Source organism: Dipteris shenzhenensis, chromosome 12 (assembly GCF_047967505.1).
Source record: "Dipteris shenzhenensis isolate YYH24624 ecotype China chromosome 12, Dip_SZ_1.0, whole genome shotgun sequence".
Lineage (NCBI taxonomy): Eukaryota > Viridiplantae > Streptophyta > Polypodiopsida > Gleicheniales > Dipteridaceae > Dipteris > Dipteris shenzhenensis.
Genome location: NC_141607.1, coordinates 16,507,801 through 16,579,889, shown reverse-complemented (window position 1 = coordinate 16,579,889; position 72,089 = coordinate 16,507,801). Strand labels below are relative to the sequence as shown.

Below are 72,089 nucleotides of genomic sequence, written 5' to 3'. Positions count from 1 at the left end.
ATACAGTCTACCAAAACCAACTTACCCTCCATTATGACCCCTCCACATAGGATTGTATTAGGAGAACTAATCTTTCACTAATCCATTCCTTACGAGGCCCTTTTGAGACCCCAATTCTCCCCTAATGCTTCCTGGAAATCTCAACTTGTTTGACATACTGATGATGCATAATCAGGGCTTGAGATCTTCAAGTTCGATGTTTGAGTTCTTCATCTAAATAGTAGAGCTTGTTGTCTCCAAGTTCAATTTGGTCAAACCTCCTCAAACCTTCATAATCATGCCTTCATGTTCTCCACAATTTATCCACATAAAATGACCAATTTCATGCAATGTATCTGAACACGTCAAATATTCAAGTGTCCGTTTCTATTGGACCAAGGATGAGTGTATGAGGAAATTGCTTCGGTCACTCCAAAGATAAGTATATTGGAGGTGTGATTTGAGATGTCCACAAAGCCAGGGCTGAAATGTCTCTTGGGTAGTGTAAGAAAGCCGTAGCAACACAATAGGAAGGCCTATAAAGTTCTTGCAAGTCAAGAACCAATAATCCAAAAACACAACGAGCATTCGGGCATCCTAAAGTATCGGATTTGATATGTCCATAAAGCCAAGGCTGAAATGTTGCTTGTGTAGTGTAAGAAAGCCATAGCAACACAATAGAAATGCCCATAATGATCTTGCAAATCAAGAACCAATAATCTAGAAACACAACGAGCATCCGGACATCCAAAAGTACTGGACAATTGAGCATCCCAGAAGTACCAAACAACTGGGCAGTCGAAAGTACCGAACAACTGGAAATACAAACAATTGGGCATCCCAGAAGTACCGAACAACTGGGCAGTCGGCAGTACCGAACAACCAGAAATACAATGAGCATAAGCCCCGCACGTATGACAAGAGGCAAGCTTGTGTGGATTAGACACAGCTTACATAATCATAGCGGGAATGAAATAACAACCTCTTCGCATCCGAAAGTACCGAACAATCGGGAAGACGAGCATCCGAGATTACAAAGAACATCCAGAAGTAACCAAGAAAATGGGCATTCGGGAATGGTCATCACGTCCAAACAAGTACTCAATAGTAATGCATATGTGCCACGTCCAAACAAATACTAAATAAATAATCTATATGTGCCATGTCCAAATGAGTACTCAAGAAGTAATCCATATGTGTTCATCTAAAAGACGTTGAACCTTACCACGTGCAAATGAGTACACAATATGACCATGTCCAAATGAGTACTCAATAAGTAATCCATATGTGTCCATCGTGAAAGCCAGATGAATATGTGTCACATCCAAACGAGGACTTAGTAATAATCCATGTACCACGTCTAGACGAGTAAATATTTGTCACATCCAAACGAGGAGTTAGTAATAATCCATGTACCATGTCCGAACGAGTACTCAAGTAGTTGGCCATAGGCCACGTCCAAATGATTAGTCAAGCAATTATCCATATGTGTTCATAAATATTGTCACCTGAAAGACGTTGAACCTTGCCACGTTTAAATGAGTATGCAATAAGTAACCCATAGATGCCACGGTCGAATGAGTACTCAATAAGTCAGCCATAGGTGTTCATTGTGAATGACATATAAGTATACCTCACCACATAAAGGGCGAAATAAAAGTATGCCTTGCTTGAACCACTAAGTACATACATACCATAAGTCATCAACAAGTTAATCGACAAAGGAGGAACAAATCATTGGTTTAGCAAGACCTTGCATGCACTCATAAATATAGATGAGTATGAAAAACAAAGTAGATATACTCATCCTGTAGGTATCGAATGTGCATTTAGTCCATTGGATTGTATCTAGGCATCTTTGCAAACCTGCATGTACTCGGAGAAACAACTAAGTGTGATGAAAGAGAACATATGAGCTCACCTTGGAAATAAATGAGTGCCTTGAAAACGATAAGAAAACATGTGAGAAGCACCTTTGCATATGTGAAATAACGTATCCAAGAAGTAATGATATCAAAGCTAAATAGAAAAGAAACATTGGAAGAAAACATGTTAGAATGTTAACAACGTAAAACATTCGGAAAGTCCTTTTCTTTCATAGGATGGACCAACTTATGAAAGTGAAGTTAGTGTTGAATACATGACGAGCAAGTCAAGCAAGATGTTAGCTTATAAGAGAGAAAGAAACATTAGATCGACATTTTCTTTTGCATATCAAGAACACCTACATGATATTTAGCCTACTCCAGATCAAATACAATGGATGGCCTATAGGCATGCTTGATTAACAAAGATGAAAGAGAACCTGCTTTCAAAATCATAAGATAATCGAAAGTAGCTCTCACCTTCAAAATAACATAAAACATTTAGGAAATCAAAAGTAAATGATAAGATAATCGAAGAAAATCTAGCCTTCAAAATAATACAAAATATTTTGGAAGCTCCTTTGAATCAATCAACTCATGCTGAAAGTAAAGCTTGATATAGAATATTTGGCAAGTCTCTTTAACCGAGATTTATGGAAACTTGAAGCTGTAGCTAAAGTTGCTAGCAAAACATAATAATACATGTATTATCATTGTGAATAAAACACCAAGCATATGAATGTAGTGGAATACAAATAACATAACCTTTCAAGTAGAATATCAAGAACAAAGCATTATACTAAACTACAATGATATCATGGTTCTTAATCATGTACAACATTAAAGAAAGTTGGTTTATCTCTATACCAATGGGCAAAGAAAAGCTCCAACACATAGATGTATGTCATAGTGATTGCTGAAAAACAATCAAGTTTTGTGAGGCACCCGAGTATAGATATTGACAGAGCTCTTTGGTTGAAGGACGTTCTATGAATGTTGAGTAGCAAAGCACTTACACAAAGACTTAGCAAGCGATGAGCTAAATAAGAAACTGGTCAGTAAAGGATGCACTAAATAAAAACTAGCTTAATATATGTGAAGCATCATTGCCTTTTACTTTTGTAAAAGCAGCATGAAACCACAAGTGCTGAAGTGCTAAACTCTTGTTTGACCTAATAAAAATCAAAGTTCATATGGTAGATGACCTTTTGTGCAAGTGATTTTCTCAATCAACTTTCTGGTCTATTGAACGTATATAATTATCACTGCAAAAGCATGTAGATTGGGCTACCTTACTCTTAATGACAAGATTGAGACTCTACTTGGCATTGATTAGATAACACCTTGATCCCTAAATATTGACTACGCTTACAACAACGATCCTGCGCTCTTGGTTTTTATGGACATGACCGTTGGGTGTTGGGTCTCCTCTTCATCTAAATTTTTATGGAGTCCTATAGCTAAAGAAGTTTGCTATATGTGATTGAGCATCTTACTTCTTCATGTTAGAATGTAAAAGCATGATATGCCAGTGTGTTAAATCTAAGGGAATGCAAATATTGAGTGCAAGATGGTGTGATCAACTGGTGGACACTGAAAGCGGGAGGGCGACACCGCATCAGGAAGCTTCTTATCATTAAGTATATTTTTTCATTGCTTTGGCTTTTGCTTCAAATATTGTTGATTCTATGAAAGTATGAACCTTTTCCATTCTCATATCCTAGATCAATTCTTCTCTATTATGACTGTTCATCATCCTATCCAAACACTCTTCTACAAGTTTATTGACAGTAGGTAGCAAAAAGAAATAACCATAACTTTCTTACCTGAAATCGGAATATAGTGATCCAACCAGTAAAATAACCGATGCATACACTTCAAACAAGCCCACACGGGTCGTTTTTATCAATCATGACCATAACATTGATTTGCGATGCATCTTTGATAAGTTTTGCATATCAATTCAAAACAGTCACGCTAGGGCATAGCCAGGCTCTGATACCATGTTGAGAGGAAGAGAAAGAGGAGAGAGACCGAAACAAGAGTTGCTTCTAAGAAAGTGATTCTAGTCATAGATCATAGGCATATATATAGTTGAGGACTGAGTTAGGGCAAGCTATATATAGCTCTAACATTACTCTCCAAAAACCTAGTTATCGGTGTATTTCTAGCCAACTGAATCCGTTGCTAATACTAGCAAGTGATGACTCAACAATCTATGGAGGTACCTCGCCCTTCTGCATGTGCTTAGTTTGGATTGTATCACGTATTGATAGATACGTAAGTATTCTAGCTTGATTATTGGTGCCAAGTGTAGAGGAGGTAGTCGACAAAGTTGGCTCTACATCAACAGCCGATAGCATGGGATTTCCACAATATGCAATTTCCAACGAAGGAGAGCATGGGCGTTGTGTATAAAAAGTTGCACTATGTTACTATAAATGTCTTACCCAAGTACAACCAATGATATTATCTGTAGAAAAGATGCCTGCAAGTTTGGTGATAAGTGCTCAATCTGAGAGGTACCAATGGCTTGGATGTTGGTCATTGTTTCGGCCATCGTCTCACATAATTCGCAGTTCTTTCGAGCCAACGTTAGCTTGGTCATAGCCATGGGTGTTTAGTGTTAGGGTTAGTGGTAGCTTAGGCCATTGTAATGAGTTTTAGGTTTAGGCTTTTGTCTTTTTGTGAGTCACTTTGTGTGGATTAAGTTTTTAGCCTTACATGAGAGGTAGTGAATTATTTTGTTATTTAGCTTCTATGACACCACCTTTGTTGAAAGCATGTGAAATGAGGGTCTCTTTCCGGAATGGCCACGTCCCCACTGATATTTAATGGCATATTGCCTCATTTATATATTTTCTCTCCTCTCTTTTCACTCATCTACCTTTTCCCAAATTCATTTATCTTTATTGGCATTTTTCTCTTTCCCTTTCCTACACCTTTCGTTTCCCTTTAATAAGTTATTGAAAATTTTAATTGTAACATTTATCCAAGCTACTTTACATTTTCTCTAAATGGGGACTTAGTGATTGTGCCACCTTGTTGAAAGCAAGGCAGTAGTGGGGACTTCAGCATAGATACCTCTTAAAAACCACTATAATCAACAAATCCACAAACCACGATGGGCTACTTTCACTTCAACTTAGAATTCAAAGAACCAACAACTTACTCATTCGCATAATGGAGAGACCATTGCATTGCATACATTTATGCATAATACACACCAACAATGGCACCTACAATAACATTCCAAAGGAAAGGCCTTAGTGAGATTCCCGCCTTGTTCAGATTGTTCGATTTGGACTTAGATTCCATAGGTGTCATAGCCACTAGAGACCCTACTAGGGTGCAAATAGACTCTGTAGCAAAAATGCAATGACTCTAGCTACACCGTGAGAAAGCACCATGCTTTAATGGAATGGCATAGGCTACACCCTACTTGAAAGAGCACCATGCTTTAAGGAAATGGCACAATCTACAACGTGGGGCCCTAAAAGCATTAACTCTAACTACCTTTAAATTACACATGGTAGTCTTTAAATTAAACGTGGCCTAACTAACCATGCCCAAAACATAATTTGACGGTCCAAATGTTCTCATTCTCCCTAAGACCCCTAGCCTAGTCCATTAAGCACTTTGTTAAGTCAAGAATATGACTTATTAAGATAATGCCCAAATGACCCTTTGTTACATCTTTAAAAACTCTAACTGATTACCATACATAATTGTTGATTTAGCATCCATGCCATTTACAGGAATGGATACTAGTCTTAACATTAACACTTCCCCTCCATAAAATTGAGAAGATTACCATGAGCATAAAACTCTTAAAATGAAGAGACTGTGCAAACATTTCGAAGTTATTAGACTCTCTATTGAGCCTACATGACTCTCCTCTTATCCACCTGATGATTTGATAAGGCCCAATACATTCTCAAATCCATTCAACATCAAGACTCCACTCTGATGTACTCATGGTTAAGATAATTAAGGGAGCTAATCACCGGTTTTGGTATATGCATGTCATCATATCTCTTTCTCATTTTTATTGTGGCAATTTCTGGTTTGATGATACATAATGGCACAAGCTAGGCTTTATCTTCTCAAGATGAGTAAGCCATGCAATTTTTTCAAAAAAATCTTTCAATTTCAAAAAATCACCAGCTCTCCTAGTCATGTTAAGGCAATGGGGGAAATTGAAAATGCACTTGAAGTTATCATTATATCTAGTGTCCTTGAAAGTGCATTCACTTCCTAGTTTTGAGTAACTAGGCCGTGTAATATTATGAATGCATATTTTCATAAACCAAGATCTAAATTGATGACCATATAAATTTTTTTAATGAAACAAGTGTTTCGATGTTGCAAGATATGTTTAATGACAACCTGAGAATGATGAAGAGATTCGAGAAACATGAACATTTTTAAATGCCCATACTACTGCAACATTACTTCTAATGAATCCTTATTTGTCATGGGATATATACTTTTAGGACTGAAAAGAGACTTTCTCAAATATTGCACTGGATATCATGCTTCTTATTCTTTATCAAAGTGTATCTTTAGTGCTCCAACTGCCAAATTTGATGCATCAATGTGAACCACAAGACTCTTCTTTGAAATCTAATAATGGTAGCACTAAAGTTCTTGTCAAGGCTATTTTGAGCTTTTTGAAAGCTACTTATTGACAATCAATATCCCATTTATAGGTTGCATCCTTTTTCAAATAATTTTCAAACGGGGGTTGTAGTTTGAGCATTATTGTGCATGAAGTTTTAGTAGAGAAGTCTTAGTCCAACAAATTTATGTACATATAGAAGCTTAACTTTTAATTCATCCCACTTACACTATTTTACTTAAGATTGGGCCTTTGAAAAATTCCCATAATGTATTGTTTTGTTGCAATATTGTTCCACGTATATTTTGAAATGATAAGTATTCATTAAGATATACATGCTTTTCCTACTCGGACCAATGGTGTGAGAAGTAACTTCATTATTATATTAAAAGTTGATGCTACATGACAACATATTAAATTGGTATTGCCAATAGGAGTTATATGTCTTTTGTGTGTTGATGTGCCTTAGACATAGGGATCTACTATTATGCATAATGTATGTCCGAATTTCTTAAAATGTTTGCTTTTTCTCATTTGATTAAATCATATGAAATGCACATATGCACTCAAGTTAGCCTCATTGATTTTTACTAAATGTGTCTGAAAGACACTTGATCACTTATTTTGAATCATTTAGTCCACAAGTGAATGGGGATTTTGTCATTACCTTGTGCAAATTAACTCAAAAATAATTAAAGCAAAGTTTTTAAACTTTATTTCCTCTTTATTGATGTTCAAACCAATGAGGGTTTCAATATGGTAATTGTGAGAACTGTTGCCATTAATGGTGGACAATCCATAGACTTGGAGGAATTCATGGAATTTGGAGATGATTCTAAAAATTTAGAATTGCTTTTTTGATTGACATCTAATTGATGCCTAGAATCAATTCATACGTGTCATGCTAACCTTTTTTGAGATATAAGATTGTCTCCAGCATCTTATTTTGAAATTTGAGTGGCATTGCTACTATCATATGCTTTCACCTTGTACTACTCTTACTTTCATCTTAACAATAAAAATGACAATGTTCGAATAAGAGTAAGCTTACTCGGTTCACAATCCTTATGAAGCATATACCAGCTATGCTTGTTTAATTTTTTCCCTCAATTTATACTACCTCGTTCTAAATTCAAAAGAAAATTACTCTTGCATATTGTGATATGCTTGATAGGCATGCATTTAGGTCTCACGCGGAAATAGAGGGTTATCGAGAGAGGATGCCTAGCTACAAGAGGATGTTTGCACTACTACAGACGAATCCTATTGCGATGTTTACATACCGACGTTTAGCGCCCGCTTAGCATTAATCGTCGGTATGAAAAGTGAGTTCCGTAAAGCGTCGCTATATAGCGACGCTTGCCAAAAGTCGCTATATAGCGACTTTTAAGTGTCGCGATATAGCGACATTGATATACTATTTTATAGCGATGTTTTCCAGAGAGGTTTTTTTTTCCATATAGGCCTTAAAAGTTAGTTTTTTCCAATGACAAATTTTTTTAAATTTTCATACATGTTTGATCTCATAGAGAATAAAAAAATGAGAGCATGTACATCAAGCCTTTGAAGCTCATATATTCATGTCCAAGTTTGAGATGAGAAAAATCAATTAAGAGCATTTACATCAACTGTTTCATCTTGAGCCAAGTCTAAGGTGCCAAACAAGTCTATCTCCAACTCTATACCGAGTTGATCTCCTATATCATCATCGTACTCTAGCATCGTACGTTCACCTAAAAGTATTTGATCATCTTCTTCAATAAAGTGTGGTGATTCTTGATGATCGTTGTCTTCTTCCTCAATATCGTGATCTCCATCTTTCTCTCGTGCGATGTCATTATGCGCATCTTCCTCTTGGCTCATATGGTGATCTACATCTTCTTCGCTAGATTCATCAATTGGATCCGGCATTGGTAGTGGCATCTCCATATCCACATCTCTATCTTCAAAAATTTGCTTACTTCGTGGTGCAACTTGGATCACGTACCACCATCTTGGATCAGAACAATCCAGATGAAAAACCACCTATATTGAAGATGGGTGCCAAATGTCGTCAATTATATATATGAAATTATGCTCAAGTACATGTATCAATGGATCTTTAAAAACGAAAGCTTCGATTAATTAAATCATTAGTATGCACCTGCTCACAGTGCTCGGGAAGAACAAAAGTATCACTTTCATCGGTCCAATGTTTGGTGGAGTCTATTGCAAAGAAACCGCTACTATCTTTTCTCATTGTCGCATGGGGACCGTTGTAAATAGTTCTAAACCATTTTACATCAAGAATGAAAATACTAAATCGTCTGAAATCAACTTCATAAATGTCGCGTATGGTTCCACAATAATCCAACTATGAGGAGAGAAGATTGGTATCCGAAGCACTTGCTCGGCTATCTTGTGTGAAGTTAGCCATGACTCCACAATCATACGTGACCCTCTTTGAATCGATGTGTTCCACGCGAAAATGTCATCCATATGACCATAATGCACTGTACTTTTTGTACTGTAAAAGAGCATCATTAAAACAATGAAGATGCATCTATTTTATAGCATATATTGCCACAAATAATTACTTAATTACGTCAAGAGGTAAGAAACTTACATGCACCATACATCCAGATGATAACTCTCGCTCGCGCTCGTTATTGTCTCTCCATCATGTTCGGCTTTACGTAGAGCCAGTTGTAACCAATCAAGTGACATGTGAGTAGGGAGAAGAGCCAGATCCCGTGGATATGGTTGTGATCGCCTGTACATTACTCTGAATCTCGTCCTTGCATTTATTCTTTCTGCTTTGGCCACTTCATATCTCTCAATCCACTTCTACATCTCAGGGCTATTCAGGATACAAAACTTATTGAATATCTCCATTTGCTCTTCGCTCATCTTTCTTTCAATCCCTTTTCTTGGGGAACCTCGCCAACGATGCGATCATCATCCTTGTTATGCTAAGCTTGCGGCATATCGGGATCCGTGGATGCAAGAAACTCTGTGATATATACTAATGACTCTTGCACAAGCCATCCCCCTGCCATGCTTGCTTCTGGTCTTGCTCTTTGTCTTACAAATCCCTTTAAATTTTTCATAAACCGCTCGAGAAAAAACATCCATCGACTATGAACGGTACCTGCTATAGCCACCTCATCAACTATGTGCACAAGCAAGTGGACTTGAGTTGTCATAATGCTCAAGGGAAAGTGCTTCTCAAGCAAGCATACGGCTTCGATGGATTCCACCCTAGCCTTCTCGATGCTCGATATGGAGATCTCTTTTTGAGATATCCACCTATTTCACATGTCCATGTAAGATATTTTCATAATCAATCTACAGATTAATCAGCTTAAATTGAAGAAAATACATTCAATGCGATTTGATAGTAAGCATACCTCACAATACCATAGATCTTGAATATAGCATTTCTAACATCTTCTTGTAAGCACCCTTTTATTGTAATTGGGAGGATGAACTATCAAAGCAACAATGAAGTCATGTCAACAATATAACATAATAATAATTACGCTAACACATCACGATTATCGGTACACTAATTCTACTTAGAATACCTATAAGACCTTGTGCCAATCATGGGACTTGAGCCCACTAAGGTTATTGTCCTTTGAAAATGCTCCTTTCAAGCAATGCATGTACCCTGTCGGTGTTTGAAAAGAGGCAATGTCTGCCTTGACCGCTGCCTCCTCCCTCGTAGAGAGGATCCACGTTGCTTTCGGGAGGACAACTTTTCCCGAAGCATGCACTTGGGGCCACAAACGAGACATCCTATTCATAGCACGCAAGTCTTCTCGCACTCCTCTCAAGTCTTTGGAACCAACCAAGTGTGCCCAAATAGTAGCCCCCACATTCTTGAAGATATGCATGGGATCCAAGAGATGATTGATTTGTAACTGACCCCAATAAGGAAGCTCGTGAAAGATCAATAGCCTCTTCATACTAGGAGGAGGTTCCTCTCCATTCGCCCTCCAAGCTTGAATCCAGTCACTTGCCTTCAAATATGATGGTGGTGGATCAAGCTGACCTCCATGTGCGAGATGGTCGAGCGGAAGGTATCGAGCATGACCTTCATAAACATTTTTCCTCATATGTTTGGAGTAGCGTGCAAGCGATTTCAGAGCCGGCGGTCCACAAACAGGTTAAGCATGGTACCCACTTGTAACAAGTCCTACATACGTGCATGAATGTGTTAGTACAAGACATGCGTGCGAAAGAGAGTCATAAAAGCATAATCCCTCATTGTACATGTAAAGACACAACCACGTACCTGCGCACTCTCCATATCCTGGGTAGTCATGCATGGTCCACATCAAGATACCCCTGACCAAAATATCATTGGTATGTCTAGGAGCTCTGGAAATATCAAAGACCTGCACTCCTCTCCATAATATCTTTAACTCCTCTATCAAAGGTGCCATGTACATGTCCATATTTTTTGCCTTGTACTTTCCTGGCACAAGTAGTGCAAGCATGAGGTGTCCCTTTTTTATTGTTAGCCATGGTGGGATATTGTAATTCACCACGACTATGGGCCATGTCGACCAAGATGTCGAGCGTAACCTGAAAGGATTCATGCCGACCATGGCTAGCCCAAGATGTAAGTTGCATGGCTCTCTCGCAAAGTCTGGCCATTGATTATCTATGTGCTTCCAAGCTGCACAATCTGCGGGAATCCTCAATGTGTCATCAGTGGACCGATGAGATGCATGCCATGTCATCAACTCCGCTATGGATTTGCATCGGAACATGTGTTGTATTCTTGCAATGATGGGAAAGTGTCTCAAGACCTTTACCCCTGCAAGTCATCTCTATATCATTGTTCCCCACACTTTGGACAACTAGCCAAATCTCCATGCTCATGATGAAAGAGAATACAATCATTACGGCAAGCATGGATGGTATCATAATCCATACCCACCATTGTTAGCATCTTTTTCGCTTCATCTCTTGATGCGGGCATGGTATTTGGTGCAGGCAACATCTTCTGGAGCAACCTATGACAATTCAAAACATACATAGGCTTCAAACAATGATGATTCGGTATACACTATCCAAATGATGATTCTCAAAACAAACAATATCCAAATAATGAGTCAAAGTAATGCAAGAGCTAACCTCACTAAGGCCGAGACACTTGTATCCGACCACCCATACTTTACTTGTAGATTCAAGATTGAGAGACAAGCACGTAGTTTAGACATCCTAGCACCCTCGTACAATTGTGTTGATTGCAACTCTTGCATTTTGACCTCAGACTCTGACATCACGTGTACATGGGATGTAGTGCCCCTAAAAATGGAATCCATCATGTCGACCATACCCTCGTCATCATCCGGGAGACTATAGTCTTGCTGAAAGTGAGAAGGTATATGTGTACCCTCGTCACCCTCCTCATCCTGTTTTAAGATTTTGTGTAAATATAAGATCTTGTATTTCCTGGTATACAATAAGACTGCGAACTTAAATAGCTTTGACTTATTGATGGTCCATCAACACGTGCAACACCAACGGTGGGTACTGGTTCGGGCTCCTCCCCATACATCCGCAAGTGGCGCATGATAATATGACGTTGATGTCGTACTTCTCGCTTGCAATGAGTGCAATGACAGTATAACCTCTCCGTAAGCCACTTCGTGCTCCCGGGCATTGGCGCATCATCGGATGAGCTTCCACTTGTCCCTTCCATCTACACCTATAAAATCACAACATAAGCATGAAGAAGAGATATTAACAGTTATAAAATAGCATCTATGAGCTTCCCTTCATGCTATAACAAAAAGTGACTTAAAGCGTCGCTATATAGTGACTTTTTCCTCTGTTATAAAAACGTCGCTATATAGCGATGGAAAAGCGTCGCTATATAGCAACATTGTGGGCTAAAACCCGAGACTCCTGTCACGCGGCGCTTTCTTTATCCCCTTCTCTAATCTCTCAAGTAAGCAAGGCAATCTCTCCTCCCACCTATTTTCGACGACCTCCCATCTATTTCCGACAACCTCCCACTCTATTCTCCACTCCTCACCCTTCTCCTAGCTCTTGTACTCCCTCTCTACCCTTTTCCCTCTTTGGTTTTTTGAAAGGAAGTTCTTCAAGAGATGAGTTTGTTTCAACTTGAATGTAGGTTATTTATTTGTTAGCTTTAGTTTTGTGAGTGCTTCTCCTTGTATTGCTAAACCTGTAACTAGTTTTCATGCTTGTTTTCAAAGGATTGAAACAAAAAACGAGATTTCAAGAAAGAAAGAAGACTCACCTCTTTTCTGTATTTCTCTTCCTTCTCTTTCTCCTTGTCTCCTCAATCTCCTCCTTTCAAGAAGTTACTTTTGTAATCTCCTCCTTCCTCTAACATCTTATTTGAAAAATGGTATGTTTCCTCTCTTTTGTAGGGCCAGTCCACAACACCGAGCGGGACATACTATTTCAGGTAAGTGCTGTTGAGAGTTCACGCTCAACATCATGTGATCATGCGTGCATAGCACCATCACGTGATCATATGTGCATAGCACTAACCTTATAGAGTGCTATAAAGGAAAGGGTTAGATTCCCTAACCCTAACCCTAAAAGGGTTTGTATATATTCTATTTTTTCAACTAATTCTAGTGTACAGTTAGTCATTTGTGGTGTGCTCTCTAGCTGTGCCCTCTCTCCTCATCTCCACTCTTCTCCTCTCCCCTCTTCATATTTTGTCATGGTATCAGAGCTTCCTTGCCTTTCGTTGAGGCATTGAGATCATTGTGAGAGTGATCGAGAGATTGAGAGATTGAGTGTTCTTTCACTTCCGTTGAGTGATAGAGAAAATTTTGTCCATTGAGTTGAAGATTTCCGTTCACTTGTTTTGTGAGAGATCTAGTTCTTGAGAGATAGATAGTACTCTAAGAGAGAGATAGGGAGAGATCATACACTTCATGAGAGTTCTATTGAGGAAGAGTCTCTATTCTTTCTGTGAGAATTGAGAGAGGACCTTTGTAGAGAGAAAGAGAAAGATTGCAACTGCTTCAACTCACTTGACCTGCAAGCAGCAGCTCGACTTGCCTCCACTTCTATTGAAGCGTTTCCATCTCGGATGTCCCAGTCGACTCCTATCTACAGCGCTTTTGCAGCACGTCAATGAGCAAGCCATTGCTTCCCCTACAAACTACATACAAGGTAGATCTCTAGTAGCAAGCTCCTTCTCACAGGTAGCCTCTTCAACTAGCAGCTCTAACGACCTGAGCTTCTGCCAGCACTAGCCACTTCACCGGCTAGCTCTTTACTCTAGTGCACACAACAGCTTCCTACGCTCAGCTGCCAGCTTTAGCGACCTCTGAGTCCTCCAGTGACTAGCAACTATCCCTTCATAGCTCTCTCCATACGTGGCTACTCCGAACTGCAACGACCTTGCCCACGAATCTCTCCAACCAACCATCATCAACCACCTATGATCTTCATAGCGACTCAATAGCTTGATGGGCATCTACAGTGATGGTTCACGAGCCAACGGGCTCTAAGGCTCTGACGCTCGGCTCCTATGACAGCATGCCTCGCCAAGTTTCCTTGACTCATACAACAGCTTCCAAGCGTAATGCCACGCTCCAAAAGCCTTCAACGAGCTCCAAAGTTGATCTCCGATGATCGACTACACAGTCATGACCGGCTCCATCTACCTCTACAACAACGGCATGCCCAAGCGCCCGACTGCTCTAGTAGACATGTGCGGTCTCAGATGGCCCTCCTTCATGCAGCTCCTTCGACGGCTCCTCCAGATCTCTAATCGATTGTGCCTCTAATGGGCCATGAGACCCAACAGGCCACCTCCATCGACGGAGAAGATGACGGAATCCGGAAGATTCCGTCCGAATCTTGGTGGATTCCGGCATTCCAAAAATTGACACGTGGCCCATGCGCCACGTCATCTTATCTGCCACATGGCAGATAAGCATCTCAAAATTTGCCATGTGTCAATCCTATCTGCCACGTCATCAGCTTATCCACACTGCCATGTCAGCATTGACACGTCAGTAATCCACATCATCAAGCCACGTCATCACCAACTGCCACATCACCTGACATGTCATCAGTGACAAGTCATCAGCCACGTCACCTGCCATGTCATCAATGACATGTCATCAGTGACACATCATCAGTGCCATGTCATCAGGCCATGTCACTAGGCCACATCATCAGGCCACATCATCAGGCCATGTCATCACTGCCATGTCACCTCTGCCACATCAGTAGTGCCACCTCAGCACTGACCCCTGTAGGCACAGTCTCTTGCCAGGCACACTGTGCACACACTGCATGTGCACACTCCTGCCACCTCAGCACAGAGCTTCACTGGCACACCTCTTGCTAAACACAGTGCCACATCATCACTACATGCGACTCACAGTGACACATCATCATTGAGCACATTTGCACTCCTTTTGCCCCTCCACCTAGATCAAGTCAAATCTCTTGATCCAGGAAGAATTTGAGGGTGCTCCAAAAAGGAAAGTCGCTCGGTTTTTTGTGCTCTACGTGCTCGTTACATCACGCGCACATTTTGGCGCAAGTTACACTCACATTTGTGCCTCGCCGACAAAACCACTTCCTTCACGCACATTTGCCTCTACATCGACGCATCTGACACAGCACTTAAAAAGAACAAAAGAAAAGGAATTATTTGCTGCTCTTTCATCGATCAACGATTGGTTTAGATCTAGATCAGAGTAGACTAGATCGCCATAGAGGGGACGCTTTGAATTTCCCCAAGTTGCCAATCTAAGCCATGCCCGAAATTCCCGACTAGTACCTACTCGGAGTCAGTCCATACGCTCACATCCGATTTCACATCATTACATTACCTGAAACCTTACGTTCATCAGTTCAGTGAGCAGACTTCAGAGTTCAGAGGCATTGCAGATTGATTCAGTGGGCAGATATCATTTGATTTCACACACACATGCCACCATTGTAAAGCCTATTTGGCTATCTCACCGCATCGTGCACATCATTTTTAGCCTTGTAAAGCCTCTTGGCTATTCCCGGCATCATTGCCACAAGCCTTGTAACATAGATCAGATCTTATATACTGCAGTTCTATCTTCACCGATGGTACAGAGATTTCACTTGGCATCTTCAGTATATTTGCAGTTGATTCATACAGAGTTTTCCAGGACACTTTTTGAGTACATTGTTTGCACCATGTCGACTAGCAACCTCAATCTGGAGGCATCTGCTAAGTTAGACAACTCCAATTACGGTACATGGAAATACCAAATGGAGACCATTCTTGTGCTTCAGGACAAATGGGAGTATGTCGATGGATCTATACCTAGACCATTTGCCGATCCAGCCACCAGTAGCTCTACTCCATCTGTTGTCACAGCACCAGCAACGGGATCTACATCGGGATCTACATCTACACAAACAGTTTTCGCACCAGTAGCAGATCCTGCCATTGCCCGAGCTCAAGCAGAATGGGATAAGAAAGACAAGTATGCCTATCACCTGATCAAGCAGAATGTGCAAGATGTCATGCTAGGACAGCTCAACACAGTCAAGACATCAAAAGAAGCATGGGATATGTTCGCAGCTCTCTACGAGTCCAAGAACACATCCACGATTCTCACCCTGAGAAACCAGATCAACCAGAGTTTCCGCAACAGCAGTGAAACTGGTCATGCTTATGTACTTCGCATCAAAGACTACAACAATCAACTTGCAGCAGCAGGAGAGACTATGAATCCCGCAAAAATGGTTCAAGTAATCTTGAATGGACTAGGAGAAGGATATGAGAATCTAGTCCAGAGTATTGCCATCCAACGGCAAATTCCAACACTGGAAGAACTTCAGTCAGTTCTACTTGGTGAAGAACTCAGGACTCAGGCCATTCAAGCATGTAAAGGTCATTCTAATGATCAGGCATTCACAGCTTCAGACAGAAGCAGAGGCAAAGGCAGAAACAGAGGTAGATCATACTAGAAAAGTGGTCATCATCAACAAAATCAAAATCAGCATCAGCATCATCCTCAGCAACATCAAAATCAGCTCAAAATCAGCAAAGAGGAAATCATTCCAACCGAGGAAGATTCCAAGGACGAGGGAATGCATCCACCAATGTGTCAAACATCCAGTGCAACTACTGTCACAAGTTTGGACACTATGAAAGAGATTGCCGCAAGAAGCAGTATGACCAAGGTGGTCAATCCAGCAGTAATCGAGGGAATTCTAGAGGAAGAGGAAATCATCGTGGTGGACATTCTAGTCACAGTCATTTTGCAAATGAACATGGAAATATGTTTCTTGCAAGTGAGGAATTGCATCAGACTGATACAATGCACCTAGACACTGATTTCAATCCCAAAGAGGATTTCAGCTATCAAGTCGACCAAGTGGAATAGGATCCTTGGTACATCGACAGCGGTACATCATCTCATATGACAAATCATCAGGAATGGTTCACAGAAATGAAGCCATTAGAAGGTCAAAAGAATGTCATCTACACAGCAGACAATACACCGAATCCGGTTCAACAGATGCCACTATCTGCAAAATGGCACAAGAGATATGGTCATGTCAACTTCAAGTACTTGTTAGATCTCAGGAATCAGAATATGGCAATTGGGATTCCAAAGCTACAGTTTCTTGGAAAAGTTTGCGAAGCATGCTGTTTCGGCAAACAAAAGCGAACCAACTTTGTCAGAAGTACCTCTCGTGCACGAGGTATTCTTGATTTGATTCATACAGATGTATGGAATTATGCCCAGACTCGCAGCATCAATGGTTCACTTTATTACTTGACCTTCATCGACGACTACAGCAGATATTGTTGGGTCTACTTTCTGAAAGAGAAATCTGAAGTGTTTGCCAAATTTCAAGAATTCAAAGCCATGGTAGAAAACCAAATAGGCAAAAAGATCAAGGTCATGAAATCAGACAGAGGAGGTGAATACATGTCTTCAGCATTCATGAACTTTTGCAAAAATCACGGCATTCGAAGACAATTCACATGTGCAGATACTCCTCAGCAAAATGCAAGAGCTGAAAGGAAGAATGGGACTTTAGCAGACAGTGCTAGAGCAATGCTTAGTGAAAAGCATCTTCCGAATCAGTATTGGGCAGAAGCAATAGCTATAGCTAACTACTTGCTTAATCGTCTTCCTACCGAACCGATACAAGGTATGACTCCTTATGAAGCATTCACTGGACACAAGCCACGCATTGGGCATCTCCGCATATTTGGTTGCATAGCATATGCCCACATACATGATGATCATTGCAGGAAATTGGATGCAAAGTCACGCAAATGCATCATGGTTGGCTACAGTGAAGAAAGCAAAGCATACAAATTGTATGATCCCATCAACCGCAAAGTCATTATCTCCAAAGATGTAATCTTTGATGAGGAATCAGAATGGAAAACCTCACCTACACAGGAGATAGAAGCATCGACTTCACAGTCATCTACAGAACAGGTTGATGAAGAAGAGAAAGAATTGCCAGCAACACCCCAAGCAGCACCACAGCAGCTCAGACGGTCTACTAGGGCAAGCAGACCACCAGCCAGATTGACATATGCTCAGAAAGGCAAAGCAATTCAGGTGGAAACCACCAACTATGCTCTTATGACTACCATCATGGCTACAGAAGAGCCAGTGTACTTCGAAGATGCAGTAGACAAGCCCGAATGGCAAACTGCTATGAATGAAGAAATGGATGCTTTGTATAAAAATAACACTTGGGAATTATGTGACCTTCCACCAGGAAAGAAGGCCATAGCCAACAAATGGGTATACAAAGTGAAGTACAATCTAGATATGGCAGTATTCAGAGATACAAAGCCAGATTAGTTGCAAAAGGATTTGCACAACAATATGGCCAAGATTATGATGAGACTTATGCTCCAATAGCAAAGATGGATTCCATACGGTTCTTGATATCACTAGCAACACTCAGTAAATGGAATGTGTATCAGCTCGATGTCAAGAATGCATTTCTCAATGGTTATCTAGACGAGGACATCTACATGCAACAACCAGCCGGTTATGTTGAACCAGGAAAGGAGAACAAGGTTTGCCATCTCAAGAAAAGTCTCTATGGCTTAAAGCAAGCACCCAGAAGTTGGTACAGCAGAATTGACAAGTATTTTGCTGATCTGGGATACATGAAGTCCAATGCAGATCATATTCTCTACTACAAAGTTCAAGGGGACGATATTACTATTGCACTTTTGTACGTAGATGATTTGATTGTGACAGGAAGCAAGGATAGCTTCATCAGAAAACTAAAACAAGACTTATCTGCAGAGTTCGACATGAAAGATCTTGGACTTATGCACTATTGTCTTGGAATTGAGTTCTGGAGAGATTCAGATAGCACATTCATGAGTCAGCTCAAGTATGTTGACAGTCTCCTGAAGAAGTTTCATATGGCAGATTGCAAGATTGCAGCCACTCCCATGGAATAGAGTTTGAAACTTACTAAAGATTCAGAAAAGCCTACAGTCAATGACAGATACTACAGGCAACTCATTGGATCTCTTATATATCTGACAATCACACGGCCAGATATTTGTTATGCAGTAAGCTCACTAGCACAGTTTATGGCAAATCCAAAACAGTCTCACTGGAATGCAGCCAAAAGAGTCTTGAGATACATCAGAGGTACAAGACAGTTTGGGATAGAATATAGAGGAAGTCATCCATGGTTGCATGGATACTGTGATAGTGACTATGCTGGAGATCATGAGACCAGGAGATCGACACAGGGATATGCATTTTTCCTTGGTCAAGGTGCTATATCATGGTTGTCAAACAAACAACCAACTGTTTCTTTGTCTTCGACTGAAGCAAAATATAGAGCACTCACTACAGGTGCATGTGAGGCTATATGGCTCAGAAGACTATTGTCAGAAACAGATTACTTTGATGAGTTAAAGCCAACAACAATATATTGTGATAATCAATCGGCTCAAGCATTGGCCAAAAATCCAGTATATCACTCCAGGACAAAGCACATTGATGTCAGAGAGCACTTCATCAGAGAAAGAGTGTTACTTGGTGACATCACACTGCAGCATTGTGATAGCAAAGAAAATGTTGCAGACATCTTTACCAAACCACTCGGTAAAGAGCTATTCGAGAAACACCGACTAGCTCTTGGTTTGATGCAGAGGAAGGACATTCCCATTAAAGGGGTGTGATGGAATGTAATGCTCAGTCCTTCTTCGATTCCCCAGAAAAATCATCTTGAGGGAAAGCCTACTTCATGATGTTGATCTTGAGTGAAGGTGTTGAGAGTTCACGCTCAACATCATGTGATCATGTGTGCATAGCACCATCACGTGATCATATGTGCATAGCACTAACCTTATAGAGTGCTATAAAGGAAAGGGTTAGATTCCCTAACCCTAACCCTAAAAGGGTTTGTATATATTCTATTTTTTCAACTAATTCTAGTGTACAGTTAGTCATTTGTGGTGTGCTCTCTAGCTGTGCCCTCTCTCCTCATCTCCACTCTTCTCCTCTCCCCTCTTCATATTTTGTCAAGTGCTTCCTCTTTCTTCCATTTATTATTTTTGTTATTTGCATTGGCCTGATGGGCGTAGGAACCCTCTCTTCCCCTCAATCTCTTTCCTTCTTCCCTCCTTCAATCTATTTCCTCCTCTTTTTCCCTCTTTCCTTTTCTTTCTCTCTTTCCTTTCCCTCTTTCCTTTCCCTCTTATTCTCTCTTTCCCCCTTCTCTTAAGCATAAGCATGAGCATAAGAAAAGGAGACATATGCTCATGCTTATGCTTATGCATGAACATAAGAGAAGTAGACATATGCTTATGCATTCGCATGAGCATATGTCTCTTTTTTCCCCCTTCTCTTATTCTCTCTTTCCCCCTTCTCTCTTTCTCTCCCTCTTTCCTCTTTTCCAATCTCTCCTTCCTTTCCCTCTTCTTCTCTCTTTCTTTCCCTCTTTTTCCCTCTTTCCTTTCCCTCTTCTTCTCTCTTTCCCCCTTCTCTTATGCTCATGCATAAACATAAGCATGAGCATAAGAATGCTTATGCTTATGCATGAGCATAAGAGAAGTAGACATATGCTCATGCATAAGCATGAGCATATGTCTCTTTTTTCCTCTTTTCTCTTTCCCTCTTCTTCTCTCTTTCCTTTAACTCTTATTCTCTCTTTCCCCCTTCTCTTATGTTTATGCTTAAGCATAAGCATGAGCATAAGAAAAGGAGACATATGCTCATGCTTATGCTTATGCATGAGCATAAGAGAAGTAGACATATGCTCATGCATTCGCATGAGCATATGTCTCTTTTTTCCCCCTTCTCTTATTCTCTCTTTCCCCCTTCTCTCTTTCTCTCCCTCTTTCCTCTTTTCCAATCTCTCCTTCCTTTCCCTCTTCTTCTCTCTTTCTTTCCATCTTTTCCCTCTTTCCTTCCCCTCTTCTTCTCTCTTTCCCCCTTCTCTTATGCTCATGCATAAATATAAGCATGAGCATAAGAATGCTTATGCTTATGCATGAGCATAAGAGAAGTAGACATATGCTCATGCATAAGCATGAGCATATGTCTCTTTTTTCCTCTTTTCGCTTTCCCTCTTCTTCTCTCTTTCCTTTCCCTCTTATTCTCTCTTTCCCCCTTCTCTTATGCTTATGCTTAAGCATAAGCATGAGCATAAGAAAAGGAGACATATGCTCATGCTTATGCTTATGCATGAGCATAAGAGAAGTAGACATATGCTCATGCATTTGCATGAGCATATGTCTCTTTTTCCCCCCTTCTCTTATTCTCTCTTTCCCCCTTCTCTCTTTCTCTCCCTCTTTCCTCTTTTCCAATCTCTCCTTCCTTTCCCTCTTCTTCCCTCTTTCTTTCCCTCTTTTTCCCTCTTTCCTTTCCCTCTTCTTCTCGCTTTCCCCCTTCTCTTATGCTCATGCATAAACATAAGCATGAGCATAAGAATGCTTATGCTTATGCATGAGCATAAGAGAAGTAGACATATGCTCATGCATAAGCATGAGCATATGTCTCTTTTTTCCTCTTTTCTCTTTCCCTCTTCTTCTCTCTTTCCTTTACCTCTTTCCTTTCCCTCTTATTCCCTCTTTCCTTTTCTTCCTTCTCTTTCCTCCTTCTCTTATTCTCTCTTCTTTCTCTCTTCTTCCTCTTCTCTCCCTCTTCTTCCTCTTCTTCTCTCTTCTCCTCTTTTCCCCTCTCCTTTCCCTCTTCTTTCTCTCTTCTTTCTCTCTTCTTCCTCTTCTCTCCCTCTTCTTCCTCTTTCCTTTCCCTCTTTCCTTTCCCTCTTCTTCCTCTTCTCGTCCACTTCCTCTTTTCCCTCTTTTCCCTCTTCTTCCTCTTCTTTCCCTCTTTCCTTTCCCTTCTCTTTCCCCCTTTTCTTATTCTCTCTTTCCCCCTTCTCTTATTCTCTCTTCTTTCTCTCTTCTTCCTCTTCTTCTCTCTTCTCCTCTCTTCCCCTCTCCTTTCCCTCTTCTTTCTCTCTTCTTTCTCTTCTCTCCCTCTTCTTCCTCTTCTTCCTCTTCTTCCTCTTCCTTTCCCTCTTCTCTCCTCTTCTTTCCCTCTTTCCTTTCCCTCTTCTTGCTCTTCTCCTCCCCCTTGTCTTTTCCCTCTTCTCTCCCTCTTCTTTAGATTCCTCTTCCTCTTCTTCCTCTTCCTCTTCCTCTTCCTCTTCTTCCTCTTCTCTCCCTCTTTGCCTATGCCTATGCCTATGCCTATGCTTATGTTTGTTTTTTTGTTTTTTGTTTTCGTGTTTGTGTCTATGTTAGACATGGGATCACGTCGCTCATCCGACGAGTACGTACAGCCTCGCAAGAGGAGAGCTCACGATCTATATGCTTCAGAGGACTTTGATTCCTCTCAGGCAACTACCCCGAGGACTACCCCTGGTCCGACTCCTCTCGGACCTAGCACTACGACTACCCCTGTTCCGACTCCTCTTCCGTGTAGCACTGCGACTACCCCTCGGGGAACTCCTTTGCTAGCCGCGCATGGCTTTGTCGGGAGTCCCGATGAGTTTGTAGCGCAGATGAGCGATGAGGAAGCAGCGAGATTCTTCTCTCTGCTATCTCAGAGGACCTCAGCAATTCCCTCCCCTAAACCGACTACTGGACGTACTGCCCAGCCGTTCCCTCATGCCCCTTCGACCGAGGGGTCATCACCTGCGCATGCCTCTCATAAGGAAGAGTAGGAAGGGTAGCTTATGTTGTGCTGACTCGGGAGATGTAGACAAGTCAGCACACTCACATTCCTACAGGTCTCCACTTGGTCCGAAGACACAGTATCAGTCAGGTCCCTTTCCCTCGCCTACTCCCACTGCTACTCCTTGCTTCGGAAGCGCTCGCACAGCTTCCACTCCTTCTGACTCTGCTACCATCAGTCCTCCTTACTCATCAGAGTATCTCTCCTATCAAATCACAGCTGCCAGAGAGATAATAGAAGATAGAAAGGGCAAAGCAGTGATGGCCACCATGAGGAAGTTGATGAGCCATCACTTCAAGAGCGGCATTGCTACTGATTGGCAGTATCAAGATGGCCAAAAGAAGTAGGCGGTCATCGATGAATTAAAACAAAAATACCCTAACCCACCAAATTGGGATTTTAATGAGGATTATATGCGAGAGCGCATGGGTTTGGTCTTGAAGCATCGTAGATCAACCTTGCGTACTTCCATCACAAAGGGGTTGGCTAAACCCAGCTGGGCAGACAAAGCTGATTGGAAGTTCTTCAAGAAGCAGAATAGGGACCATCCCGAATTGTTCGAGGGTCAGAGGAGGGCTGCAAAGAGACGGCTGGACGTTGTAAGTACTTCGCACTTTGGTGCAAGCAGACGGTTGGCGTTCGAGGCAACCGTGGTAAGTCTACTTCTTCTCATTTAATGTATTGTTCTATTTGTTTTACTACATATTACATGCACTTTAGCTAACTCTAACTCTCGTAAATTGGATCCACAGCAAGCTACGATGGGTCATCTTCCTACAGATGCAGAGACGCGACACGCATTTTGGATAGGAACAAAGTCGTGGTTTATTGAGCAAGAGGAAATGGGAGCGACGGTCGATTGGGCTGAGGTGGCTGCTCGCATGGTATAAGTTTACTCCTACTTGTAATCTCACTTTTTAAATTGTTTTATTCTTTAAGTTCCAATCTAATTTTCGATTTATATGGTTCACTCTTAAGGTCAAAGCTCAAGCGTCCCATCATCGGAGGTGAGCGATCACTAGGGCCAGGGATCAGACGCACGTGACGAGGATCAGGGAGAAGGCGCAGCTCACGAGGACCAAGGAACATGCCAACAAGACGAGGACGATTCGGATTCGGATGAGTAGTAGTAGTAGTAGTGGTAGTAGCATTTTCTTCGCCCTGTATGTCATTTTGTATATCCGCTCCTTTGAGCAATTTTGTATCGCCCTTTCGAAAGGGTAATTTTGTAACAAACAATGTTGTATATGTTCGACATGTATATGCTTTTGTTGCTAGATCATTTCATTTGAGCGATTTTGTATCACCCTTTTCGCAAGGGAAATTTTGTTATAAAAAAACTTTGTTTTGTAATTACCCAAAAAAAAAAGGATTAGTGGGGCTAAACAGGGCCATAGTAAGCCCTGTTTAGCCCCACTAATCCTTTTTTTTTAGTTCTGTTAATCATCGCTATATAGCGACGTTTCTCAGTGTCGCTATATAGCGACGATTAACAGTGTCGCTATATAGTGACATTTATCATCGTCGCTATATAGCGACGCTTTATAGTGACGGTTCTTTTCCGACACTTTTAGCAACTTTTATAGCGACGTTTGCACCCGTGAAAAAAAAAAATTAATGTAAAAAGCGTCAGTATTTTCATCGGAAAATGGCCTATGCCTTGTAGTGTTGGTAAAAGAAATATAGATAGCTAGAGCAACTAACAATATGATAGATGGTTCTAGGCATGATTTCAGAAGGAAGTCCACTCACAATGAATTAAGAGACTAATCAAGAAACTTGTTCAATCTAAGTTGCTAGAATCAAACTTACTCACAAGCCTTATTGCTTTACAAATGTCATGCTATATCTACACATAGAGAACACTCATGGAGAGCTAGCCAAAAGTATGCTTTGGAGAGCATGCATATAGCTGTATGACAATTGAGATCCAGATCATTATTGAATAGTTCTCTAGTCTATTGGAATTGAGAAGAGCAATTCAAAACTTGCCAAAATTTAGAATATTTCTTATCTGCTAGACTACTCACATCCTATCTTTGAACCTCGTCTCCTGGTCCTAAAGTAATAAAAGACAATGCTCGAGTGACCTCAATCCAAGGCTAGGAGTTAGCTAGGCTATCACACAAATAATAGAAGATACTTTGCCAATTTTCCACTATAGGCCATGGGTGGCATGCACAAGAGGAACGATTTGCCAATATTGAAGCGTGTTAACCATGGCAGTGTAAAGCTATAGTAAATCACAATTCTATAGGCCATAGACAAGAGAGGATTTGGCCATAGACTAGAGACGTTTGGACAATCATGATACTCATAGGAGAAAATTTAATGAGTGCACCATGGAAGTTATCAAAGCTAGAGATGGTGGCGGTGAAGCGAGCTATCACTACAATTCGTACTCCCATTGGATGCATGAGGTGTTTGAAGGGGGACTTCACAAAGAGCAAGAAAAGAGGTGTAGAGCAATTATATGGTTTGAAATGTCATGATTGGCACAAGATGCTCCAAGTAAGTATGACTTGGCATAATCTCTTTTTCCTTCCAAATTTGTGAGTATAGAAGCAACTAATCAACCATCACTCATGTGTTTACTTGTGTTTAGTTCATACTACCTACTAGCATTTCTTGTAGTGCATCGAACTATGTGAAGGATTGTATTTACAAGATGGGCGAGCTTGTGAGATACTTTACACTATACAAAATGTGAAGCGTATCAATGCTCCATGCAAGGTTTTCATCTTGCTAATATGGTGCACTTTTTTTTTCTAGGTATGTGAGCTCAAAGGAAATAGATACCACCATGCTTGAGGATGCTCGAGTTATGTCGGTGGAGGTGGTTTGGTTAGTGGAGGAGACCTTTCCACATTCTATTCTCACAAGACAACTACATCTCATAGTGCATTTGGCGGATGAGATTGTGATATGCAGCACTGTACATGCACGATGGTTGTTCTTCCTTGAGCACTTCATGAAGACCTTGAAGGGTTTTGTGAGGCCAAGGCCCCAAGGTAGCATGGCCAAGGGTTGGTTGGTACAAGAGCCACTTGTGTATATTTTTGAGTTTCTTGTTGATATGGATAGCTCTCTCCCATGACTATGGAGAGATGATGAAGACATAAGGATGAACTCTATTGTGTATCAAGGGAAAGGACGGAGCAAAATAATGGACACGGAGTTGCTTAATAATATCAACCTCTATTGCATGCTTAATAGTGATGTGATGAAAAGATGGGTGACAAGATACGAGGATGCAAAGGCACGAAGACAAGGAGAAAGGGCCCTCTTTCATACACACCATGAATCTTTGTGCCATACCCTTAGCATCTAAGAGCACTTCCAAAGGATATTCATGTGGATTGGCTACTTGACGAAATGGAGAGGGCAAAGAGGGATGCATATCACAATGGAAGAATGGGAGTATGCTAGAGGATACATGCAAAAGGTTGGTATATAGAATGTTATGCATAAGTTAGGAGCTTTCAACAATTTAGATTGCTTATTCAATTGATTTTGTCTTGGTGTAGTGTACTATGTTCAATGCTATATGGTGTGAGGGCAAGCATTTTCAGACACAACGGATTGATGATAAGAGAAACACACAGGATTGTGGCGTCATTGCTAGCTTTGAGGGAGCCAATGCAGCCATGGATGATTATTGTGGCATAATCCAAGATATTATTAAGCTTGACTTTCAACGCTTCTTTGTGTATGTTTTGGATGTCAAGTGGTTTAAGGAAGTGGTGGAAAGAGGCCTTAATGCAACAATCAAATGCCATGCAAGTGGCTTTGTAACTATTGCCTCCACAAAGTTTTGGCAAAGTAGTAAGGACACACTAGTACTACCGCAACAATGTGAACAGTTACTGTACCCATATATAAAAATACTCACTTTTTAATATTTGGTACCTTCGATGCAAGGAAAATAACATGATTGTATTTGTATTTAAATTAGGTTGTCTATCAACCAATGGTGGATAATAATAGGTGGTGGCACGTTATACCTATTACGCCACGTTCCAAAGTGATGTATAATACATTTACTAATATGGAGCATATGGAGGATAATTATGGCCATGGAGGTGATGATGATCGTGATACGAGAGAGGAGGATGATCATGAGATAGGGGATAGAGATATTCAGGCCATTACCTATGAGGACAAGCCTTGGTGATGCTGATTTCGATGAGCACAGTAGCACAAGCAGTAGTGGGCTGAATGTATTTGTAGATCTCAACATTGGTTTGGATATTGAAGTAGATAGTTTGGCAAGGGTTGATCTCCTTGAGGATGAGACGAACCGTAGCCCATGATTGATATTGGCAAAACTATTTTATATATTGTCTCATTCTCCTCACCTCACTTAATTTTTGTATATTATGTGGGTTTGCCAAAAAGCATTGATATTTTTATTAAGATTATGTGCTTTGGTAATCATGGGCAATGTTTCAAAAGCAGTGATGCACATTTATCATCCTACAGTAAAATTTAACTCTCTGTATTCTCTGTTGCGCGTTTATAAACACGTCTAAATACGCATCTAAAAGATAGTGCAAACGTGTTAATAACCATGCTATTAGACACGCTAATAGACATGCTCATATTTTCACTAATTCTATTTGTGCCTATAGACGCGCCCGCTATTTTGTGTGTCTATCAGGTGCGTCTATAGTTGCTTTGTCTTGTTGTGAAAGGCTTGTAAAGAATGAGGGAGAGAGATAGGAGACTCAAGTGCAGCTTTCTTCACAACACACAAAAGAGAGAGGACACACGGTTGGAGGGTGAAGCCTTTCTTCACTTTTGCACACAACAACAATACAATAGAAGAGGGAAATACCCTATATGTCAAAACCTAGAATACGTGGTTCATATGTGAACCCAAACCAAAAACATACGTGGTAGTCTAACTACACCACGAGTACAACTAACATAGGCGGTGACATAAATGATAGTCATCCAGGAGATATATCGGGGGTAGAGCTTGATATCTCAACACTCCCCCTCAAGCTCAAATCCATCTCACGTACACCAAGCAAGCTCCTAAATCTGCGAAGCTTCTCAGTACCCAATGCCTTCGTAAAAATATCAGCCACCTGCTCCTCAGTGCTGACATAGACAAGATCAATCTCACCAGCTAGAACCTTCTCTCTCACAAAGTGATAATGCACCTCAATGTGCTTCGTTCTAGAATGATAAACTGGGTTATTAGCAAGCATGATGCTGCTAATGTTGTCACAATGAATGACAACTGCTGCATGAACTGACTGTCCCATATCTGCAAGTAGCTTCCGTAACCAAGCTACCTCACATGCAGCCATTGCTGCACCCCTGTACTCAGCCTCTGTGCTCGACAAGGCAACTGTTGGCTGCTTCTTGCTGCTCCAACTGATGGCAGCACTCCCAAGGGAAAACATAAAACCACTAGTAGATCTCCTGTCTGAGACACTACCAGCCCAGTCAGCAGCCTGCTTGGCTTGACCACTCGGCTAAGAACCATTCCCGTTACTAATCCACTTGTTCTTAAACCCAGATTTCTTCTGGTACCTATACTGGGTTCTGACCTGCGCAAACCCACTTGGCCTGCTGCCCTTGGCATCTTCATAGTTCACGGCTATGGCTATTGCATCATCCAACGTGTTCGCATACTTAGCTCGAACTTCCATTTTAATCCGATATTCAATCCAAATATGAAATCTTTTACTTGGATTTATTGAGGTAAGGGTTCATCAATCTTCATTACGCTCTCTCGAAACTTATCAATGTATTCTGCCATTGACAAATTTCTCTGACGAAGGTTTCTATACTGATCCCAAGCTCGGGATGCTTCATCATCCATGTACCTGTAATGCACACCCAGCTTCATAAAACAGTCCATAATGCAATGTGGACTTCACATACCGCAGTATGCGCCTAGCCGCATCCAAATGTGGCTTCCTCGGTGCCTGCATAAACTGACTTACCAGCCCCACAGAGCATAGCTCAAATCTGGTCTGGTTATAGTCATGTAAATCAAGCTACCTACTATGCGCCTGTACATAGTAATATCTTCAAGAAGCTCACCTGTCTCTGCATTGAGCTTCACATTCTGCTCCAATGGAACAGAGATAGGCTTACAGCCTGTCATCCCATATTTGGACAGCATGTCCAAACCGTATTGCCTTTGCAACAGCCATATCCCACTCGGGGATCTAATAACCTCAATGCCCAAGAAGTAACGTAGCTCTCCCAAATCCTTCATCTCAAATTTCTGCTTCAATAGCAGCTTCACTTCATTAATGTCTGCATCACTATCACCTATAATAATCAAGTCATCAACATAGATGACTATAAGCACAATCCCTCTGTTTGTCCTTTTCACATAAAGTGAAAAATCTGAATTGGAAATCTAAAATCCAATAGTGACAAGATATTGCCCTATCTTGTCTGACCATGCCCTCGGCGCCTGTTTTAAGCCATACAAGGCTTTGCGCAACCTGCATACAAAATCGGGGTGTGAATTATCCTCATAACCTTTTGGCTGCATCATATAAACCTCTTCCTGCAAATCACCATGCAAGAAGGCATTTTTCACATCCATCTGATGCAAAGACCATCCCTTTGCAGCAGCCATAGCAATTACTGCTCTCACGGTTGCCATCCTTGCAACTGGGCTGAAAGTTTCCTCATAGTCAATTCCATATGTCTGCGCAAAACCTTTGGCAACCAATCTTGCCTTGTACCTGCTAACAGACCCATCAGCATTGTGCTTTACTTTGTAAACCCACTTGCAGCCAATAGCCTTCTTATCATGAGGCAAAGGCATCAAATCCCAAGTGTGGTTTGCATCCAAGGCAGCCATCTCTTCATCCATAGCTGCTTCCCAATTTTTATGCCCTGCTGCATCCTCAAAACATGTGGGCTCTGGCTCCTCTAGAACCTTGACCATATAAGCATAGTGATGTGCTGTATACCCATCATATCTCAGCCTGTCAACTTGATACTTAATACGAGTGGACCTCCGTACAACTGGATCAGTTGCAGGAGTCTTTAAATCATGCCTGCTTTTCCTTGCACCAGGTGTAACAACAGAAGGAATCCCAAGTTCCTCATCAAGGCTCATTTCAGAGCCGCTTGACTCTCCATCAACATGAGAGCTACCAGCAGACACATCAAACACTGGAGCATGGTCTACTTTTTCTTTTCCCTTATGTGATACCTGCACAACACTATCAGGGCTGCCATGTGACGATTCAGTAGATCTCAATCTCCCTGTCCATGCATTAGATCCACTAGTAGAGGACTCTCTGGGTCCACTCAAGGCTTGAGATTAGTGCTCTGCATTTATTGCAGCATTCCCATTTCCTGCATCTGCATCTCCTACCATAACAGTTGGTGCATACCAGCTGCTCATCTCATCAAAAACAACATCTCTGCTCACTTGCATTTTGCGGGTGGAAGGGTTATAACAGCGATACCCTTTCTGGTGCAGAGCATATCCAATAAAGATGCATTTTTCTGCCTTTGGATCTAGCTTTGTTCTCTTCTCATCAGGAACATGAACATAAGCTATGCAACCAAATACCTTCAAGTGAGAAATATCTGGTTTTTGGCCTATATACATTTCTTCAGGCGTCATGCCATGGACAGCTGCAGTGGGGGTTCTGTTCATAATAGAAGCAGCAGTTGCTACTGCTTCAGCCCAAAAATAATCAGGCATGTTTTTCTCATTTAGGATCGCCCGTCCTACTTCTACAATATGCCTGTTCTTCCTTTCTGCAACCCCATTCTGCTGAGGGGTAGACCTGCATGAGTACTTCCTTTGAATTCCCTGTTCTTTTAGATATTCACAAAATTCTTCTAAAAAGTACTCTCCCCCTCCATCAGATCTTAGCACTTTAATATGCACACCTTTCTCTTTTTCAACCATGGCCTTAAAAGCCTTGAAATGGCTGAACACTTCACTTTTGTGCTTCATAAAATAAATCCACACCTTCCTAGTGTAGTCATCAATAAACGTCACATAATAATGGCATCCACCAATAGAAGCAGCTTTGGTTGTCCAAACATTTGAATGGATCACTTCCAAAGGTCTTCTGCTCACCTTAGCATTTTTGGGAAATGCATGTCTGGCCTGCTTACCCATTTGGCATGCTTCACATACCTTTTGCATTCCCTCAACTCTGAATTTAGGCAAACCTGCAACAATGTTTTTCGTTTGCATAGATTTCAGCCTTTGTATATTCACGTGCCCAATGCGCTTGTGCCATATCTCAATATCTGCAATGACACCTCTCCCATGCGCAAACATAGCAGCTTTCACCTCAGGCATATCAACATCCAAGGTGAACATTCTTCCATTTTTGTTGCCTTTCGCAACCAAGCGGCACTTATTTTTCAAGTCCTCAACAAAGCATCCATCAGGATTAAATCTAACCTGCAGACCTTGCTCAACCATCTGGCCAACTGAAACCAGGTTCTTAGTGAATTTTGGAACATGAAGTACATCTGCCAAGTACTTCGTTTTGCCATCCTGCATAGCCAATGGCACTTTACCAACCTGCGTAATTGGGTGCGCAGTATCATCACCTGTTTCAACATAACCTGGCTTATCCAAATTTCTAACATCATGAAACCACTCACCATGACTGGTCATGTGGTTAGAGGCACCTGAATCAACATACCAAACATCATTGCAAGCTGCAGCATCTCCTGACATGGAGTTAACCATATGCTGCATCACAAAAAGGTGCTCATTTCTGTCATCACCATGCCCACTTGATGATGCATAGTTGCTTTGCTGCAACTTCCCACTTTTGATGTCATTCTGCTTTTTATAGCATGTATTCTCCTTGTGTCCAAGCTTTCCACAATAATAGCATTCTGTGCTGCTATTTACTTGCTGGTTCCTTTGCCATGAACCACGGCCTCTTTGGCTCCCCCTGCCTCTAGAACTACCACGTCCTCCTCCATAGGACTGGTTTTCCTGTTGTTGCTGTTGGTTCTGATTTCCTGCACGGCCACCAAAACGGCCTCTTCCTCTACCCCTGCCTCTACCTGTATTCGAGTAGAAAGCAGTCTCTTGAGAAGTTGAGGTGGCTGAACCACCATTCCTTTGCTCTTCACTTAGCAAGAGAGCAATAAGTTCCTGAAAATCAGGAAATGCTTCACGGACTCCAATGGATGTCCGAAACTGTGCATAATCTTTCCCAAGACCATTCAAGGTCACGGACACTAAGTCCTCATCATCAACAGGTGCTCCAATGGAGGCAAGAGAATCTGCAAGGCCTTTCACCTTCAAGGAATACTCATTTATATTCATATTTTTCCTTTGCACATTGTGCAACTCCTACTTTAGCTGCATCTTTCGTGCCTTGGTATTTGTGCTATACAGCTTCACCAATGTATCCCATGCCTCCTTAGGCATCTCTACATCCTGTATATGCACAATCATAGAATCTGAAATGCTAACAGACAGCCAATACAAGCATTTTCTGGCTTTTTTATGCCATTCTTTAAAGGCCTTCAATTCAGCAGGAGTGGGAGCAGCACCCAAAACTGGTTCTGCAGTTTCACCACTGATGTACTCCCAAACTCCCTTTCCCATAAGGAAGTTTGTCATCCTGAACTTCTATGCTTGGAAGTTGTTCTTGTCAAGCTTCTCACTGACAATGGTAGACAGATTCTCAGACATTTTACAAATCACGAATTGCAACAGCAACCTGTAAACACAACAAATGCCTCACAAGGGCAAATAGCAAAACTTCTGCAAAAAGCCTCACAGGGGCAGATCTGCAACACTGACGAAAGTGGTATTTCACCACACAGTCACTTCCTAGTGACGATTTTGCATCAACAGGCAACAGGCATGAATCTACAACTCCCAATATCTCTACACACGGGCATACGAAGCAATTTCTGTGGCACCTTTCCACCGACTAGCCGCGCAGTGGTCGCACAGCGAAAAACAGGGCCTTTTTCTGAGTGCCTGCGAAGAACTTCCGCCTTCAAAACGGGCCCCGAAACGGCCTCAAATCCAGCATATACTGCGCTCTCGCCACACCGCGAAGGGCCTCTCAATCTGAAACAGTGCACTCCTGCACTTCTGGCTGTGCTACCTGCAGAGATTTGCTCCCAAACTCGAAATAGGAAAGCAACACTGGTCCTCTTACCAGGACACCACAAACTTGGCTTGCTTTCTTGAGCTCCTTACCACGAACAAGGCTCTGATACCATGTAAAGAATGAGGGAGAGAGATAGGAGACTCAAGTGCAGCTTTCTTCACAACACACAAAAGAGAGAGGACACACGGTTGGAGGGTGAAGCCTTTCTTCACTTTTGCACACAACAACAATACAATAGAAGAGGGAAATACCCTATATGTCAAAACCTAGAATACGTGGTTCATATGTGAACCCAAACCAAAAACATACGTGGTAGTCTAACTACACCACGAGTACAACTAACATAGGCGGTGACATAAATGATAGTCATCCAGGAGATATATCGGGGGTAGAGCTTGATATCTCAACAAGGCTTGCTCAAGAAAAGAAATGCCTTAATGCACTATCAAGACAAACAAGAGAGACCCAAAAATACAAAACTTTCGCAGAGAACAATCTCACATTACTTTTGCCATTTGTTGTCAACAAGCTATGGAAGTGCAAAGATCCCTTCAACATGTGAATGCAAGTGGTGTGATTGGTAGCATTATTGCAACTTCATTCCTCTTGCCATTCAAAAGACCACTTCCATTTCTATGCCCATTACATATTTTCATGATGGGACATTTGTATCATTCGTCAAGAATGCTTTGATTTTTTTTTTTTTCCTTGTAAGCAATAATTTCACATAGTTTGTCTTGCGAAAACTATGACAGCATGTGCAATACTTGTAATGTTGCTAAGGCATGTGAGTTATGCCATGCTTAGCATTGGGGAACCTTACAACACAAAGCAACCATTGTTACGACCTATATGACCTTGATTGTCAACCTTTGAGGCTGAAATGTAAAATACAGACTATTGAGAGCCAAGAGTTCAGAAGAACTATACATCTTTTTCACACATGTACAAGTGAGAATTTTTAATTTTACAAATAATTAGTAAATTTCTTTTCAAATTTGTAGTTTTTAATCTTCTACAAAGATATTTTCAAGTTTGGAACACTATCATACGTTTAACACTATTCTACGATTCATGTATTATAAGTTTAACACTAGTTTGGTAGAAGGACAAAAAAATGTCCTAGGACACTTTTATGTCATGTTAACATAGCCACTTTCTAGAATTATTCCAAGGCATTGATCATGAATTTTTTAAATTATTGACCATAATAGATTATGTGCTTGAAAAAATTGGAATTATTATGGACTTGAACTAACACCATGAAAAGTTTTAAGGTTGAGCTACATCACTAAATTTTCGAGCTATGAAGCGCCACACTTCTTGATTTGAAGGAGTTTTTTCATAGTTTTTAATTCCCAAAGTCTAATAATAAGTATAATTCATATGTTTAGCCTTCTTTTAGAGTTAGATAACCATACTTATTGTGCTTTATGGACTCAAAATTAGATTTTGTGAATTAGGAAAATTTTGATCTTTTGCACACTATTTGACATATATAGTGAGTTCCAAACTCAACCATACTTTGTATATGTCTTCAATATGATATTATGGAGTAGCATGAAATTTTAGGAGACCTAATATCATGTAGAACATCAAATTCAAACCTTATTACAAATTATTTTTTGATGATCGATCGATGGACTTGCAAGAGATTGGGCTTAGTTCTTAAAGGGCATCTTGTTAAAGGGTGAGCAAGAACCCATGCTACCTTGCATGGTGCTTTTTTCAAGAATTGAGTGGCACAATCTATCTAGAGGCTACGCAAGATGTTGGAAGTTACCTTTCTAGATGTCTAGAGAGTATGGGTTGATTGCAAAACTTTCTTTGTGTGATGGAGTTTGTGTAACGATGAGTATCTAATGTAATGCATATTTGTTAGTAGCATCATTTATATATCTCAATACATTAACATGGACGATTAACAGCTCGTTTTTTCAATTAAATTGTTTTGTTTTGATATGTATAAAGGTAGAAATTGCTCCATCCTTTAGTCTATTAGTGTTACAATAATTTACATGTCAATATGTCTTGACCATGAATTGTATTTTTTAATTGCACAAGTAAATTTTCCAGTGAACCTTAGTATTAATTAAGAGTTTCTTAGCATTTGTTTTATGTCTGGGGGGATTGTGATTTTGTGGGTTTTTGTGTTTTGATTATTTAGAGAGGGGTTGGTTGTGGCTTGTTGAAGATAATGTTATAGGATATGGTGCAGATTAGTGGATTAGGTATCCTTCACTTCGAGTCTTTAAGAGGAGTGGCAATCATGGGGAATCATACCTCTAAGGATAGGGACTCGAAATAGGAGGGAGAGGACTCCATGAGTGGGAAAGACGGGGAAGCATAACTCCAAGGATAGGGATTTGAGAGAGAGAGAGAGAGAGAGAGAGAGAGAGAGAGAGAGAGAGAGAGAGAGAGAGAGAGAGAGAGAGAGAGAGGGGGGGGGAGATCAAATTTGTCCCAAATTGAATGAGCGAATGAAAGAGAGAGAGAGAGCGGAGGATCTAATTTGTCCCAAAACTAATGGGATTTTAGGCTTGCCCAATGAGGGTAGGCTTTAGTAAAGTGATCGTTTTCCTTGCAAAGGGAAAATTCCATAATTTTTAGGTTTATTTTTTATCTTTTTATGATTGGACCAAGTTTCACTTGCTATTTTAGTCCTTGAAATCCTCCATCGCTCTCTGTCTCCTCTTACACTGAGAGCTTTTCACCCTCTGTTCCATGCTCGGGATCTTGGGAAGGCCTTATGAATGAATTTGATCATTACTTGGCCAGCACTAGGACGTTTTTTCAAATTCTGAAATCCTGTGCTTCCACATGGCACAATATACACCCTTAGATTTTTTAAATTCTGAAAGCCCAAAAGCTTTGAAAGCTTTTGAAAAGCTGCGTAAAAAGCCAACTGCGTAAAAAGCCAAGGCAAAACCTTTAAATATAGGAGAAACATAAAATTTCAAGTGTGTTGCTGTTTGTTCATCATCACCATCAGGTTTGCTTCTACTTCCTTACTTGCCTTCAACTCATATATTAGATCATCAATCGTTGTTTGTTTGAAAGAGAGGTTGAATTACGTGATGGAGACTTCTCAGCTTTCTTCTTTATGTCGGAGAAATCCAGCGAGCAGTCGATGTCCTCTATAACTATAATAGACTTGTTGCTCGTCCGGATAAGAAGCTTTCGGAGTTCTGCGTTAGACTTTACCTCAGTGAGCTCCAAATCGTAGATATCGTATTGAAGGAAGTTGGCCATGGTAGCGATCATGCTGGACTTGCCTGTACCAAGAGGTCCATACAGAAGATACCCGCACTTCCAGGAACGGCCTGCCCTGTTATAGAAAGCTTCGCCGTTGACAAAATCGGTGAGGTCCTCCTGGATCTTTTGCTTCTGGGAGGGATCCATTGCCAGAGTTTGGAAGGTGGAGGGGTGCTTGAAGGGCACCGAACTCCACTTATTGCCACGGTCGTAAGGGTTCTTTGTGTTTGTGTGGAGCATTCTATCTCAGCTCTTGAACTTGATCTCTGCGGCGTGTGCGATGATGTGCTAGACGTAGGGAGCAAGGATTTTAGCTTTGTCTTTCTTGTGTATTCGCAAGGTCAGCGAGCGTTTCTCATCGGGAACACTATCCCAGCTGAAACTCTACTGCCTCCGCTCATGGCTGGCGAATTCCCACCACACTTTGATGCCCTGAAAACTATCCTCCATTCGCTCGTTCTCTCCCAAGCTGTAGGTGGGAGAGGTTGCATTCTTGGGCAGTGCCAGATTCACTTTTCGCGCAGCTATAGCAGCAGATTGGCTGAGGTGGAGCTGAACTGCAGAGTAGAGCTCGTTTGTGTTTACCCCATCATGCTCATCGATTCTCAAGTCGACGTAATTGGAGAAACCTTGGAAGAGCTTGCGGGCGATCCGTTTGATCGTATCTTGCAATTCAGGGGGCAGGAAGGTGTTGAGGAAAGTTTGCAGGAAGGCAAGGAAGGCGAAGATCGTGCCATATGAAATGGGAGATTTCTCCATAGCTCTGCTTGAAGCTAGAAGCTCTCTGTTTGAGCTAAAATCTGAGCACTCTTTGCAGCTCACTGATTCGGTTTACCGTCAATTTCTCATCTGCACGAGAACTAATGCTCGACTATAAGGGCAATCGAAGACTCTTGCTTGCTGGTGTAGTTCACTTTCTGCTCATGCGACCTGCACGCAGCCTCAGAAGCTCGTTGTTCTTGCAAAACTGAAGCGAATTGCTTTGATTTGTTAGCATTGGCTAAACGTCTGGTAGAGGTAAAGCGCAAGCGTCACCGTTGAAATATACAAAACCCAAGCTTCTTTGAAAGAGGAATTGGAATCCTTTTGGAACAAGATTTCAAACTGCACATTACCCTCTTCTCTCCTGCTGGCATTAGCAAATTGTTCTAATACTTGATGGAGGAGATGAAGGTTCAAGCCTAGTTACAGTGTGAAAGGAGGCATTCGCCCAGGCCTAAATAAATGGTTGAATCTCTCTATACCTAGCTTACTATATACTGCCAATGCTCCAGTAACTAACTGCAGCTGTAAGCTTGCCAAAAGTCTCTGCGATCCTTTCTCAATAGCTCCCATAATTTGTGACGTCGTTTCTGGTGCTCTACACTAAATCGTAGTCGACCGCGAGGATTTAGGCATTAGTCTCTTTTGTGCATAGCCACCCCGGCTAGCTGATGATGAAGTGCAGTGAATTGCAGTGCTTTCATTCCTTAATTCGAGTTGCGCATGCATTCTCTACTATGCATAGGTACTGTGTCTACATAGTCGGCATCATCATACACGACCATAGTCTACATCTTTGATCGTTGGATTGTGTATAGCTTTTGTGTTTGAATTTATCATCTTTAGGAAATTGCACATATGCTAACCAACATATCCAAACATGCAGAACATGAGGAATGCATATTGACTAATCATGATTGTTTTTCAGATTCCAACATTCTAGCAAAGAAATAGGCGACTTCTCGTCGAGCTATGGATGTCACAAAGGATACTCCATGTAAGTAGAATGTACGGTCATTTCAATTCTGAAATGTTTCTGCACCGTCTGTTGCTCTGGTCCGCATTAATGCGCTACACCTCCAACACTGGAGGTGACTATTCGAAACGGGGGGATGGCACGTTCCCCTATGATATATAATTTTTGGAGAGACATGTGCCGGCTCTCCACCATACATTACGTATGGTTTTTTTTTTTTTACACCTCATCTTGAGCACGCACACTTCTTCGCACATTCTGTTTCCGCAAGGGAACATTACATTTGCTTGGTTCGACCAACATACTAATCATGTCTGCAACACTTCTGTTTTCGAGATGTTTGCAGCCTCCAAACGAGTGTCTTCTCCTAAAGGTACGCACAACAAAATGTATTTGCTTGATTCAAGTTATTTTATCAATTCTTTCACCTTCTAAAGATAGAGGTTCAGTCCATTTTGTTTTTCCTGTTGCGTTTAGACAAAACCACGTGAGTGAAATTGTAGCAAAGTTTCGGATGGTTTTTATTATTAATCCCTGTAGGTGTTTAAACCTGAACATAAGACATCGATTCATGTCATGATGTAGAAATGACCACCGGAAACTCCTTCAAACATGACCATTCGTCAACGCTCAGAGCAGCCAGAGGTCGTCGAGCTATTCAACTTGATATAACATCAAGAAAGATGTCCTTGAGGCCAGCTACGTCATCGTGGTTGACCATCGCAGATAGATACAAGCAATGGGTTAGTAATTGCGCGGCTATTTTCTCTAGCCTTCAAATCTGCGGTGTCTGTGGCATAACCACGCTTTTGTCTGCAAACCAAAGGATCGTTTCTTCGCAAGGCATAAGCATCTCGAGCCACAGTGCTGCACTCGAAAACATGATACTTTTGGATGCCTGCGAGAATATGGGCATGCAAGTGACTTACTGGAAATGCCAAAGCTGCACACGAGATGCCCAACGGAGCAGATACATTGTGCGGTTGATGCCACGGTACTCTCGACAGTTGCTTAAAACAAACCACCTCCACACACAACTGCTAAGCATCATAGATGTATCCATTTCAGTTACCACGACTGCAAATGCGATTGCTCGTGGCACACTCGATCGAAGGTCACTTCTAGACAATCCTCTGATATCTTGGCGAAACGTCCCACTAAGCTCGGCTCAAGAAATCGTGACGAACGAGCTGTCAGCTGTGCTCGCATACAACATCGAGAACAATCCAATATTGCGCAAGTACAATTCTTTAGCAGAGCGTGCGGACATCAAGATGGGTATGTGCATCCTGAGTCCTCAAACCATTGCAGGTATCTTGGAACTACACGATGAGACAGCTCCCTTCGAGTTAATGTCAATAGCAGAATCTCAGCTGCTGAGCTCCTGCTTTTGCAAAACATGGTGGAACCCGCGAACCGTCGCGCCTTTGATGCAAGGGACAAGCATGAGTTTGCCTCCATACAGCTACGGGGTACAAAAATGCTTTCAGAGAGGGTCGCTTCATTCCACGTCCACGGAGTAGCAGCAGCTGGCAGTGCGTGCATTGACATAACCATGGAGTCAGCAGTGTTCCCCTTCTTGTTCCCTTTCGGACGGGGCTAATATGATGGCTGCATACAGTTCAGCAACTATGTGAAAATGAGAATATGCACCTTATTCTCTATCTACACGCTCTACAAGCCGTACTTGTTGATCATGTTCCAGTTAAAATAGGCAGTGATGATTGCCAATTCAAGCAACTCTACATGCTTGCAACGAGACATCGACCAATATAGGAAAGCCAACCCTGCCACGACCGAAGAAGACGCAATGAGACATGTGCTTCGCTACAGCATGCCATCAACAATGCCGGGGTCCCCATCGTGGCATCGACGGCAACTGAAGGACCTCATAACGATGGTCGATGCTTGGGGCCTCCCAGATTTCTTTCTGACATTCACTGCAGACGAGGTCACCGATACACGGTGGCAAGAAATTAATGTGATCGAGAGCATCGCAACACATTATAATGTGCAATTCACTTGGAAGGACTGTCCTGTTGAATGCGTGGCACTTTTCCACGCACGCTTCCACATGTTCATGCACAAGCATTTGCTTTCATCCGACGGTCTGCTTGGCCGAATACAACACCATGTCGTTCGTTATGAGATACAAAACAGGGGCTCCCTACACGCCCATGTCATATTGTGGGTCCACCATGATGACCGTCAGCGAATTGCAAATGAGATTGCGGCTTACGTCCCCAGGGATGAGGCCCTGGATCCTCGAAACACAAGGCTGCGAGAACTAGTTCTCAGGAAGCAGTTGCACGTATGCAGGAAAGCGTGCTACGTCGGACCGTCACACCACAGTTGCAAGCACGGCTTCCCTTTCGCAACACAGCCATAATATGAACCCATTCTCGACCCTGTGACGCAACGTTGGTTGTATTACCGGCCGGGACATGAGCACCGAAACGTCGTCCCTTACCACCCTTCCGTGTTACTGTTGTGGGGTGCGCACATGAACATACAGCGGGTGACAAACTCTTCAATCTCTCACTACCTCCTCAAGTACGCGATGAAATCTGAACCAATGGGCAAACTGAACATCCGTTCAGAAGATGCCTCGCGTTTGGGGTTGCAACATCTCGACGAAGTAAAGCTGAAACTCATCGCCGCGAGCCTCCTATCAAAACCAACCTCTCCAACAGAGGCCGCGCTAAACTGCATGCAGATACCAACAATCACAAGGAGCGAGACCGTTCACTATGTCGACTCCTCGCCACCATCTCTAAGACAACGCATCGTCTCACGAAACAACAACGTCACCCTGCACCCGGTCGACATATACTGCGGGAGACCGAGCGTCATCGAGGAGAGCACGTTCTACGATTACCATAGGCAATATGTGATACGAAAGCTCAAGGAAACGCAACGTGGAACGGTCGGTCTTGACCTCTTCGGCAACAAGATCGCAAAATGTGAGCGAGTAGTCAGATTCACTGACTACCACCCTGGACATCAACCAGAGGGGTACTTCTACAACGTGCTCTTGCGAAAACTCAGCTTCAAGAATGAAACGGAGCTCATATCACCTGCCAACACAGCTGGATCCTACTTTGTCGAATGCCAAATGCGCGGCCTCATATTGAGCAACGAGGACCTCGAGATGTATGTGACCGAATACACACAAAGGAACTTGCTAGCGATTGACCACACGGACCAGTTGATCAATATGATATTGCAAAAGGTTGCGATCATCCGAGACTGCCCGATGGAAGCGCCTAACATCGACCAGCAAACCGTCGAACGGCCAACATGCGCGAGGATGTTGGAAAAAATGGCCGAGTTTCGCACCGTCGCCAATGCCGCATTGATAGTAGAACAATAAAGAGTCTTCGAAAGCCTAGCTTCAACAAGCTCGGGGCTGCACGTTGTCTGTGGAACACCAGGTAGCGGCAAAAGCTTCTTGATACGGTACTATGTTTCGCATCTGGTAGCGCAAAACAAAACAGCAATACTCTGTGCATCAACAGGGGCGGCTGCGACGCGGCTGAGCGGGATTGCAACCACTGTACACTACCAATTCAAGATCCCTGTGCGCAGCAGTCAGTACCCACTGAACATCCATGAGACGGATGAGCGACACCTCGCAATCAAGGAAGCCAACGCGATCATCATTGACGAGATGTCCATGCTAACAAGGATGACTTTCGATCTCGTGGTAAGACAAATCGTCAATGTGACTAATGGCACATTGCATGAGCCATTCAGACACAAAATGCTCATAATTTTTTGTGACCTCGCGCAATTACCGCCAGTCTGCAAACACCGTGAGGATCTCTGCAAGCCGTGCCACATCACGTCCTCCGCGCACTTGGTTCAAGCGAAAATGTACCACATGCAATTCTCGGTGCGACATGCACGAGACATGCCGTTCCTGGCATTCTAGACTCAGGACGCCCACAACTGACGAGATTTCCGACTGTTTGGGGCAGTGCATTGTCAATAAGGAAGGTGCATGCCACTTCATCGATGCCGAAACAACCATCATTTGCACGCACAGAGTCGATGTCGCTACCTTCAACGATGAGCTTGTGGAGAAATTCAACACTCCCGAGATGATTGTGCATGTTCAAATACACAGTAACGCCGCGAGCGAACCAGCTCTCAAAGAATGGTTGGAGGACAAAAGCTTCAATGAGATAGGAAAAATTTGCATGGGGGCGAAGGCAATGATAACGGAAAACATCGACCTCGCAATAGGTGCCGCAAATGGAGCAATGTGCAAAATCAAGAGCATCAATGCAACTAGCAGGGGGGAAATCAACGGTATCACTGTCGTCGTGGACACAACGGCGGCCGTGCTCACATTACGACGCTCGAAGCATCAGCGAAAGGCAATAAATGGAAAATGGTTCCACAAGTCCACATTTCCACTAACCCTAGCATACGCTATCACGGGACACAAATCGCAAGGCGCAACCATATCCAACAAAGCGCTGCTCATATTCCGAGGAGTGTTTGCCCCTGTCCTGGCATACGTGATGTTGTCCAGAGTGACTGAGAGAACGAGGCTGCGCATACTACATTGCCCACATCCAGACATATTCAGACCAATTCCACGAGAGTTCTCACAGCCGACAACACAACCACGCACATAAAGGTATTCACTACCAGAGATTGAAAAAGGCAGAGTCATGAATATGTTACGTCAAACATGCGTGCAAGGAAAATGGTTTTCATATCTTGTCTGTTGTCGAGAACAGGTGCAGAGAATCATAAAGCTCGGGACATTGCAGCATAAGACATGGACGCAGATAAGGTAAATTCCACCAGCATGAAAGAATCTTTTTTTCTTGAAGATTTAAAAAGACGGCTCATTTGAAAAGACGGTGTAATAAGTCGTGCCTGCAAGCAACTATTTGAGCTATACAAAAGCAACGCGAAGGCAACAAAACCTCCACCAGCAAAAGGAGGTTATTCCTAACCACAAAGCAATTCTGGCTAGCAAACAATGCAGGAGAACGTCCGGGAGCTTACATCAACGGCTTCAACACGTATGCGGAACTACGCGACTTCATTGACAACTGCAATAGGCGTTTGCCAGCTAAAAGAGAGCCGGGAGGCTTAAGATTCGCAAATGGTGCGTAATGCTTCCGAAAATTAAATAAAACCGCAACAGTTGAGAAAAAGAATTAACGAGTTGCAAGAACAACAAACTCATCATGAATTGCACTTCTCCTGCAGGACTCCTCAAAGAGATCCTTGTTGAGCTTGACATTGAGTTCGATGAGACCGATAGGATGATGGAAAGTTTGGAGGGGAAGAAGGTACTAGACACGAAGACGAAAGGGATCACAGCGTATGCGTGCGAGCTGCTGCATTACGGGTACAACGTATCCTTGGAGTTGCTAAGGGACACGACGCGCAATCAAGCAACGGCTATACTCGAACAATTCATGGAACAATTTGGAGGGACGCACGACGCGACGCACCCAGTGACGACAATGGAGAAGCTTACATATATTTTCGACAGGGACTTATACGAGGAGCGCTTCAGTATTGGAAACGATCCTTTCACGGCAACAGAGAAAAACCAGGGCAAGTAAATAAATGCATTCTATTATGGACGTCAAACGGAAAAAAAAAGACCGAAAACCTCGATGACTAACGTAATTGTCAATGTTTACGCAAGTACGACATTGAAAGACGCGAGCCTCGAGATGAAGGAGGAGCCTCCACTGAAGCGCCCGCGCAAGGGAATCGCGCGAGCCTCGTCGTCTACTGCATCACGTGCAAGCCCAACAACAGAAAATACATAGGGAGCACGACGGACCTGCCGCGAAGGATCAAACAGCACAATAAAAAACCACCGGCGAAAATGAAAGAGGACTTGCAACGTTACAAGCCCTTCGAAGAAAATTTCGAAATCAAAGTTTTGGAAACAACAGACACCGTAGACAAAGCACGAACTTTAGAGCAGTACTACATAAGGAGCCACAACACAGTAGGTCCATTAGGTTACAACACGCTCGAGGGCCATCCGGCTAGAGCGCGGAAGTACTATTTCCTAAAGCGTAGGAACATAATTTGACCCAAAAAATAAACATTTGTGCCTTCGAAAAAAGGGATCCAATGAAGTTGCAAATGGTGCTGGAACTTTTATCGTACATGCAATGCAGCTTTGGGTTTGGATTTTTCCTGTCACAGTTGCATGCTTCTGGCTCAATTTGGTTTTGATTTATTATTTATACATTTCTGAAATACATCTCCTCGTCGTTCGCTCGAAGTGGAATGACAATAGATTTGCTTACAGTGCAAAGAATAGGAATTTGTCTTCCTCCGAAAAAAAGAAAAACTACGTTTTACTGTCGACATGAACAACATCAAGTGCAAGCAGGACTGGATGATGTTGAAATCTCTAGAAAAGGTTGCATGCAATTGAACATCAATCTTCTGCATCATTTCTGACAACGTGACTCATGTGAACCTCAACAAGATAGCAAAAGAGAGAAGTATTCATCAAGAGCCCAGCTGGCCAAGCACTCTAGTTCATCTTGATTCATGCATCATTGAAATTTGAAAAGGCGGGAAGGATCTTATCTTCGAATAGGAAAGGGATGATGTCCTTGCAACTATGATGAAAAGGCGAAACGGTGACTAGGATCTTATCTTCACATTGATATTCCTTGGAATTATCCTTTCCTATTTCAAGATAACATACTGCGGCCCCTTTGCATCGACAATGTTCTGTGATCCGATTCACACAAAGCAACTTTTAAGTTCCCATCGTTCTTTCAGTTTTGCAGCCAGCATCTTTTAGTCCTCTCCACGTCGTTCCACTTCCCTCTCCAAGTTTCCTCCGTGTTTGCCATAGCTTCCACAATTTCATCTAGCCAATCCATCATGCCGTGCCTCTCCGTTCCCCTCTCGTCCCCCGTTCATCACTACTCTACCCTCTACATCTCTGAAAGCTTGCAGCAGTCCAGCTATGGCACGCTGGGTTCTAGATCTTTAGTACACGCTCTGCCGGTAGCCAAGAACCGCCCCAACTCCCATCTTCCCCACTGGGCGCCCAGGCTTGTTGTTAATTGTGGTGCTGCCGTCAACGAAAGGTTACTTTCTTACGCATCTGAGGCTCCAGCCCTATATGCCATTCTCGGTATAGAACAGAATGTAAGCCAAGCTGAGATCAAGAGCGCTTACAGACATATGGCCAGGCGGTACCATCCAGACGTCTGCGGTGCCGCTGACAAAGGGGAATCCGTTCATCAGTTCATTCGAGTGCAGGAAGCGTACGAGATCTTGTCTGATCCGGAGCAAAGAGCGGAGTATGACTACACTCTGCTACACCCGTTTTGTGCCCAAGCGTTGGGAAGAGGATTTACGTCCAGTGTAACAATGTCAGGCAGGAGAAGTTCCAGGACCGAAGATCGAAATCACCTGTCTGGCGCGTGGAAGCTCCAATGGGAAGCGCAACTGAGCAATCTTGGTCGAAGACACCGATCAAATTCACGAGCGAATGAATCTTGGGGTGCAAGCATGCGCCGTAAAGATGTCTCTTGAGATTTGATGTCTCTGACATGACGCACAAAGACATACGGGACTGCTCTCTTGCGTTCTCATATTGCAAAGGAAGCTGGCTGATCCGTTGTTCCACGATCTGTGGTGGGCATATATTATGAACATTTGGGATCACAGGCCTCTGATCGTTTCCCATCGAGTTTGTGGCCATGGATTGTGGTCTTCAGCACGAAGACCAAATTGTTCAAACAGCAATGCCAACTATGTTCAAGAACAAGGAGGCATGAGGTACCCGGAGCACTGCCCCTCGCCAAAGGGAGTCGGGTTGAAGAAGGAAAGACGACAGGATGGCATTATGCTAAGTTCTTTCCACACGATCTTTCTCGAGTCTCTACCTTTCGCCTGTGCAAAGGACTCTAATGTTTGGTGTCTAATTTGTCTACCAATTCAAATCAAAACATTCGATAACTTTGCTCTCGAGCATCGGATTTGCATCACATTTTTTGCATGACGTTTGTAATGTTTTGCTTCCAATTGTCTAGGCATTGAAAAATCGCATTGGATTAGCAAAACTTACAAAATGTGAATGGTTCATTAGATAAATTAATCGATCATCTAATTAAGTGATTAGCCTAAGTTAACACCCCCTAATTCTAATCGAATTAATATAATTTTAATTAACCCTTCCTCCCCCTCCACCTCGCCGCCCTTCGTTGAGTCAACCCTCTCCCTCCCCCTTTGCCTCGTCATCCCAAATCCCCTCCCTCCCCTCCGCCTCGCCCCTGTCCCCTTCTTGTGTGTTTGAAAGTTCCTCTCACTCCCTCCTTCCTGCTCCATCTTGATCTAGAGCAACAATTCAAAAACCAATTTAATAATGGATTCATGATCTGAATTATGAATTCATTGTTAATTTGAAGGTCAATGTTTTTTCTTTAGACAAATGTTAGGAGATTAGGCACACATGTGGGTTTCGGACAAAAAGGTGGGCAACCATGCCATTCAATTTTTCTTTTTTGATAAATCTATATTTGTCACCAAAAATTGCCAAATTTTGAAAATCTTTATCTTTTGATTAATAAATCCAAAGTGGGTAGTGTAGCATATCAAACCATATAGCAAGACATGATTTAGGTAGGCCAGAAGACAAGAGAGAGAGAGTGAGAGAGAGGGAGAGGGGACGGAAAAATATAATGGTAGGCCAGAAGTGAAATAAGTTAGTGTATTAGTTAGAGACAAGGCCATGATGTGTTTGGACCAGTAATCATTAAAGGTAATTGTATCTTTCCTAGGAGCATCTTGATGAGCTGGCAGTATGTCTAGAGATAAGCCAGCACCCTCTACCCTTAGTGATCTAATCTAACCTACTTTTTGAGAAGTTAGCCTTGCTTCTTAAGGAGAGTAAAGGATTAAGTATGTTTCATGTCATGTGCACTATAGCCATGAGAACTAAGCTCGAGAGGTGAGGCGATTGGATGATAGGTGGGGCTACACCGAGAGAGAGAGAGAGAGAGAGAGAGAGAGAGAGAGAGAGAGAGAGGAAAATATAATGGTGGCCAGAAGTGAAATAAGTTAGTGTATTAGTTAGAGACAAGTCCATGATGTGGTTGGATAAGTAAGCTCCAAAGTTAATTGTATCTTTCCCAGGAGCACCTTGATGAGCAGACAATATGTCTAGAGACAAGCCTGCACCCTTGCCCTAAGTGATCTAATCAACCTCTCAATGAGAGTAAAGGATTATGTATGTTTCATGTCATGTGCATTATAGCCATGAGAACTAACCTCCAGAGGTGAGGCGATTGGATATTAGGTGAAGCTACATCTCGAGAGGGTTTCCTCTACTTTTGAATCAAAGGCTACAGCCATTTGCTTTGCAATTGGATTTTCCATTCTGACACACCCCATGATGTCTACCTCCTTTTGCCACATCCTTAGGCACTCTAAGCCAATTGGATGATGATGAACCTACCACCTATGAACTTGAGAAGGCATCTAAGCATTGTGTTTTAATAGGTTGGCTTAGCTTGATTCACAAGGATCTAAAGCCATTAAACATATTTCTTGGTGATGATCATAGGACTAAGGTCTCAGATTTAGGGTTGGTAAAGCTCGCACCTAAACATAACAAATGCCATGGGGTGAGTAGAGGAGGCTAATGCATGGCAAAAGGAGGATGGGGGGATTTCATTTTTGAAATAGACGCTAGAGCCATGTGCCTTGCATGTGGATTTTTCCTTTTAACATGCCCTATGATTTCTACTTCCTAGCCCCATATCATTGGTCACTCTAAGCAACTTACCGCCTTTTAATCAAAAAATATTTGCACGGGTTGGCTTGGCAAGAGCTCATTCACAAAGATCTCAAGCCATCCAACTTGATTCCAAATTCTTTGCCGAGAGGAGATGGGCTAGAATCTTTGGGTATCTACCTCCTAAATACGTTGGTATGCTCGCTTTTGATTTGGCAATCATGCCAATTGATTTGTGCTCATGTTAGTTCTATGGAATCTGTGTGATCTAATTATACAATTGAGCCAATACATACCTGAAAAGGTTTTTGTATTTTGTTTTGGATGCAGCTATAGAAATGGCTTCTACCGTTGTTCCAAATCTTGGGGAGTCGGGTTTCCATGGGCGACAAAGCCTTCGTGCAATGAAGTGAGCTGCAAGGGTGGAGGGCTCTGCAATTTTTGACATTGTGTTGTCATCTTTTCGTGAGCCACATAGCCTTCGTGCGACAAATCAAGTTGTTGCAAGGGTAGAGACTTCAACCCATGGAGCAAATTAGGGTCCCAAGTTGCCTTCAAAGCGTTTTAAGTCTAGCCGCGAACGTCGCATTGCTAATATAATGAAACGACTTAGAAGGGGGAGAGCTTCAACCCATGCAACCGAGCATTCAAGTGATTATAATCTTTTAAAGTCCATTCAAGCCATGTGCGAGCATAATAAGGATGCATGTGCCATGAACACATGATATTTGGCCTCTTTATGGGGAGAAATCCATTCAGATGGTGGTGCAGTAATAGCATAGGGCATGGGAGAATTCCCTGGAAAAATCCATTCAGACGGTGGTGCAGTAATAGCATAGGGCATGGGAGAATTCCTTGGAACTCTCATTGCAAGGATTTCTCAAATTGAGAATAGCGTGAAGGACTCTAATCAATGGATGATGCAGATTTTGTGGACAGGTGGAGAAGGGGCAGTTGTATGTGAGAATGGGTGTAGACTACAAGTTGATAAGCTGAAAGAACAAGTTCAACTACTGTCCATTGAGGTGTTAATGTTCAAAGTTGGTTTAAACAGGCTAACTGTGTTGATGACCAGGATGAGCCATAAACTAGAGCAGGTCGCAACCCGTGACAATTAAGAGACTCCTGAGACTTTTATGTCACTTTTTGTACTGGAACCTCAAATGCTTCTATGGGATTCCTGTACTTGGGTTTCCCTTATGTTATTTGGCATGACAAGTAGGTAGAGTGCATCAACATGCTTCAGTGATAGGTACACCTACTCAAATGGATTCAACGCGGGTGGCTCGTCGTAGTTTTGCTATACAAAGAATAAGGTCGAAAACACAAAAAGTTAGAAGTGTGAGGGTGGCTGTGGAATCTATGAATGTAGAAGATGGCCTTCGCAGACAACAGAAATGCATGGGCACAGTAATGTAGTGTGCATTGCTGAAAATACAATGGACGTCAATACTCCGGCAACAGTAGATAATGAGCATGAGCATGCTCCAGTAATAGGTACAACTACTCAAATGGATTCAGCGCGGGCGGCCCGTCGTGTTTATGCTATACTAAGAACAAGGTCGAGAACACAAGTTGCTAGAAGCGTGAGAGTGGCAATGGAATCTATGGATGTAGAAGTCGGCCTGTGCATACAACAAAATCAAATGCATGGGCACAGTAATGTAGCGTGCATTGCTGAAAATACAATCGACCTCCATACTTCACCAATAGTAGGTAATGAGCATGAACCTACTCCAATAGTAGGTACAACTACTCAAATGGATGCAACCAGGGATGCTACTCATTTAAGAGCTCGAAGGCATGTTGTTCACAACAGGGGTGTGATTTTGGGTGCAGGGGGGAGCCTCCCTATCTTGCGTACTTTTTCGTTAAGGGATAATGTAGAGCATCCATCTTTGTATCCACTAGTCTTCAATGCTCCTTCTCTTCATGCACTTGGATCCATGGATCATACATGCAGCTTTTGCCAGGCTCAATTGTGGAAACAAGAGACGTGAATGCATATGCATCAAGTTGTGGGCGTATGCACTGTTGCAAAGTTGGTCGTGTGTCATTGTTGCCATTAGAAGAACCACCAGAGATTTTGAGAGTTCTAATGCATGGACATGATGCTAGAAGCAGACTGTTTAAGAAAAACATTAGGGCTTACAATAGTGCCATGGCATTTGTTTCATTGGGAGCCCATGTTGATCAAATGTTCCATGGGAATGGGGGTATACAGAACTTTCGGGTCCATGGTAGTGTGTATCACCGGGTTGGAAATTTGTTGCCTGATGAGGCTAGGCAAGAGATGCCACGTTTTGCACAGTTATACGTGTATGACACTGTTCATGAACTAGAACACTGTTTGCATGGGATGCCTGGTTTGGATCCAAGCATTTTGGAGTTGTTGCAGAGGATGATGCATGAGTGCAATCCATATGCCAGTGCATTGATGGCTATCGAGCAAGTGCTGAGAACAAATCCACATACAAACCTGAGGATGGTTATTTGTGAGAGCTGCTCCACCTCAAGGTAGTACTTGGCTCCTATGGCTAGCGAGGTTGCTGCAATCATGCCAGGACAAGGGGATGACTTCGATATCGAAAATCGGGACATTTAGATTTTTAGCCGCAATGGGTTTGTGCGTAGAATATCTAATTTGCACCGATCATACATGCCTCTCATGTATGTTCTTTTTCTCCCTCAGGGGGAAGATGTTTGGCATCCATATATCCCATATAGTGATGTTCCTAACCACACACCATTGCACGAGATACGTGGATAGAGTTGTGTCACCCAAAGATAGTACTACGCATATCATTTGCAAGTGAGATATGATACAAATGCATGTCTTTTGCATGGGGGTAGATTGCTGCAGCAATACATGGTTGTTGCCTACAGTAGCATGGAAGAGTCCAGGTTGGTGTGGATATGAAACAACCAAGCTTCCCTACGTGATGAAGTCTATCAAGGGTTGATGGACATGGTGAATACAGTTGATGGGACACGTACTATGCTACGCAATGCTGTAGGGCATATTGTGGTGTTGCCTTCTTCTTTTATGGGAGGGCCTCAGTATATGTGCCAGCTATACCAAGATGCTATGGAAATTGTTAGGAAAAGGGGCAAACCTGATTTATTCATTACATTCACCTGTAATCCCAAATGGCCTGAAATATCTATAGCATTGTTGCCAGGCCAAACTGCGCAAGACTGACGAGATTTCACAGCCTGTGTGTTTTTTCAAAAGCATAAGGACATGATGCAGTCAATTACAAAACATAATTTATTTGGTAAGGTGGCTGGATACATGAGTGTGATAGAGTTTCAAAAGAGAGATCTGCCACACTCACACATATTGTTGATATTAGAAGGTGGTTTCAAACCCATGGAGATCGGTCAGTATGACCGATTAGTGTGTGCAGAGTTGCCAGATAAGGCAATGTTCATGGACTTGCATGATATTATTGGGCAATGTAATGTCCATGGTCCATGTGGTGCACTAAATCCATCTGCAGCTTGCATGGTTGATGGAAAATGCATTCGTCGTTATCCACGTGCATTCTCGTAGACTACTGTTGTTGGCAACGATGGCTATCTACTTTACATGCATCGGGATGATGGTAGAAAGATACAGGTAAAAGTGGGTGTGATTGATAATCGTTGGATTGTGCCATTTAATCCTTTCCTCTCCGTGAAGAACAAGGCACACATAAATGTTGAAATATGCTCCACAATCACTGTAGTTAAGTATTTGTATAAATATGTGTACAAAGGTCATGACAGAGCCATCATCAGGATGTAACTAAATAATGCAGGCGAGCAAGGGCATTTGCACAACACAGTCGATGGTGGCATTGATGAGATTAGTAGTTACTTGGATGCATGTTACCTGTTAGCATCACGATGAAAAACCCGATGTGCAAAGATTGTAGGTTCATCTTTCGATGCACAATAACATCATATTTCGAAATGATGATGATTTGCAAAATGTTGTAGGTAGGGAACTAATCAGAAGACCACCATCACAGAATGGTTCACTTACACTCAGTTGCAATATGACGCAAGCAACTTGCTATATGGTGACTTGCCAGACAAGTTGGTTTGGAACAAAACCAGTAAGCGGTGGTCTCGAAGACAAAAGGGGAATACCATCGGTCGGATGTACAATATTTCCCCCTCAGCTAGTGAGCTCTACTTCATGCGTATGCTTCTTAATGTGTGCATGGGATGCAAGTCCTTTGATGACCTACGTACTTTTGACAGTCAAGTCTATCCTACTTTCAAGGCAGCATGCATAGCACGGGGATTGTTGAAGAGTGATGATGAATGGTTTGTGTGTATGCAAGAGGCTGTGTTTTACCAAAATAGTGCACAACTAAGACACCTGTTTGTCACAAAACTGGTTTTCTGTGAGCCAATGTCTCCTGGACTTTGTGGGAAAATTTTTCTGCTGAGCTTTCAGATGATTTTTTTCATATATTGGAATCAAGTATGGGGAATTTAATTAGTCGGCATGCACTAGCTGTATTGCACTTGGAGCATATTCTTCAACAACATGGGCGAAGGTTGGCTGAGTTTGACGGAATGCATGTTGTAGATAGAACATCTTTGTCAGAAGCTGCAAATGGCTTATTGCAAGAAGAAAGAATGTTTGATTGTGTGGAAATGTCCTTGAATCATTGTCAACGTGCTGCATTTGATCAGATTTTGGCAAGGGTCTATGGAGACGGTGGTGAGGTCTTTTTTCTTGATGGTCCAGGAGGGTCTAGAAAGACCTTTCTCTACAATTGCTTGCTCTCTCGGTTATGTGGGGAGGGGCTCATCGCTTTGGCATGTGCATCTTCTGGGATTGCTACATTGCTACTAGCCCAATGGATGCACGACACACTCATGATTCAAGATACCGTTGGAGCTGGGTGGTACTAGCAGCTGCAATATTAAGGTTAATAGTCACCTCACAGATGTTTTGAAGATGGCTAGGCTGATAATATGGGATGAGGCACCCATGACTCACCAGTTTGCTTTCGAGGCACTAGACAGAACATTGCGAGATATCATATCCAATGAGCAACTTTTTGGTGGGAAGGTGGTATTGTTGGGGGGGGGATTTTAGACAAGTCTTGCTAGTGCTTCCAAAGGCAGGACAAGAGGACATTGTCAATGCTACCTTATGCCACTCAAGGATTTGGGGTCACACTATAGTATTGAAGTTGATGCAGAATATGCGGGTCCTCGGAATGGTGATAATTGTGCCGAGCAAGAGTTCACGCAATGGGTTTTGGACATTGGCAATGGGATAAATAGATGTACAAAAGAAGATACTCTTGTGATTCCATCGCAGATGCTTTTAGAGACAAAGGAAGGCCTCATTGGATGGGTGTATCAAGGGCTTGCAACTGTTCTGGACTGTGCACCATGCTTTCGAGAGCGTGCTATTCTTGCACCTTGAAACATCGAGGTTGATGCAATTATTGCTATGGTATTGAAGGCAATGCCCGGTGAGGAAAGGGAGTACCTAAGTGCAGACTCAGTGGACAACTCAGGGGGAGATTCCTTTTTGTTTGCAGTCGAGTATGTGAACAGTCTTGATCTTGGTGGTGGATATTCCCTGCATCGATTGGTTTTGAAAAGGAATGCTCCTATAATTTTGTTGCACAATTTGAATCCTTGCCAGGGTCTGTGCAATGGGACACGGTTGATATGCAAAGAGTTTCACATGAAAGTGTTAGAAGTTGAAATCATTACTGGTACCAATGCTGGTGATAGAATGTTCATTCCAAGGATAACATTGATTGTGACCAACCTTAAACTTCCATTCAACATGAGGAGATGGCAATTTCCTATCCAATTGGCATTCGACATGACAATCAATAAGTCACAAGACCAAACATTGTCTGTTTTGGGGTTGTACTTGGTGACACCAGTATTCAATCATGGCCAGCTATACATGGCATTTTCACGTATCCGAGCATCAAACGCTGTTAAAGTTTTCATTTCGGAGAGTGCGTCTAATGCCAGGGGCGAGGAGACGGATAATACTTCTACCACAAATGTTGTGTACAAGGAAGTTTTGCAATTGGCAACAACAAGAGCTTAGGAGTATGCCATTACTCTTTCAAGCCCTGCTCAAACTTTCTTCGGTGGCAAATCTTCGTTTCGGTAATCTTTGTATAGCTTTTTTTAAGTTCTTTCAATATTCCATCCAAGAACTGTTATAGGTCTTCAGGAATGCCGGCTATTTATACAAATATGAAGTGAGACGTAATATTTCATGATTTTGTCGTTGATAATGTTTGGATTTCATTTTTCATTTGAGTTATGGGTTTGCAATATACTACAGGCTATTTTCTCTTCAAAGTCTATTGTTTTAACCTGTATATGTAGATTGACACGTGCGTTTCTTTTTGCAATGCGATAGGATGTCTAGGCAATTCACGTTTGTCACCGAAACAGGAGCGCAGGTGCAAGGTACATAGTTGCTTGACAACCACGTTTCATGTCGACAGGTTTAGTAGTATAGTCATTCACTTTTAGAAAATTGCAGATCCTGTGGGCTGGGGATCTCTGGAGAGTGTGCAACTATTGTTGGATTTGCTTGAGCTGGAGAGCTACCTTGGGTAAGAACCCTGTACATTGTTTGTTGCTTTATTTTTGCTAAAACAAAAGGTTTTTTGGATTATATATGAGTGGGAAAACATGCTATTGTTTGTCTTTTAGGACTGTTCCTGATTCAAGGTTTGTAATGAATCTCCACATCCACAATCCTTTGGAGGGACGAGTCCACTTGGGATATTACGCTGTCTTGGGTTGTCGGCTTCATAGGGATGATGGACCATAGACCATCACTGTTTGCTGGCTGGGATACTATGAATGTGTGCAGACACGAATGTTCTATCAAGGGCAAAATGGAGACTATACGTATACCTTTGTTTGCACTGTTGACAGCCCTTTGCATTTGAGTATGTACTCTAACGAATGAGTTGGGTTTTACCAACATACATGTAAAAAAGTTTTATGGCTCAATAATTATAGTTCCTAAATTATCTTTCTATGTGATGCTGGTCCAGATACAATTGTTGGTACTCCGCTGTATGTTTGTAGCCACGGTGGACGTGGTGGACGTGGAGTGAATGACCACCGCAGGCTTTTCCCTGCAGTACATGGCCACAGACTTTTCCCTTAGGGATGTTTGTGTGTCTATTGTAGATTTTGTATGTTTAGTTATGACTTTATTTGCAGCTGTGTATTTGGATATATCAATCAATTCTTTGATGTAGCTATTGCATGTTCAGACATGTGAGTCCACTTTTGGATGTGATATTTGAAGTACTCTGTCATGGAGATTTTTTTTGGACGTGGTGGACGTGGTGGACATGGCCGGCACAGGCTTTTCCCTGTAGTACATGGCCGCAGACTTTTCCCTTTAGGGATGTTTGTGTGTCTATTGTAGATTTTGTATGTTCAGTTATGACTTTGTTTGCGGATGTGTATTTGGACATATCAATCAGTTCTCTGGCTTCACTTTTGGATGTAATATTTTGAAGTACTATGTCATAGAGAATTTTTTGGTTAGAGGATGTTGCTTGCATTTAAATGTTTCTTTTGTTATATTGTTAGTTTAAGACATTTTAGCATCTTGAGCCCCGGCAGAGGACGTCGCTAACCCGTCATAGATGGGTCAGGTTACTCGTCCATATTTAAGTTCATAGCATTTCTGTTCTCAACATCCCTCATCGTTCTTTCAGTTTTGCAGCCAGCATCTTTTAGTCCTCTCCACGTCGTTCCGTGTTTGCCCTCTCCAAGTTTGCTCCGTGTTTGCCGTGCCTCTCCGTTCCCCTCTCGTCCCCCGTTCATCATTACTCTACCCTCTACATCTCTGAAAGCTTGCAGCAGTCCAGTTATGGCACGCTGGGTTCTAGATCTTTAGTACACGCTCTGCCGGTAGCCAAGAACCGCCCCAACTCCCATCTTCCCCACTGGGCGCCCAGGCTTGTTGTTACTTGTCCTGCTGCCGTCAACGAAAGGTTACTTTCTTACGCTTCTGAGGCTCCAGCCCTATATGCCATTCTCGGTATAGAACAGAATGTAAGCCAAGCTGAGATCAAGAGCGCTTACAGACATATGGCCAGGCGGTACCATCCAGACGTCTGCGGTGCGGCTGACAAAGGGGAATCCGTTCATCAGTTCATTCGAGTGCAGGAAGCGTACGAGATCTTGTCTGATCCGGGGCAAAGAGCGGAGTATGACTACACTCTGCTACACCCGTTTTGTGCCCAAGCGTTGGGAAGAGGATTTGCTTCCAGTGTAACAATGTCAGGCAGGAGAAGTTCCAGGACCGAAGATAGAAATCACCTGTCTGGCGCGTGGAAGCTCCAATGGGAAGCGCAACTGAGCAATCTTGGTCGAAGACACCGATCAAATTCACGTGCGACTGAATCTTGGGGTGCAAGCATGCACCGTAAAGATGTCTCTTGCGATTGGATGTGGATGCATCATTGGTTATGGGAATCTCTGACATGACGCACAAAGACATACGGGACTGCTCTCTTGTGTTCTCATATTGCAAAGGAAGCTGGCTGATCCGTTGTTCCACAATCTGTGGTGGGCATCTATTATGAACATTTGGGATCACAGGCCTCTGATCGTTTCCCATCGAGTTTGTTGCCATGGATTGTGGTCTTCAGCACGAAGACCAAAATGTTCAAACAGTAATGCCAACTATGTTCAAGAACAAGGAGGCATGAGGTACACGGAGCACTGCCCCTCGCCAAAGGGAGTCGGGTTGAAGAAGGAAAGACGACACGATAGCATTATGCTAAACGGAAAGAATGACCATGAACTTCCACAACTTACCATGTGATCTTTCTCGAGTACCTTTCGCTTGTGCAAACAAACGATCCAATGTTTGGTGTCTAATTTGTCTTCAGTATCTATTCAAGAAAACAATTTAATGATCGATTCATAGTCCGAATTATAAATTCATTGTTAATTTGAAGGTCAATGTTCTTTCTTTAGACAAATGTTAGGAAATTAGGCACACATGTGGGTTTGGAACAAAAAGGTGGGCAACCATGGCATATAATTTTTCTTTTTTGAAAAATCTATATTTATCACCAAAAATTTTTGATTAATAAATCCAAAGTGGGTAGTGTAGCATATCAAACCATATGGCAAGACATGATTTAGGTACTTACTAGCTTTGTTGCACAGGCACATTTAGTAAAACTACATGCATCTAAATAAGTATTTTATGGATATGGCTAATTTTGTTTTTCCTCTATACTTCCCATCTACCAATTTAAAGGCCCTTAATATCAATAGATTATTGACCTAAGGAGAAACATAATTGAAAAAACCTTTATTTGTCAAACTATATACTCAATTGATTTCTTAGGTGAAAAAGGTGACTATCCTTGCATTATATACAATGGAGGTAAGATCCTTAACCATGTAGCTTGAGCTAATGATCCTCTATTGCTTAAAGCACGGCATATGCCAGCCTATAACCATCAAGTGTACAATGTGAAAGACAAGGCTGGCAAACACTTAACCCCATTTATGGGGTGTTTTGTCAACAAGGTATCACATGTAGCTTTCATTAGTATTATTTCCCTACAGATGCAAAACCAAATGTGAAGGTTGTTAGAGTGACAACTAGTGGGTCACATAATATTGAAAGAACCAACAAGAATTCTTTGGTTAGGAAGATGCTAGTAAGGGCTCCTAAGTCCAGAGTGATAAATAAATTTAAGTGTCTTTAGGATTGGTTCATTTTTTACATTTATCCAAGAGCAACTCATTTACTGTCTGCCCTTACATATAGTGCAATATATGAAACAAGCTTGGAGATGACTACAAAGAGTACAATAGTTTGGACATGGACGAGGATTTAGTATTTTGCAAGGTCATTGTCTACGCTATAGTAGCTCGATACGGCGGGCCACTGCAAATAGCTCTTTTATTGGAGAATAGCTATTCATAACTTCACTTACATGTAATGTACAAAAAAAGCTAGGAGATAAATGAGCATGGCAAAGAGTGCAAAGAAAGCTAGGAGATGAATGAGCATGGCAAAGAGTCCAATAGTTTCAACATTCAAGGTTTGGTTATTTATTTGTAATGCACGTAAAGAAGCGGTCATTGCTAGTATGCACAACTCTACAACTAGCCTTCTACAACTAGCCTGGAGAAATTCATTTGCAACTTCCCTTAGAACTATTGATTCAAATGAAGAAAGCTTGGAGCTAGGCAAGCACAACAGTTCGAGCATAGAAGAGGGCTCGACTACTAGCAAAAAGAGAAGTAGGCAAATGTATAACGAGAGTATTATGTAATGCTAAATTGAAGAGTCAAGACACCTCTTGGTTTTCCATTGTGGCACTCTATCAAATACAATATGGGCATCCAAAGCAAAAATTGTTTTGCCGATAGTTGTGCCTTCCTATGGTTATACTACTTTCAAAGTGTATATGTCTCCTTGTAGATGGGTTTATAGACTTAAGCAAAGATCTCACCATCTTATAAAGTGACATAAGGTACATTCCTCGTGATGTGACATGACATCCCAATGAATGCCACATTATGTACATCCACATTGCTCTTAATATTTAAAGTATATGTACATCCTCATGTGACACGATATCCTAATGTATGCCACATTGTGTACATCTTTATTGCTCTTATATTAAATTATATGGCCCTTTTCCACACCGCTCATGGAGTTTCTCCCTTTCCCCATGTCTCTCCTCCTTGTCCTTGTCTCCATTGTACGTTCCATGTAAGTTGAGCTATCACCACTCCTCTCCCCAAGGCTTAATATTGAGCGCAAACATTCATTCATGAATCATATCAACAATTTATCCCATTCAAATGACATTAATATTGTCACAATATGTAAATTTCAAACATAATAATTGGAATTTTTTGTTACCTTATGCAATGCATGCTTACAGTACCTTCGCACAAGCTTCTAGCAGTGTTTGTACTATTCAAAGCATTATATGGGCACGATCTAGTTTTACAATGATCATAGATTGAGCGACTATTTTAAATACCAAAGAACTTTCTTTTAAAAAGCATGGCTTGCTCATCTCAAGAGGAAAATGCCTATCTTGTGGCATTCAATAGCATCAAACCTGGAATTGGCACAACAAAGATGAAAAAGAGATATGATGACATGCACACACCAAAAGAACAAAAAATAAGTCACTGTTACCTTCCTTATCCTTGACCATGAGTATAGTAGAGTGAAGGCTTGATGTTACAATGGATTTGGCCTTATCAAATCATGAGGTGGATAAAAGGAGACTCATATAGACTCCAAAGTGAGTCTTATCCTTGGGGGGTGCACTACCAAGAAATCATAGGTATCATGTGCATTCAAGGGGTATTTAAAAAATCTCTCAACTAAACCTTTTTCCTCAATAAAACCCCCCTCTTTACTTATGAACTAACGGATTTTTTTTCTAAAATTTAATTTAAAAATCCCTCTTGTTATTGTAATCCTGTTAAATTTTTTCCAAATGTGGCATTAAAATACCCCTCCTTTTGAATGCACGTGATACACTAAAATTTTGAAGGTGAACCCCCCGAGGTCTTATCTCTAAAACATTTGCAGAGTCTCTTCATTTTAAGAATTCATGCTCGTGAAAATATTTTCAATTTCATGGTTTACGAAAAATATTAAGGACAAGCCACTCTTATAAATGACATGGATGCTAGATGGCCAATCATATATATGGTACATAGTTAGAGATGGGGGCTTCTATTTAAAGATGTAACAAAGGACCATTTGGGCATTATATTAATTCATCTTCTTGAATCTTAATTGAATGTGCTAGGGGTCTTAGAGGGCCTCCCTGTGTGCGATAGCATAGCTAGCCCAACCCCGCTAGTAGCCACATTTCAACACCCCATGCTAGCTGAAATGCAGTAGCGGCATTTTTCCCGACATTGCATCGCTAGCCCATCAAGCTAGATTGAGGGCCTGCTAGAAGAGCAGTGCAACACCTAAGCATTAGGATAGGTTGTGAGCTATTTGTCTTCGACTCCATTCATCACCGAGTTTGCAAAACCCTTCTCAAGCCTCATATATGTCAATTTGAGTTGAGGCAAAGCTTTCATGGGAACATGTTACGGCCGTGCTAGCTTCAACATTACAATGTTGAAATTTCTGCGGGGACGCCGTCTTAGGGAGGATGAGAATAGCCGTCTTAGGGAGGATGAGAATATTTGGGGAGTTAAAGTATGCTTTAGGCATGATTAGTTAGCCATGGTTAGTTTAAATATAGTTAGAGTTGCCATAATATTAAATAAACATTGCTCATGCTTTTGCATGTGACTGTGTCGTAGCTTGTGCCTTTGCCTTGAACTTTTCACGAGTGTAGCTAGTACTATTGCCTTTTGCAACAGAGTCTGTTTCCACCTGTAGGAGTGTCTCTAGTGGCTATGCCACCTTGCTTTTAGAGAAAATATTGACTCTCACTCCAAAACGAACAAGATAAGTGGTAGACTGGGTGTGTTTAAGTTTAATAAAATTGTCTTTTTAGACATGTTCAAGAAATGCAAATGAGATACTTCAAAAATAGAATCTTCTAGTATATCAAACATTTTCTACAGTATATAATATCCTGGATACGATGCTATTACCCAAAGCTTATGTGCACGATCCCTACCAGCGGAATGTGAAGTAGCTAAGAAAAGCCTTAGTATAGCATATTGCGCACAAAGAAGAAATCTACTATGGGGTTGGAAGTTGGCAATGCATGTCAGTAGCCAGCTTGGAAGCAAATGGCCGCTCATAATTGGAGATACCGTCGCATCCCACGACACGTCTTCTGGAGGGGTCGGCACCGAGTTGCAGCTTGCAAGCTCTCTAGGAGCTTCCTTGAACTGCCAAGGTCTGCGGTCGGCTGGAATTTAATTCCAGCCGTCCGATATCGCAATCTTCTTTTTCAGAAGATTCAATCCATAGACTTGCCTATCATTGTCACCTTTACAATCATTGTCAGGGAGAAAACATTGAGGAAAGCTGATGTGCCTTCATGCAATCAAGCTTCCTGTCACTTTCAAGTCAAAGATGGGGCCTCCTGCGGGCCCTTGACGCCCGTGAAATGCACCGCGGTCAAAATTTCTCCGCCGCGAGGCCATTTCTTTTCTCAAAAATTCCTCCCGCGGGCATTTCCCTAAGGTCTTCCTGATGAGATACGGTGCTGCTGCACCTTGCAACTCGCCGTTGACTATTGAGCAATCACTAAAAAGTGATGCTATCATCGGTTTCATCCGTAGACTCCTTTATTCAGGAATAACAGGATCGTGTCACGTGCAACTTTCATCTTTTTGTCGTTGCTGCAATAGGCCTCGAGTCCCTAGCGATAACAATGCAAGCAGCGAAGGGTTTAAGGAAGATGCTGGGTTTTAGACAAAGAAGCAAGAAAGAGAGAGGAAAAGTCTGGTTATAATGATAAGGACTTGGCAGCTCCTCCCCTCGCCTCTTCAGCTCCCTTGTTTAGCACTTTCTTCCTTCCTCTCAACCTGCTCCATAAGCGACCAGTTAACACCTTACTAATTTTGGATCTCCCATCCCCATGCTCTCCCCCCAACGCTAGAACTCCATCATTTGGATGCTCTATGGGCGAGTTGGAGACTGTGATTAATAATGGTTTGGCAATGATTTGTAGGTTCTTTTAGCCAACCATGAGTGGACCAATTAGAGTGGCTGGGCATTGCTATGCTAGGATGGCACAATTTGAAACGAGTGCCATTTGAAATGGGGCTGTTGGGCTTGTATTGCAGTGCTAAAAAAAAAAGAATCTTTGGCAGTCCAATATTCGTGGGGATGTGCAATCTACCTACTAGTAAGGCTCTCCCAACCCTACTAGCATGCGTGGAGAGCCACTCTAAGTTGTGCGTCGTGCATGGTGCCAGTGGAAAGCCTCCAATGCATTATGCCTTGGTTTCCACAACATATGAGGGCATGTTCACACATGGTCCCATACAATCAAGAAGCAAAAATATGAGGAACAAGGCTACTTAGATTGTGGCCACATGCAAGGATGGTTGGATGCAAAACGGATGCTTCGAGATGCAACCATATGCATTAATGGAAATGGATGTGATTCGTTGAACTTTGATTTATTCGGATGTTTGGATTTTCAATGGAGGTGTTAAAACCCGCCCTCCAACCCTCCATTCATCCTCCAAAAGCTCCAACTGCTCCTTAAGACCTACTTTCGGCATATTTTGTAGGTGGTAGCATCCTGTTCAAAGGTATGCATGTGGCTAGAAGTCAGTTTGGCAACTCTTCTCTTTAACGTATCCAAACCCCCATTCACCTCCTCTTTCACCCTCCAATTTTGGATGTTCAGAGGTCTGCATGTGGTTGTGCGGCATGATTCAAAACCATCTCGATTGACTATGGTGGCTATGAAATTCCCACAAACTACTAGACACACAAGAAACTAGCAAACTAGCCAAAGTTCTCACTAGTTGTAGCAAACTCGCAAAACTTATTTATTGGATGCTTCTAAATTCGATTCTTGTAATGTGCCTTGGGTGGCATGCTCAAGCCAAGTGAATATCCTTTTAATAGCAAACACCCTAATATGTGTATCACCACTCGCCACTTCCTTTGCATGTCCCTTTCTCTTTTGCTCATTTCAAATTTGTATGAAAGGTGCCTTATGTCCTAGAGTCAGTCCCCATTCAGTGGGGATTGACATGAATTTGGAGATCCTTGTCCATTCACGAGGCTTGATGCAAGGAACCACCAACACGATGCACCATTCTCAAATACTACCAGCTGAAGTTAGACACCAGTTCAGGGGGCATGTAGGTGCATCCCTTTGCACCCAAAAACTCCCACTCCAAGAGATGCTAGCCAATTTGAGCTTGCATGAATGCAGCTCGAATGCATCCACTCAATAGGTAAGACTAAAGAATCCACAAAGGCTTGAGAGTTGATATTGTTGCAAGATTCTTGTCTTGACAATAGATGAGAGTGAAAAGCCTCCCCTAATATGAGTTTATGGAGGGATGTTGAAGATTTAAGCATAATTGTAGGAAGAATTAGAAGCTTGGATAATAAGGGGCAAAATCAATGCCAAAATTGCATCAGTTAGCAGCACACTGTAAGAGGGCATTGTTGCTATGTGCTCAATAAGTACTTACAAGCCCAAGTTGGTATATCAAGGAAGTTGTGCTTGCTCTTGCTTGCCGTCCCAAGTTTTGGCCTTGTCAGCAAATGCAACCAGGACCCAGAAGGGATTTTCAATGCAAAAGAGACGTTATGAATGTTCCTTCAGTTCCTAAACTTGAAGGGTTCCTGATTTTCCCACCCACCCATCATCTTCAATGGTGCACAAAGCCTTGGTCCCCTATGATGAAGATGCCTTCAATAGGAATGGTTATAAGCATTCATAGTAAACATTCAATATAGCATATCGTGGGAATGCTATCTAAACATGTTAAAGTGTAATAGCCTAAGAGGTGGTCCCCATGCACTAGGGTTCTTCATAAAATTTGGGGTTTTGAGCTAGATGTTGGCATTTCCAACAAGTCCTCATAGACAAACCATCCAACTATCCCCTTTTGGGCGGGGAGTGCTTCTCCAAAAGATTTCTAGCCATTCAAGGGAATCTCAGGGGTGGCTTAGGCAACCTAGGCTCTTTTGGTGGGGATTGCTCCTCCAAAAGATTCCTAGCCATTCGAGGTAGTCCTAGGGGGTGACTTAGGCCACCCCATGGCCAACTAGAAAGCTAGATTCCTCTTGCAAGCCAAAAAGAGAAGATCATTCAATGCATTCAATAGTTCTTGCTGACCATGGGGACTCTCCTATCTTCCAAAGGATTCAATGCAATGTGAGGCTTCAATCTCGCTTCAGTAGGTGGTTGGTCATTGTTGAAGTTGATCAGATAGCCTAGTCCATGGGGATTTTCTCTAAGAGCCTTAGCACATGGATGGGATTAGCAAAGGTTTAGGATAAAATCTTATCATGATCATCAGTCCCATCCTAGACCAAGTGGCCTAGGATGAGCTTAGGATGGGAAAAGCCATTTTTTCTCCATCCTAGACCATGGCCTCAAAACATTGGGAGCCAGAATGGGATACCCTTTTATAGGGATTGGAAATCATAAAAATGATGACTTTTGTTCTTATGCCCACCTACTAAGCATAGAAAATGATGTCAAGTGTCCTTTCCCACGTAACCCATCCCTAGGTATTTTGGCTATTAGCACATGGTGGGAAGGGAACTGGATAGAAATTCATTTCCATATGGATGGAAACAATTTTTCCCATTCCTCTATCCTCAACTATGCTAATAGAAACTCCCCATGTATTCTATTGAGAATGGGAGATCTCCACTAGCAAGTACTTTCAAATGCCCCATGTTGTTATAGCCTTACTGACTGCTAGAAGCCACCATTCCTCTCTCATTCCTCTGCTAGCCTAGCCTTGTTATTTTGACCTTCTCTAATTCATCATTTTGCTAATGGAAAGGAAGAGTGGGTCATTCATTCCTTATCATATTACAGTAGAAGGTCCATTTCAGAGTAGGATATTCTCACAAATAAAATTGAACCAACAAGCTATGGCAGGTCTAGGAAGTCAAATACATTTTGTACAAACTCAATAGTAAAAGGTGGGGATGCCTCCCCTCATGGTTGAACTGTTGGACTCCACCCAGCAACAATAGCATGGGGACTTTCTTTGAGAACCGGTTCCTGTGTACTAGAACAACACGTGTCACTAGCATAAATATCTGGTGCTGCCTACTAACTATTGGGCAGGATCTTAGAGCTAGCTCCAACTATAAGGCAGTGAAACCAATGATAAGGGTACTATTATCTCTTCCATCAAGCCTACTTGAACCATATATTTCTAACATAATAACTCAGGGGGGTCACTATGTATAAACCCTCTATATCACGTGCATTCAAGGCCTATATTTAAAATCCCTTATCTGTAAATTTTTTCATTAATAAAATGTACCCCTTTTCTATAAAAATCTGTAAATTTTTTTCAAAACTATTTTAAATAGTCCCTTATGTATATTTATTTCTGTAAATTTTGGAAATATAGAATATCCTTGTGTTGAACTCACGTGATAGGGTTACATATGATGAGTGACCCCCCCGAGCATAATAACAATGGCTCTAGAAATAATTTCTTTGAGAATGGAGAATCGGATCCGTAAACACCATATTCAAAATTTTTAGATGTTTTCTCTTATTTTGTCAAACTCTTTTTCCAAACTAGTTACTTCCCCTTAATATTCACCTAGTAGACTCCAAAAAGGGTGTTTTTGCAATGCTACATATATTCACCTCCATAAAATTATGGCCTACAAAAACAAAAATAGAGGTGTATATGAGGAAGGGAATGTGAGGGGATGGAAAAATACTTTTGGTAAAGTATTTTACACATTCTACATAAAAAATAAACTCATTAGCCCTTTTTTGATTGCCTTGACTACAACTATGACTATATTCTAATATTTAAAATCAAAGTTTCATTGGCAAAAAGAGGAAGGTGCCCCAACATGTGGCATCTACCATATGTTAGGGAGGGGTGCCTTAATTAATTTATTGAATGATTTTTTTTAAATTGATCATTTTGGTTACAAACATTCTAATATTCCAAATGAAAGCTTTGATGGAAAAAAGAAGAAGGTGCATGAGGCATTAATTTCTTGACTACTTATTAAGTAGTTATTATTAGTTGATTTCTTCATTATTTAATAATCATTTTCTCATTAATTATTAATTAAATAGTAAATAAAATTTTTGAATGTAAAGATGATGATACAAAAATTGTTGACATCAATATAAAGGTGGTGTAGAGATACACCATTTTCTAAAAATGATGCATAGATATCTTCTCTTATGCTTTTGAATCTCTTTCAAAGTCAATAGAGTCTGTTATTACATTTAAACAAGGATCAAGTCTATGTAAATGATATTTAATATGCATGCGTCTACTATTAGGTATGATACTTTTTTCCACATCATACCCATGCTTCTTTTGAGACTTTGCATCCTCGATTTCCAACAATGAACAATGCTAGTCACTTCAACTTCAATCAAGCCCTCTTTACTCGAAACCCATTCATGTTTCTTTTCCAAACAACCCTCATAAAGTTATTTCATTGTATAGTTATTTGAAAGACTTATCAAAGATTTTGGTTCATACCATAAAGCTAAATGTGCTAGGGTTTCCCATTTCATTACCTTGGTCTTCCAACTCTGACTCTGGATCCATTTCCCAAACTACAACAGAGAGACCCTCTTGAATTTTGTCGAATGGTACAAACTATGGTTAACGCTTATCAAAAGGAATTTCTCAGCTTCTTCCATATCTTAGCTACATTATCTCTAGCAGATTCAATTCTTCTTGACTCATCTTACTATGGCCAAACAAATTTAACTATTCTATGATCGGTAGATTTTCTTGTTTTTTTAGATATTTGACAAGAGATCCATTTACATTGATTATCTTCATATTTTACTCATACTACCATGGGTATTTTTCTTGTATGTTTACATCATACTCTTAACATGATAAATGAGTGCTTTCAAGGATTTCATTTCATCTTTGTCAAGTTTTGTTTTTGTGAGAACAAATGTACTTCCTCCAAAGGGGGTTATTTGTCCTAATAAAGCATATGTGCACTCCATAAATGATCTCCATCCACTAAGTAGGGCTTCCATTGCATCTCTAGAGTGTTGTTATGCATGCTAAACCAGAAGTAGTGTCAATTCCCTATTAGTGCATCATCTCCTTGGTTTAAGTGTGGTTGTATCAATGCTCTCCAATATACCATCTTCTCTAAGATAGCCACTTCTTATTCTTCCTTTTGAGAACTTTTATTTTTTCTCCAATTTGACGTAACATGTCATCCATTGTCAAAGCATTCCTTGACTTCAACTTTCCACATATAACACTAAATATTCTATCTATATCTTCATGTGTTTAGATGACAAGAAGAAAACCAACTTCCACTTATTCAAATATGTCATATCAATCAGCATAAAGAACAAATAAAAATTGTATTTAATCTTATTTTCTTTGGTGGCAATTATCAACATGTATAGATAAGATACAAGGTAGACATCCACATGCATCATTGACCTTTTGTATTTCTTTTATGATAGATTTTGCCACTTGGTTACTATCATGTTCATTAAAGCTATCAATCCATAGCATTGGTATGAGTGTACTAATACTCCACACAATCATGTCTTTAATCAACGTTTATCCTCCAAAGGAGGTGGGGTGCATTTGTACTTTAACAAAGTTGTACTCTAGTCCATGCCATCAATGGTGATGCACATAGACTTATCTATATTTTAATATATTTCTCCATTCAATAAGCATAAAACATTCTAGCATCTTGCACATGATGTAAATGGATTACTTTCCATTTTATATATCGTCCTCAAAGTTGCTCACATTTACTATGTTGAATGGCATTTTTCAATTCATCACATATCTTGCATTTTGACATCTTTTGCTTTGATGGAATTTTCACATTGAAAATTTATCCATGTTGAATTTTGTAGAAAGTATTTCTTGAAATTTCTCCTTCTTCTTTGGCTTGTAAAGTTTTGTTAATTGACTCTAGCACAACCTTCTTTGTCATTCCTTGAGGAAGATGATATTGGAACTTCCATCTAGCATTGTTTGTTAAAGGCATTGCATTGTCTTCAAAGATATGCCTTCAAGCCACTGATGAATTGAGCCTCTTAACTTGAATACCTTTCCATGAACTTTATGAATAACTTTATCTTTAACCTCTGCCCAAATGCACCATCAGGTACCATGTGGTAATCTAGTAAACACAACTGATAACCTTAGTTATAGATGACTATCCCATTTATTATTGTATCAGCCAAGGTTTGTGTATCATTGTCTTTAAGTTGTCTTGAGATTGGCGAAGGAAGCGATGATCATGTCTACTTGACCCTGTCTTGCTCCAAATACCCACACATATATAGCCTCACAAGCTTTCTTTGTAACTCTTCTAACTTAGCAAAGGTTCTTACGATAAAATTTTTCTTGTGCCATGATTCATTACCTCTTAACACTTATATACTTTCTTTTTTATCCTAGTAGCTTTCTTTTCCCATGGTGAAACCATGATCCAATCTCTTTCATCTTCATTTGTAAAGTTAAATAATGATTGGTCCTGAAAACTATTTGATGCTTTGTAATATCTTGGAAATGGAAATCTTTATCAATGGTTGTTGATACCTATGTGTAGATCTAGATCATGACAACTACCACAATTCACACAGGGAGGTTGAGCGTTTGACTATCACAAAAATATTGGATTTGAAGGAAAACATTTTGGATTGATCCCATCAGGTAATTGCATTATTGATCATAGTTTGTTTATTTCCTTTTATTATTGACTTGTTATGCCAAGACATCTTGCCCGCACGAGACTTGACTGTAAAGAATGAGGGAGAGAGATAGGAGACTCAAGTTCAGCTTTCTTCACAACACACAAAAAGAGAGAGGACACAAGGTTGGAGGGTGAAGCCTTTCTTCACTTTTGCACACAACAACGATACAATAGAAGAGGGAAATACCCTATATGTCAAAACCTAGAATACGTGGTTCATATGTGAACCCAAACCAAAAACATACGTGGTAGTCTAACTACACCACGAGTACAACTAACATAGGCGGTGACATAAATGATAGTCATCCAGGAGATATGTCGGGGATAGAGCTTGATATCTCAACACTCCCCCTCAAGCTCAAATCCATCTCACGTACACCAAGCAAGCTCCTAAATCTGCGAAGCTTCTCGGTACCCAATGCCTTCGTAAAGATATCAGCCACCTGCTCCTCAGTGCTGACATAGACAAGATCAATCTCACCAGCTAGAACCTTCTCTCTCACAAAGTGATAATGCACCTCAATGTGCTTCGTTCTAGCATGATAAACTGGGTTATTAGCAAGCATGATGCTGCTAATGTTGTCACAATGAATGACAACTGCTGCATGAACTAACTGTCCCATATCTGCAAGTAGCTTCCGTAACCAAGCTACCTCACATGCAGCCATTGCTGCACCCCTGTACTCAGCCTCTGTGCTCGACAAGGCAACTGTTGGCTGCTTCTTGCTGCTCCAACTGATGGCACCACTCCCAAGGGAAAACATAAAACCACTAGTAGATCTCCTGTCTGAGACACTACCAGCCCAGTCAGCATCTGTGTATCCATGTACCTGTAATGCACACCCAGCTTCATAAAACAGTCCATAATGCAATGTGGACTTCACATACCGCAGTATGCGCCTAGCCGCATCCAAATGTGGCTTCCTCGGTGCCTGCATAAACTGACTCACCAGCCCCACAGCATAGCTCAAATCTGGTCTGGTTATAGTCATGTAAATCAAGCTACCTACTATGCGCCTGTACATAGTAATATCTTCAAGAAGCTCACCTGACTCTGCATTGAGCTTCACATTCTGCTCCAATGGAACAGAGATAGGCTTACAGCCTGTCATCCCATATTTGGACAGCATGTCCAAACCGTATTGCCTTTGCAACAGCCATATCCCACTCGGGGATCTAATAACCTCAATGCCCAAGAAGTAACGCAGCTCTCCCAAATCCTTCATCTCAAATTTCTGCTTCAACAGCAGCTTCACTTCATTAATGTCTGCATCACTGTCACCTGTAATAATCAAGTCATCAACATAGATGACTATAAGCACAATCCCTCTGTTTGTCCTTTTCACATAAAGTGAAAAATCTGAATTGGAAATCTGAAATCCAATAGTGACAAGATATTGTCCTATCTTGTCTGACCATGCCCTCGGCGCCTGTTTTAAGCCATACAAGGCTTTGCGCAACCTGCATACAAAATCGGGGTGTGCTTTATCCTCATAACCTTCTGGCTGCATCATATAAACCTCTTCCTGCAAGTCACCATGCAAGAAGGCATTTTTCACATCCATCTGATGCAAAGACCATCCCTTTGCAGCAGCCATAGCAATTACTGCTCTCACGGTTGCCATTCTTGCAACTGGGCTGAAAGTTTCCTCATAATCAATTCCATATGTCTGTGCAAAACCTTTGGCAACCAATCTTGCCTTGTACCTGCTAACAGACCCATCAGCATTGTGCTTTACTTTGTAAACCCACTTGCAGCCAATAGCCTTCTTATCATGAGGCAAAGGCATCAAATCCCAAGTGTGGTTTGCATCCAAGGCAGCCATCTCTTCATCCATAGCTGCTTCCCAATTTTTATGCCCTGCTGCATCCTCAAAACATGTGGGCTCTGGCTCCTCTAGAACCTTGACCATATAAGCATAGTGATGTGTTGTATACCCATCATATCTCAGCCTGTCAACTGGATACTTAATACGAGTGGACCTCCGTACAACTGGATCAGTTCCAGGAGTCTTTAAATCATGCTTGCTTTTCCTTGCACCAGGTGTAACAACAGAAGGAATCCCAAGTTCCTCATCAAGGCTCATTTCAGAGCCACTTGACTCTCCATCAACATGAGAGCTACCAGCAGACACATCAAACACTGGAGCATGGTCCACTTTTTCTTTTCCCTTATGTGATACCTGCACAACACTATCAGGACTGCCATGTGACGATTCACTAGATCTCAATCTCCCTGTCCATGCATTAGATCCACTAGTAGAGGACTCTCTGGGTCCACTCAAGGCTTGAGATTGCTGCTCTGCATTTATTGCAGCATTCCCATTTCCTGCATCTGCATCTCCTACCATAACAGTTGGTGCATACCAGCTGCTCATTTCATCAAAAACAACATCTCTGCTCACTTGCATTTTGCGGGTGGAAGGGTTATAACAGCGATACCCTTTCTGGTGCTGAGCATATCCAATAAAGATGCATTTTTTTGCCTTTGGATCCAGCTTTGTTCTCTTCTCATCAGGAACATGAACATAAGCTATGCAACCAAATACCTTCAAGTGAGAAATATCTGGTTTTTGGCCTGTATACATTTCTTCAGGCGTCATGCCATGGACAGCTGCAGTGGGGGTTCTATTCATAATATAAACAGCAGTTGCTACTGCTTCAGCCCAAAAATAATCAGGCATGTTTTTCTCATTTAGGATCGCCCGTCCTACTTCTGCAATATGCCTGTTCTTCCTTTCTGCAACCCCATTCTGCTGAGGGGTAGACCTGCATGAGTACTTCCTTTGAATTCCCTATTCTTTCAGATATTCACAAAATTCTTCTGAAAAGTACTCTCCCCCTCCATCAGATCTTAGCACTTTAATATGCACACCTTTCTCTTTTTCAACCATGGTCTTAAAAGCCTTGAAATGGCTGAACACTTCACTTTTGTGCTTCATAAAATAAATCCACACCTTCCTAGTGTAGTCATCAATAAACGTCACATAATAATGGCATCCACCAATAGAAGCAGTTTTGGTTGTCCAAACATCTGAATGGATCACTTCCAAAGGTCTTCTGCTCACCTTAGCATTTTTGGGAAATGCATGTCTGGCCTGCTTACCCATTTGGCATGCTTCACATACCTTTTGCATTCCCTCAACTCTGAATTTAGGCAAACCTGCAACAATGTTTTTTGTTTGCATAGATTTCAGCCTTTGTATATTCACGTGCCCAATGCGCTTGTGCCATATCTCAATATCTGCAATGACACCTCTCCCATGCGCAAACATAGCAGCTTTCACCTCAGGCATATCAACATCCAAGGTGAACATTCTGCCATTTTTGTTGCCTTTCGCAACCAAGCGGCACTTATTTTTCAAGTACTCAACTAAGCATCCATCAGGATTAAATCTAACCTGCAGACCTTGCTCAACCATCTGGCCAACTGAAACCAGGTTCTTAGTGATTTTTGGAACATGAAGTACATCTGCCAAGTACTTCGTTTTGCCATCCTGCATAGCCAATGGCACTTTACCAACCTGCGTAATTGGGTGCGCAGTATCATCACCTGTTTCAACATAACCTGGCTTATCCAAATTTCTGACATCATGAAACCACTCACCATGACTGGTCATGTGGTTAGAGGCACCTGAATCAACATACCAAACATCATTGCAAGCTGCAGCATCTCCTGACATGGAGTTAACCATATGCTGCATCACAAAAAGGTGCTCATTTCTGTCGTCACCATGCCCACTTGATGATGCATAGTTGCTTTGCTGCAACTTTCCACTTTTGATGTCATTCTGCTTTTTATAGCATGTATTCTCCTTGTGTCCAGGCTTTCCACAATAATAGCATTCTGTGCTGCTATTTACTTGCTGGTTCCTTTGCCATGAACCACGGCCTCTTTGGCTCCCCCTGCCTCTAGAACTACCACGTCCTCCTCCATAGGACTGGTTTTCCTGTTGTTGCTGTTGGTTCTGATTTCCTGCACGGCCACCAGAACGGCCTCTTCCTCTACCTTTGCCTCTACCTGTATTCGAGTAGAAAGCAGTCTCTTGAGAAGTTGAGGTGGCTGAACCACCATTCCTTTGCTCTTCACTCAGCAAGAGAGCAATAAGTTCCTGAAAATCAGGAAATGTTTCACGGACTCCAATGGATGTCCGAAATTGTGCATAATCTTTCCCAAGACCATTCAAGGTCACAGACACTAAGTCCT

General features: G+C 41.8%; 2 protein-coding genes and 1 pseudogene across 2 annotated transcripts; 2 read left to right on the top strand and 1 right to left on the bottom strand.

Annotated features, from left to right (window-relative positions):
* Positions 1 to 35,773: 35,773 nt before the first annotated feature.
* On the bottom strand, positions 35,774 to 36,952 carry LOC147895892 (AAA-ATPase At5g57480 pseudogene; annotated as a pseudogene).
* Positions 36,953 to 44,458: 7,506 nt separating this feature from the next.
* LOC147895891 (chaperone protein dnaJ 20, chloroplastic-like) lies at positions 44,459 to 45,750 on the top strand. Its single transcript, XM_087383021.1, has one exon. The coding sequence runs from the start codon at positions 44,628 to 44,630 to the stop codon at positions 45,285 to 45,287; it is 660 nt and encodes a 219-aa protein (XP_087239147.1). The 5' UTR covers positions 44,459 to 44,627; the 3' UTR covers positions 45,288 to 45,750.
* Positions 45,751 to 55,310: 9,560 nt separating this feature from the next.
* LOC147895890 (chaperone protein dnaJ 20, chloroplastic-like) lies at positions 55,311 to 56,277 on the top strand. The gene has a single exon (XM_087383178.1). The coding sequence runs from the start codon at positions 55,600 to 55,602 to the stop codon at positions 55,996 to 55,998; it is 399 nt and encodes a 132-aa protein (XP_087239304.1). The 5' UTR covers positions 55,311 to 55,599; the 3' UTR covers positions 55,999 to 56,277.
* The last annotated feature ends 15,812 nt before the right edge of the window (positions 56,278 to 72,089 follow it).

Bases quoted from the DNA above. Each gene is read 5' to 3' on its own strand.
- LOC147895891 (XM_087383021.1), top strand. From the start codon at position 44,628: ATGCCGTGCCTCTCCGTTCCCCTCTCGTCCCCCGTTCATCACTACTCT.
- LOC147895890 (XM_087383178.1), top strand. From the start codon at position 55,600: ATGGCCAGGCGGTACCATCCAGACGTCTGCGGTGCGGCTGACAAAGGG.